Raw genomic sequence first — 60,948 nt, 5'->3', positions numbered from 1 at the left:
TGCGTGCTTGCCCCTGTGGTTCCAGGGAGATGTATCATTTAGTAACCAAACACTCCAATTAAAACAGTTCCCTGGCTCAATTTGATCACCCCTGCAGCCTGATGTACTGTGAGGGTTTTCCCTCAGTGTAACTGAGAAACAGGAAGGTAGAAGCCAGGCTCTTCATACAGCTTGTAGCACTACACCTCAACCGTATTCCCTGGATGAAGAATGAGTCTGCCTTCCCCACCCTATCCCCATCTCTACTTTTCTTACAGACTGGAAAAGCTGGAGCTACCTACACAGGCTCCAAAGTGACTGGCACATGAAACTCCTTGCAGCGTGCCAAGCTATTAATTGTTTGCTTTTCTTTAAGTGCTGCCACCCAAGAGTCATAAGTGTTATTTCACTATTGCTCGCTTGTCCATTGAAGGTGCTGCCCTCCCCCCCTGAATTCTGGATCCAAGATACTTCTGAGAGACCACCTGAACCAACTCCCTGTACACCTCTCAACAAACATCTGTGCTCTGCTGAAGATACTTGCTTTTGACTTTAGACTTCTACCCACTGAGGTTCAGTAATCTGGAATGGAGCATAAAGAAAAAGGGAAATTGCTCACCAAAACTGGTGTTTAACTTCAGCTACTCCCTGCATCCTTACTCCCTCAGGGCAGGGAGCTGTGGGACCAGCTCGGCTTTAGCCCCAAGTCTCACCCCCAGCACCAGACCAGCAGCTGAAAAGAAAGTCTCCTCCATCATATTCAGACCTGGTACACCCAGCAAGCTACCGGCAATTTGGAAATGCAACCATACAATTAGCATGGCTTGTACAACAGTCAGACTGCTGTTCCATCTCTTAAGCTGAAGGTATGAAAAGAGTTAAGTGTATCCCACCTTTACCCTTGTTCTAAAACGTTCCTACATTGAAGGCCGTAAGCTTGTTTTAGAAGGCTGTTTTTAACTGTATTTCCTAGCTTCTTGCCAGTGGTTGAAAGTGGTCCCAACCAAGCAAGCCCAGCTTAGCTCCCATTAAGTGAGCACACACACAGAGGAGCTAAACTTTCAGCCATTTATTTGGTTATTTATTTCTGAATCCTTAAGAACATGGTTAAGGCGAAAGATAAGCATATTAGTTACAATTTGTATAACAAGGAATAAAAAGAGGCGAGTGTCTGTACACTGCTTCTATTCCATACGCTTACTTGTTGAACAATGCCCGTAGCTATCCTGAGCTTAGCTGGCATGCTCCTGTAAACAGTAGGTACTAGAACAAGAAAATTAACTAGTACTAGCCGTATTTCTAATCTGCCATTTCAAATCTACGCTGGAAAAGAGAAAGCAGTAAAAATGCTCAATTGTCTTACACATACAAAGCACAGCCTTGTCCTGCGTAACAACACAGAGCTTTGCAAGTGCAAGCTGGCTCCTTCAGTTTCTAGGGCTTAGAGGAGTAAACTAAAGAGACCTATGGAAAGAAGTTTTAACACAATTGGAATTTCACATTTGTCAAGCATAAGGCTACAAGTTTTACAGTTTGTGAATAAACAAGATATGTTGAACTGTAACATTCCCAGCCATTATAGATGCAAATGCCTGATGCAGCATATCTTCTCCCAGCCTCCAGGAGGCTCAGGTGCAGAAGAAAAATCACTGAGTATAACTGCCCAAGTTTAGTGGAATCATTGTTATAGAGAATATATACATGATGCAAGTTTAGACTTCAGGAATGGAGTGATCCATCAGGCTTTTCATAATGCTAGTTGCCATCCTAAAAAGAAAAAGAAGGCAATCCTGATTTGTAACACAACTCTAGGAGACCACTCAAGCTTCTGACCACTCTATCTCCCCCATTGCTAGTCCTTTAATATGGCCCTTTATGCTACCCTTTTTGAGCACACAGTGCTAGAGAAAGCTGCACCAACTGCACACAGTGAAGCAAAGCCCACAGTACTTTGTGTTTTTAATAGCTGAGCTGTTAGCAACATCTTCCGGGATGTGGCATGGACACAAGCACAGCAGGATCACAAGGCCAAGGGGGAACAGTGGCTGCTACTGAAAACAGTTTTGTAGAAAGAGCATAACAAGTGGAGAGAGACTCCGTTATACCTAAAGCTTTGTTAATTGTTAGCAACTTCAAAAACATTTTTGCAGGAGAGATTTGGCTGTAGAAAGCCAGCACTGCCAAAGGATTAGGAACAAACAACTATGTCCTGCCAAGAACCCTGCTTATGCCACCAGAAACAGTGTTTTAGTTACAAAGTAACAAGGATTGTTATCCCTGTCCTTGAAAGTTCTCAGAAACTCAGATTTCTAGCATAGAGAGAGCAGTTTTTCAAGAGAAGGCAAAAAAGCATCACTAATAATGGTTTAAAAACAGAACCAAAACACACTGTTTTGACTAAAGCATCAGTTTAAGCAAGTTTTAAGACTCCCACCTTCCCCCACCCCCTCCCGCTTTCCTTGTAATTTTGTAATTAGGTCTTACGAGCAGATTTTATTTTACCTATAAAAAATTGTCACTGTCAACTTGATTATAATTAGCAGCATGGCTGCTTTGTTTATTACCTACCTCTTTATTATGTACTCATAGATACTGGAAGGCATGACAGTAATGGTCACTACATTTCCAGCTGTTGCCAAGATGTCTGCAATCTGGGGGTCCTGTTGTTGAATGAAATCATATGAGCAACGTTACTCCAGCTGACTAATAAAGCAGCACTTCAAGAGCTTTTTCTGCATTTCCCACAGCTTAAGAGACCTACACCTCCTTCACTGGAGTGTTTAACCTTCAGGGCAAAGCCACTGAAGAGACAGAACCACCTAAAAGACATTCAGTTATCAGCATCTGGCACAAATTGACTAGAGAATGGATACAGGTGTTACCCACACAACTCCTACTGGCATTTGACAGAGGTTGGCAGAAGGAAGCTTGTTCTTTGTTTTGCCAGCAAGTTAGACTCCAGATAAAAACTGAGGGTCAGCCTAGCCAAGCAGAGGCAGAGAGGGAGTTGACCTGCCTCCACAGACCCGCAAAGAAGCCTCAAAGCATGCACGGCTCTCTGACCCAGTTACCTCTCATGACTTACAGTATTGCCTGATGTTCATCCAACAAGAAATTACAGTCCTTTTCCCTCTATAAACCACAATTACTACACAAAATGCTCACAGCTGTCCACCTCCACCACCTTGTACTTATTTTACCTTCAATCCAATTACATTCTGGCCGTTAATTTCACAGATGTTGTGCTCTGTCAGCAGTCCATTCCTCGCAGCAGAACTGTCTTTCACTATTGAGGTTATTTTTCCATTCTTGAATATGAAACCAACATGCCCTGTGCTGTCTTTATGCATAGTAATAATTCGTTCAAAAGGCCTGTAAGACATTTAAAATGCAAAGACATGGTTTTAGCCTACTACATCACAGAAAGAACCACATGCTCTTTGAGCATCTTTGACCTACCAAAAAGTAACTGTGCCCTAAAAGGCTCATGTATCAGCTACAATGAAAAGTAGTTGGGTTGAACTCTATGTCCTTCATCCTGTTATATTAATATGCACTGTTTTATAAATGTTACATGTTAAAAGATGCTGGAATACAAGGCTTCCCCAACAGTATTTCTGCTGCTTTACTACAAATAAACCTTTGAATTGTGTCTTAAAAAGCTGGCAAATCCAGGAAGGCAGCAGGGAGCTGGTAGGAAGAACAGGGAGTCTACTACCACATTATTTTGATTCAATATAAGAGGTAACTGCCACGATAGAATTAGCATGCCCTCCACTGGGTCAAACTTGGTTCTCTGAACGAACACTGAAAAAGCTTTGAGACATACACTGAGCCATATATTGTGTCTTCTTATAAGCCTACAGACCTTATGTTGAAGCTCATCTATTATTATGAAATACAACTTGCTATAAGCTCATTATTTAATACAATTAAAGCACCTGTATTACTTCATCAAGTGTGCTTTTAGTGAAACTGGCATTTACACAAAAGTAAAAAACGGGTCACAAGAAAACCATCATGCTAAATAAATATGCAGATGTATTCATTAATACAGCAACTGTTGTGGTGCCATCTTTTACTGCTTTTTCAGTTAGTATAAGGAAAAGTATCCAAAAAAAGGACAGAACTCTTGGATTCAAAGTTTAAATTTGAGTTTCTCTATTCACTCATTAGATTTACCTTGGAAAATGTTATATGCCTTATCATGGCCAGGCACGTGTGAGCATTGCCCACAAAAGGCAACATTTCTGAGGACCTTTGCTATAGAAGTACCCAGACAAACAGACTGTTTTGCTTTCAGTTCTGCTGAAGCAAGGGGAGACCCAAACCCCACAGAATGGCAATCTGGATCTGCAGTTGGCTTTACCTGTCCCGGATGATCATTGAGATCCTTTCTCCAGAAGCCTGTTTCAGAACTTTATGTGCTTTATCAGAACTCCATCCTGCACAGTTATCACCATTGATCTGCAGAACTTGGTCCCCAAACCGCAGACCAGCGAGGGATGCTGGAGAGTTTGCCTGAACTAACTGGACAAATATACCCTACAAGAAAAAAAAAAAAAAAAGGGAAAGAAAAAAAAGAAAGTTGTTCCTTAAAGATGAAGGCCAGTGACAGAACACACAGCCCTTCACAGTTTCCTATTCTCTGTGTAATACCAAGCAAATGGACAGAAGGGCTTACTTGTTATTTCTCCCTAAGAGATATTTTTGAGGCTTCAGTCTGCTTCCAGATGTCTTTAAGAGACTGATAATTAATGTAAGAATCAGGTTTGGAAATGAGTACATCTGTTCTCTCTAGATCTCTAGACATTAAAAAAAAAAGACACAAGCATAACATTAAAACCTGAGTTGAAGGGGTAAAATACTCTTCCGTTTAACAAAAAGTCTGAACAACGAGACAAACAAGTGGCACATTTGCATATCTCCTTGTGCATTTAACTAATAATTCCTTTACCAGACACCAGAGTCTATATAGCTGGAGAAGCACATCAGCAATGCTGGGAACCCTATGGCAGATTTTTCCTTCTTTTGTAACAATTTTTTCAGCTTCTTCTTGCTTATGATTTGCTAGCACCTCAGCTAAAAAACTCAGGATGTAAAAAAACCCATATTTCTAGTCAAAGTACCCCTAAAAACCAAGTAAAGCATATCAAGGCAAACAGTGCTGGGGTGGTGATGGTGGGGAGAGTGTTCAAAAAGAACCCAGACACACACTATGAAAACCCCAGCATTTCCTGGGTTAGGAGAACTCCAGAAAACACTTTAACCTTGACTATAGTTTTGAGGTTTCTTATTCAGTTAAATTGCCTTCCCAAGCAAAGAAAGGAAAAAAACCCAACACCCAAACAGGGTAGCATTTTCCATGTTGAGAATCAAAGGATATTGAAACAGAAGCTCTGCCCATATTAAAAGCAACTTGAAAAAGCCTGCTCTGAAATGACTCTTTACATAGAAGTAAGATGACACCCTCACTATCCTTACTTTTCTCACCAGCTCTAAAGCAAGAAACAACTTACAAGTACTTTTCAGGTGTTACAAATCACATGGAAGTAAATTGCTGCTGTAAATTTACATCCTAGTCCAGGCAGCTGGAAGCAAATGAAGGGTTTAAAAACTGATAATGGCTAAGCAAGTGTTACACAGAAAAGAACCTCATGGCTATACACCAGCTTCACTACTAATTTCATCTAGCAAACGAGATCTGCACGGGCAAAAGCCATGTGCCACACTTACATTGTCCACGGACTTGAGGCGGAGGCCGATCTTGCCATCTTGATCCTTACACAAGATGGCCTCGCGGATGCCTTGCTTGATTTCTGCTCGGCGGATTCCCGCATCATTTCCAGTCACTGGAGCCACCATATAATTAGTAGCAGGTCGTGTCACCAGTTGCTGATTGAAAAGAAATAGATAATTAAGTTTCAACTTTTATAATTAGCTATACTTCAGTTATATATAAAGTGCTATTTAAGACAAACCAAGCACACCAATAAAGCCCCAATACCAGCTCTTCCCCAACCCACTCCCAACACTGCAAATGCACTGCTCTGTTTAAGACCAGATTAAAAACAGGCACCGTTACTTAAAGCAATTCCTTTACCGGTCAAGTACAGTACTTTAAACAAAGAGCAGTCTGCTCTCTAGCATGCCAGATACACATTTAGTCCTTACACTTTTGCTTTCTAAAACATGCTTGACTGGTACCTACACCCTGTGGTTGAGCAGCTGCAGCCACTGGCAAGTTCCTCTGCACCTCTTCCTCACTGAGGCTCAGGCCCATGTACTGAGAAAGTTCCGGGTACAGTCTGGGGTACAGGCCTGCAGGAGAAAAACACCACAAACATTATTGTAGCCCAGGGGAGAAAAGTAACCAAACAGCATTTTTCAGATAAAGAGTTTACAGAGAACCTTTAGTTTCACTTACTCCATTCATCCTTTATGGCACAAAGAACATTAGGCACGTTCCGAAACAACGTGCTACAGTCCATGAAGACATGCCCTCGCTCCAAAGCTTTTGGGCAATGAGTGGGGAACTATTCTCCCTCCCACCCCCAAACCAGCTACATTGGAGAGGGCACACACATTCCACCGAGTGCAAGACAGCACCTGCAAGAGGCATCCCATGCCAAGGACATGCCAGGTACCAGGCATGGTACAGTTTCTGCTGAAGACAGCCTCCTGGCTGTGAGGTCCACAGTGCAGCCTGCTTTAAGAGTCTTCGTAAGAAAGCAGATGACATTTTCTCATAGCTTCAAAATAAAGTGGTTTTAGATATGCTTCTCAATCAGACAAAATGTACACAGCCCTTAAAACACCCAGCAGAAGATTCCTCTACTCTGGAGAGAAGCAAGGTGCAAGGAGTGACAGACTTGTCAGATCTCAAGGCAAAGCACTCTGGAAATAAGCCTGATACTGCTCTTGACATTCCACAGATAACTAACTGGTGCCACTTAACAACTGGCAGTGATGAGAACTCGTGAAGAGTCCACCCACTATTCACACCAAGTTGGTGGGGACAGAAATGGTTCCTTGGAAAGCAAAGGGGTGCAAGGGATGGCCTTGGAAGCCAGCAGGCACCCCAGTTCCCAAAGTTTAGGTTTCCAGTGTTCGTTTAATGGTACAGGTATAAAAAGCAGCTATTGTAAAAATTCACATTTGACCAGAAATAGAAAGCAGTTTTCTGGGAAGGAATAAGGGTCATTGCAAGGTGAATTCCAGTAGAAATGAGATACTATTCACTCCTTAATACTTTTAGTGGCCACCCTTGCATACTGCTTCTCATGAGAGCTGTCTGATCTTACTTGCTGACTGATCTATCAGCTTGCACTTTCACCAATACTATTAATAAGCTTGTAATCAACATTTCTTCCACTTTTGCTTGCATTTTCCATGCTTTCAATTTGCAATGCTGCACATGACTTCTGCAGCTACTTGATTTTTTCTCTTTTGTCCTTCAAAGACCACAACACAGAATGTATCTTAACAGCTGTATATACATTCTTATTCAAAACAGAGGGACCTCCAAATAATAAAGCACATCCAAAAGTTCTTCCTGACGTTGTATGTTCTCCTGTCTCTGCCAAGACAGAGGAATTCCCAGCAGGTTTGGCACATCCTATAGACCTTTGTCTGGGTTCTATTGAGCAATTAATCACTCTTCAGCCACATACAGTTCCTGAGCAATTCACACATAAGCTGATGTCAAAGTTATGTAATTTGGCTAGCAGGCACAAAAACTGCAGGAGAATTCAAACCAGACAGCAGAAAGAATGCTGTCAAGAAGGGACTGCAGAAGCAAATTCAAATCTGGTCTGGTGACGTTAGGTCAGGAAACTATTCCAGAAAAATCTGCAAGAGGCAGCTATATGAGCTATATGAACTCCTGCCTTAAGGTCATCTTAGACACATCAGTGCCAAGAGAACTGGAGACAAAGTTATATCCACCAAGTTTTAACATCTCATCACCAGTGCAATAACGATACTCCATCTGTGTCCAGTTTTGGGCTCCTCAGCTCAAGAGGGACAGGGAACTTGTGGAGAGAGTCCAGCATAGGGCCACCAAGCTGATCAGGGGAGTGGAGCATCTTCCTTATGAGGAAAGGCTGCAAGAACTGGGGCTGTTTAGTCTAGAGAAGACTGAGGGGGGATCTCATTATTTTTTACAAGTATATAAATGGTGGATGTCAGGAGGTTGAGACATCCCTTTTTTCTGTTGTATCCAATGACAGGACACAGGGTAATGGACAAAAGCTGGAACACAAAAAGTTCCACTTAAATATAAGGAAAAAACTATTTTCTTGTGAGGGTGAGGGAGCAGTGGCTCAGGCTCCCCAGGGAGGGTGTGGAGTCTCCTTCCTTGGAGGTCTTCAGGACCCACCTGGACACGTTCCAATGTGACCTGATCTAGGTGAACCTGATTCAGCAGGGGGAGTTGGGCTATATGATCTCTAAAGGTCCCTTCCAACCCTACCATTCTGTGATTCTTTGATTCTGGGTAGCTGTTCCAGCACTGCTGCTGGCCATGCTGGCAAAAGACTTTAAGCCTTTTAGGCCAAGAGTAACTTACTAATAACAAAGGGCTCTGACTTCAAACATACCTGTGCACCTTTCAGGAGAGAGGGAGGGGAAATGGGTGCAAGTCATTCAGCTTTAGGTCTGATGGATTTTCCCATCAGACATTTGATCCCAAAATTTGCTGGAAGCCTTATGTTGATACCATGACCAGATTAATTTCCACCTTCCTGGACATTTCTCTGTTGTCTGAGATTCATGTTTGTCTGTTCCTAAGCAAGCTCATACAGAGAGGAAAGACACTCAGACTCCCACTGCCCTCTAAAGCTTACAAATATACATGTGTCAGGTAAGGAAAACTAAGTGAGGTAAGAAGGCAGCAATAAGAGCTCAAATGATACCTACAGCAAACCTTGTGACATTAGGCTCCCTTGGAAAAGGTTTGGAAAAGTTAAGGGTTAGTGTTTGATGCAACTTCCTTGTATAAGCAAACACTGGGTTTTGACTCATGGCGCTTTGCCAAGGTGGGCGTTGGCATCTCCCAAAAGGCATGGTCTCACCCTTTGTAAACAAGGTTACGTATTCATAGGTATTTTTGACTTTACCGTTAACTTTAGAATTTCTGAACTGCTTTCCACAATATTCAGATACTATACAGTACGTAAGCTTACCTCCATCATGAGGAATAGGAGTAGGAGCTTCAGACAAGATTGCTGGATTTGCTGGATTTGAAGAAAAGGCAGTCTGAGCCTAAAAGCAAAGAAACTCATATATGTTATCTTGTGCAGGAAAAAAAACAGATCTATGACATTTTTATTCTGCAGGCAGCAGACTAAACATTTTCTTTTGCATGCTACTTACTGTTCATCTTGAAGTTCTGAAGTCAGTCTTTTCCTTTGAAATAAAGAACTTCAATACAATGTGATGTAGCAGTATCAAATCCCTTTGGTAGATAACTTGTACCTACCTCAGAGAAGACAAGGCCACAGTAATATGCAGAAAGGCTTTACTGTCAACCCATTCTGTTTTTGTCATCAAGTAAGTTAAAGAACCTTAAAAGACACATTATACTTGGCTGACTAAGCTTTATAAATTTTAGTTTTAAGGCATGACCTTTGGCAGAGCATTTTGCACATACTTTTTTTTCAGCTCGATGGTAGCAGTTTTACCTCTTGTCCATTTAAAGATGTTATTCATGAGCTCCACCATAGATCCTTTGAGGGTGTAAATTCCATACTGTAGTGGTTTTGTGTGGCCAGGTTTTTGTAGCTGGGGGAGGAGGGTGGGGGGGGTGAGCTACACGGGTGGCTTCCTTAAACAAAGAGCTGCCAGAAGCTTCTCCTATAGCTGATAGGGCCAGTGCCAGTCAATTCTAAGATGGACCCCACAGCTGACCCAGGCCTGGCCAATTAGTGACGGAGATAACACCTCTGTAAATAACATATTGGAGAAGGGGAGGAAGTTGCAGCAGCAGTGGCGAGTGAGAATGTGAAAACAACATCTCCACAGATACCAAAGTCAGTGGAGAAGGAGAGGGAGGAGGTGCCCATGCACTGGAAGAAAGACTCCCCTGTGACCTGTGGTGAGGACTATGGTGAGGCAGCTGTGCCCCTGCAGTCCACAGAGGACCTCTGGGGAGCAGAGATCCACTCACAGCCCATGAAGGACTCCATGCTGGAGCAGGTGGATGCCTGAAGGAGGCTGTGACTCCATGGGAAGCTCACCCTGGACCAAGTTCCTGGCAGGACCTGGGAGCCTGTGAGGAGAGAGGAGCCCACACCAGAGCAGGTTTGCTGTCAGGACTTATGGTCCTGTGGGAGACTCAGGCTGGAGCAGTTGGTACCTGAAGGACTGTTCTCCCGGTAGACAACCCACGTTGGGGCAGGGTGTGAGCAGCTGCCCCCGTGGGAGGCCCCATGCTGGAGCAGTTCATGAGGAGCTGTAGCCCATGGGAAGGACCCATGCTAGAGAAGTTCGTGAGGGACTGTTTTCTGTGGGGAGGGACCCCACAGTGTAGCAGTGGGAAGCGTGATGAGGTCTCCCCCTGAGCAGTGGCAAAGTCCATCTGTAAAGAACTGACTGTAACCCCCATCCCCCGCGCTGCTGGGGGAAAGGAAAGGGAGTCCTGGGAAGAGGGAGGGGCGGGGGGGTGTGTTTTAAGATTTGGTTTTATTTCTCATTTCGCTGTTCTGATTGTTCATTAATGAATCAAACCTTTTCTCCCCAGGTTGAGTCTGTTTTGCCCATGACACTGGTTGCTGAGCTATCTCCCTGTCCTTATCTTGACTCACAAACCTCTTGTTATATTGCTCTCTCCTGTCCAGTTCAGGAGGGGGAGTGATAGAGTGACTCACTGGGCACGTGGCACCCAGGCAGGGCCTAAACCACCACACACATAATCCACTGCTACTAGGTTAATATCTTCTAAAATAAATGGACCTTCCAAGATGTTTTTTTCTGCAGAAATTGCCAGTAAAGGGAATATGCCACTGCACTGCACACTGACTCACCAATGTAAGAGACTGTATTAAAGTAAGCCGTTTCCTTCCTCCTCAATACCTCAGCTACTCCTTTTTTTGCTCTTGTGCAATGACAAACAGTGAAAAACACTGACTTACAGAGACCTGTTAAGTGTGATGAAAATAGCTATTCCAGTATCTTTCCTCAGGTTGAATGTTAAAGGTGGGGGGGAAATTACTAAATGCATAGTTAAATATTATGCTGAACTGGACACGTAAATCATCTAACATAACATGACAGTCAAATTACTTAATGTTTTTATGGAAATCACACTTAGAAACAGTAGACTTCATAGTCCTGTACTCTCCAGGAAGTTATCAATAGAAAAATATTTCAGAGCAAGAATGACTCGTTATTTATCAGTGCCAGATACATTTAGAAGAAGAGCTTCCAACTCAAATGCTGGACAAAAAGAACAAGTCAGAGTATTGAATGTAATAAGTCCATTTGTTTTAACCAGCAGTCATTTTACTCTCACTCACAGAATCATAGAATCATTTAAGCTGGGAGAGATCTTTAAGATCATTGAGTCCTGCCCTATCAACCACTAGACCACTTCCCTAAGTGGAACATCCAACCATCTCTTAAACACCTCCAGCGATGGTGACTCCACCACCTCCCCGGGCAGCCCGTTCCAATGCCTGACAGCCCTTTCAGTAAAGGGCAGCCTTTGTCTGGCCCATTTTCTTCTAAGAGTGCTCTCAGAGTTAAAAAGAGAGCATTTTTATAATACACTTCTTGGGAGAGGCAAATACTTCAGCCTTTGAAAGTTGCTAGGGCCAGCGGGCCAAGAGAGGTGATTTCCCCTCTACTCCCCTCCCCTGAGGAGTACTTAAAAACTGTAATACATAAACTCTAGCAGTTGGTCATCAAAAGGCCAAAGGAGCACATCCATGTTCCATGATAGTTATTTTTTTTTTCGACATTACCTGCCTGTAGACATAGGACTTTGGTAAGATAAGGTAGGGCAGGTGGCTGGGCCATTATGACAAGGAGAAATCCCAACGCAGCACTCAACTTCCCAAGCCTCATCCCACAGACACACACCATGGGACTGAGGCACTCTACCTGAGACAGCACAGCAGAGTTGCTAAGCTGTTCAGTGCTGTTTGCTTGGCTCCTTCATGATGAAAAGAATAAGGACAGAAGGAGGAGGCACCTTAAAATGCAATATAACTCACTGCTTTTGTTTAAAATGGGAGGGAATCCAGTTTAAGTTTGGGAAAGAAAAATGAAGGCTAGGTAAAATGCTGAAGTAAGGAACCTCCCTGTAAAATACATTCATGTCAAACTTCTCATGGAGTTCTTATCCATTAAAACATTTCATAATTTTGTTTTGCAGGTATTTTTTTGATCCTCATTCTGTGTAATAAAGCAGCTACCAATATTCTTACACGTAAAGGGGTACAGAAACATGATAGTCTTGGAAGCACTGAGAGAACTGGTCACTACCATGAACTTAGCCAGAGGACAAGCCCGTGATTCCAGATGACATTAATAGAGCCAGCGCCTGCTCTTTGTGCCCAATTGACTTGGACAGATTTCTGCCACAGCTTTGGACATCAAGAGAGAGACATAACAAGTTTATATAGTTCAGTCACCACTATTAATCACCTCAGCTAAAGTATGAGAAGACACTATATGTCTGTCTACTCAAGACCAAGTATCCATACTTCAAAAAACCAACACATTAAAAGACAAATTTTTCAATAACAAATATCTACATGGTGGGTGTCAGGAGGTTGGGACATCCCTTTTTTCTGTTGTAGCTAGCAACAGGACAAGGGGTAATGGGATGAAGCTGGAACACAAAAAGTTCCACTTAAAAAACTATTTCACTGTGAGGGTGAGGGAGCAGTGGCACAGGCTGCCCAGAGGGGTTGTGGAGTCTCCTTCCTTGGAGGTCTTCAAGACCCGCCTGGACATGTTCCTATGCAACCTGACCTAGGTGAACCTGCTTCTGCAGGGGGTTGGACTAGATGATCTCTGGAAGTCCCTTCCAACCCTGACCATTCTATGATTCTATGAAATGAATACACAAACCAAAATAAATATACTCCACATTGGTAAAATAAGCATTACTCATATTAGATCAAGCTACAAAGTAAACAGTTTGTCTTCCTCCTTTTACAGTGTGATGTTTTACCAAGCTCTCACCTACAGTAACTCTGCCCTTCTCTGGATTAAATATCAGATACAGTATTGTCATCAAAACTGTTAAAGCCCACTATACCTGAATAACTTTGTCCACCTTCAGATCTTCCAGGGAAGGATAGAGGGACATTTTGAGGCAGTCTCACTGGGTAGAGGGAAGAGCAGAAAAAAATAAAGGGGAAAGAAAACAAAGAACGGGGTTAGCCATCAGAGATATTTACTTAGTGTCACAGCTTTAACAAGAAAAAAATAAAAAAGAAACAGACAAAGTGTTAAATACGTGATCTATAATTCTTAGCACTGCAGATAAATTCCACTAAGACTATCCATTTAATCTATTATCAATAATAGTCTTTGCATAATAGGCTTTATTTAATACACTTAGTGTTGTCAAAGCTCAGGTCTCAGTGATGAGGAAGCCTACACAGAGAAAACCATTTCACACGAAGTATTGCAAAGACAGACTTTAGGAAGCTAGGATGCAACGATGGAGAGGGTTAGGAGGCAAAAAAACAAATCTAATCGCCCTTCTCCTACTCCTCCTCCTCTCAAAACTAGGACCATATTTTATATACAACTGGAGCATTTCCATCTGCTATCCAAAGTATCTGAAAGGCTTTAATCAGTTCTGATGTTCCAGTAAGAAGCCACTAAAGAGAAGTGGCTTCCTGTGTCCATTCGAAACACATTAATTGCAGCAATAAACCATGAACTAGAAAGATTCAGTCAGTGGTGAGTTTCGAAACACAGAGACTTCAAGCTGGCTCTCATGTGATGTTGGGAGAGCCCTGTGACAACTTATCAGGAAGTAGTACAAAGAAATCCAAGGGAAAAATAAAAAGGCAAAACAATACAAAAAAAAAGCCCATTTCACATGACCCTCTAAGGCACCACACTGACAACCAGCTCTGCTTAGAGCAGGGCATCTGAGGCTTTGGGAAATCTCATTTTCCACAGTGCCTGTCACATTCTCACTGCGGTCAGATAACTTTTCAAAACCGTAATAAAACATTTCACGTCAACATATGGCAACACTTTAATGGGGGGGAGAAGGACTGAAACAGAAGACAACAAAGTGTGACAGTTTTGCAAGTTATACAAGGCACTCAGAACACATTTAATGTGGCTGCTCCAATAAAAGCCTTCCTTTTGGGGATTCATTTTCTCATGCAAAGAACAGAGGTCCTTATTCGTGTAGCAGTGTGGCAGAAACTCCAGAATAAAAGTGACCGCTGCTCAAATCCTTCAGCTACTACTTCTCAAAGTGCAGATATTAAGTTAATTTAAAAAAAAAAAAACAAAACCACCAAACCCACACACTGATGTCTCTCATGATATTGCAGTAACACAATAAATGTCTCTTTGTATTACGCTAAGCTCACAGACAGCTTTTCTACTTGTTCAGCAGAGTGTCCAACAGCTCCAGTATCATCAGACTACAATTAAAACTTCAAAAAATGGGACAGAGACCTAATGTGTGAATGTGTGGCCAGTCATCTTGTAATAATTAATTGCCTCTGACATTTTTGCAACTAAATCAAGCATAATTGAAGCCTGGAAGCTTTATAAGTTATACATACGCATTTAAAACCAGTTTAAAATTCTATTTTAATCCGTCCAGCATTGTTCTGAGAAAACCTTACATGCTTTTGCCCATCCAAAATGGATGATGGCAAACACGTGCCCAAGTCCAGCAAACCCCTCACTCACCTAAGTGGTGCCCAGACACCGCATCCTGCTGCTCAACACCAGTCAAGTCATACACAGCATCAAACTCACCATATACCTGTGCCACAGCTGCCCCAGCAGATGCAGGTACCAGCCCAAGCGCCGGCACACATTCCAAGCCAGCACAGCCCTAGCAGGAGAAGGCAGGCCAAGGACAACAGGGTGTTCCCAAAGGAGACACCCCACTTTGGGGCACTGGAACAGCATTTTGCAGCTGGTGCCCTCTGACACCACCTAGCAGCAGAGCACAGTATGGGGTCTGCTGGGTCCCTCCTCCCAGTGACTGATTTCTATGCCGCAAACCCCTGTTTGCTTACACCTCAGTCAGCTTTAGCTCTCCACGGACCAGTCTCACTCCGCATGTGATTACTGGTGACACATCACAGACAGGTAACCTCAACCTTCCTCTACTTAACAAAGAGAAGCATCGTGTTTTCTGGAAACGTGTTAGCAAAGCTAAACATATATTCATTTCTCAGGACACACAAGACTTCAGCAGCTTATCCTGCCACTTTCCAACTCCTCCCAATACTCCCTCCCCCAGACACCTCCCCTCCCCAGCTAAGGGCTAACAAAGCCAAGTGTTTCTCACCACTACCAAGGAGCTGCTCAACTACCTCTCTTACCGTAATCTCACTGGTTTTATTTGGTTTTCTAAATAGAAAGAGTGTCACCACCCGATTGCATTCAGTGGGCTCATAACTTGGCACACGGCATTTTCAATTTCTACAGAGGCATTTGTACCAAATGATACTCATTAGTAAAGCAACACCTACAAAAATTCTGCGTGTAGTTTAAAATGTGGCCTGTTAATAACTATTAGTACTCTCAGGGATGACCAGTAACTGCAGGAAGAACCTGTCCATGACTTCTGTGCAGCATGGCTTTCCAGCACACACTGTAACAGTTTTAGGCATTGCAGAATAGCTACCACAAAATCCGAGTCATTATAGCCTCCTTTTCTCTCGAAAATCTACACTGACACCAGAATTGCTTTCCTTGATTGTTTCCATACTCCCACATCATGTGAGTGACAGGAAAGCAAAAGTGAAAGACAAAAAGAAAAGAGGGGCAGGAGAAACAACCACAACTCCACCAGTGACCTGCAAAAACCTGTCTCCGAAGGCCTCTCCCCACGGGGACCTCTCCCCATTTCGCAGTACCCTTGGTTGGGAAGCTTGGCGGCTGGCGCCCATCAGCAGACCCCGTCTGCCGGGGAAGTGCTGTGGAAAGGCGGCACTCGTGACACCCCACGGCTGCCCGCAGGAAGTCTTGTGGGTGGGACATCTGGCAGGAGGAGACGAGCGTCCCGGCACTGCCCAGGTCGGAAAGCCTGAGGCGGGAGGCAGCCTGGGATCCAGCTGATCCCCAACTCTGGCCAGCCTGTAGCGCCTGCTATCTGAAAGCACCAGCTGCCAACACTGGGGGAAATCCCCAAACCAAAGCAAACCAGGCTGTCCCACAAGCGAGTGAAAAGATTACAGTCGACCACAAAGCCAGCACCTATAGCGAAACACTGGTTTCCACTTCCAGAAGTCATAAGCTTATGAATCCAAAAATCAATGTTTAAAGCAGAGCCGGGACGAAACCTCCCGGAGGTCATCAGGAACCAAGCAACCGTTTTGCAAGATGCGTTCCCCACTAACAACTCAGTGCTTCCCTTCTACGTATCTAATTGACCTCTGAGCAATTGCTCTCATTATGTATTTAGCTCTGAAACCTGCCGCCTCCGCTTCAGACCTGAAGCGGGGCTCGCTCGCCCGAAAAGGTACATCGCATCCGCTCTCCCCTCGCAGCTGGCTTGGAAGTTTTCACAAACACCCGAACCTCCCTTCGGGGCCGGCCGAGAAGTCTGGTCCGTACGCAGTGACCCCGCAGCCTGACAGGGAGGTCAGAAGACAGCCCCAAGCACGGGCCGGCGGGAGGACGTGGGCACTGACGGTCAGATGGACAAGGGAGGTGTTTCCCGTGGCGGCGGGCAGAGAGGCCCCGGGGAGGCGGCACCCCTCGCCCTGCAGCGGCAGCAGGAGCGGCCGCCCCTCCCCCCCGGCTGCGGGGAGCGGCTGCCCGGCAGGAGCCCGACGCGGCTGGCCGGCGGGCGCGGGGATAAACGCTGCCCCGCAGAGCGGCTCGGCGAAGCCGGCGCCAGCCTCCCCCGACACGCCCCCGCCCCGCTCCGCCATGCCCGGCCGCCGCGCTCGCAGCCCACCCCCACCCCCCTGCTCTCTCCCCTCACGCCGCCGAGAACGGGCCGCCGCCCCGGGCCCGCACACCACGGCCAGCGGGAGACGCGCCCCGCTGCCGGTCCCGGCCCTCCTTTACCTCCGGCCCTGGCCGCGGCTGCCGTTCGTTGGGGGTGCTCGGCGCGGAGTGGAGTGCGGCTGCGGTGCCCCTGCGACCGGCAGCGCCGCGATTAGGGGAGCGGGGGAGGCGGCGGGAATGGCGCGGCCTGCGCATGCCCCGCCGGCGGCGGACGGGGCCGGGCCCGGCAGGCGGGGAAGAGGCCGGCCCTGGGGCCGGGGATGAGGCCGCGGTCGGGTAGGCGGGTGGTAGCCGCCCAGCGCTGTTAGAAACGGACCCTGCGGCCGGTAGTGCACGGCTGTGGTTGCTCACTTCGCTTACCCGATGGCTCACAACTGTCATTCTTTTTTGCAGTGCCTTTGCATCGTTCACTTGCCCTTGTTGGTTCACAAGGGGTCGTCTTCACGAAGAAGAAAGTATAACTTTCTTCTCGTTTTCCAACATCTCCCGGAGAAGCTCTTCTGGAGAAGCCGTGATTTAGAGGATAGCAGCGACTAGGAAATCCTGGAACAAGCTCGGAATGAGGCTTTCCTACTCAATTGCCATAATTACGCCACAATTGCCTTATTTATAGCATGAACTTCTCTAGCATCAATTTTCAGTCTTTAAAATCCAACTTGCACTAGGCTCCCAGCTGTCAAATTGTGTTCATCATATAGATCATTAAACATACAGCGTTCCCTAAAGGCCCTCTTCAGCTAAGAAACCAAAACATTCAGTAAAATAGTTTAACAGTTCCCTAGCACCGAGGAAGGAGGTTTGCTCTCCCCTCCAATCTCTTTCTCCTGTCCAAAGCCAGTCATAGGATTTTCAGGCTCCTCTGTGGGACAGCTGAGCTCTCTGCTTCAGCAGAAACCAAATCCATCAATGGATCGATGAGCCAAACCAGCAATGAAAGGATCTTACAAGTATCAGCCAGAGCAAGGGAAGGGAGGGTGTAGTTGGAAAAAGGAGAAAGGAGAAGGAATGAGAGGGAAGGGTGATTCCCTTCTAACACATCATCTGAGCTGCCTGTGCAATTATAAACGTAGCTAAGCTAAACAGAGATTCTGTTGCAATGTATATTTTCTAGTCTTTGTAAGTTTCTTGATTGTGTCCATCTGCCAGCACCTTAGATGAGCACCATGGGAGTGCATAGGATTGGGGCAGCAGCCACAACAGCTCTGAATACAGAGCAACAGCCTCTCTCTGACTGCCCAGAAGACTCCAAGTGATCAGCCAGGCCTGGCACCTTCCTGCGTGGCCAGCACCTGAACCACTCACTGGCTGCTGAGTCTGCAACTACAGATCATTAAATACATATGAAGTGCAATTTGGGACTTAGGGTATGAGTTCAGAAAAATCCTGTGTTAGGTGCCTTCTGGGCTCGAAGGGAGGGAAGGAATCGAGCTCTGGTTTAATAATGACAGGTGATTACTGCTTTTGAAGTGCTAAAGTTTCTGCATAGCCAAAAGCCATTTTTAAAGTAAATGCAGTGAAAGGTTTAAAACTTTGTATGCTCAGCCCAAGCGTGTAACCCTTCATGCTGCTGCAAGCTGAGCACAGTGAAGCCCTGCACCCACCCTGGAGAATGAAGAGCACGATAGTGCCCATACAGCACAGAAATTGAAGGAGTGTGATTGATGGTTACCTGGGTGATACGGTTCTGCTGCCTGCCTGGTGCTGACCACTGAAGGGCAATGTTTGCTTTCCTTTTGATGTTGAATGCCCTTTGCATTGCAAAGACCTCTTCTTTTGTTCTCCAGGAAGCTAGGTTATTATTTGTTCCTTTCTACATTACCTTATCTCTCATTGTGGTCTTTCCAGACAGCCTGCTATTGAGGTAGCAGGCTTTGTTGGTGGATGTCAGGCCTGCACTGCCAGTGCACACCTGATTTCTCCCACAAGGCTGTAATGGACATTTATGTTCTTTCTGACTATGTCCTAGCACAAACACTTGGCTCCATATGGTCTACTACTTGTTGGGCACACTGTGTGTGCACTATTAGCAATACATAATCTAACAATGAGCAAAGCCCAGGTTACAGGCAGGATCTCTGGCACCACATCCACCTGGGGGACATCCACATTGGTAACAAAAGTGAATCTTGTCATCTTCATCCCCAGATGTATCATGAAACACAATTTCAATAAACATTCTGAGAAACAGTATGAGGCTGCTTCTACTTTTGTAAAAATGGGTTTTGGACAGAGAAGATTAACTTTGTTGCACTAAAAACTTTCTCAAAAAAAAATATTGTTCATGTAAATATAGGAAAAAAATATAATAAACCAGAAAGAATTACTGGGAAATGTCTATGTCTGCTCTGTGCAACCAGTGCAGTTTTGCATGTTTCAGGCTCCTCAGCCTTCAAAAACACAGACTAAAGGCAATTCCAGGTACTGTTCTAGTCTTGTTTCCTTCTCTGGGAAAACAAAGCTTAGAAGGGGATAGCACATCCCTCAGTCACTCTGTGACATGAACTGAGGACATGGGAGATATTTCTGTGCCCTAGGGTTTAGAGTGGCACAGGAAGAGGGCCTTGGATGTATCTTTCTAAGAATCACACTGAGACTGGAGAGCCTCTAAGGAGTCAGAGGTGGGTCAGCCAGACAAATGGCTCTTGATTAGTTTTTGTATTTGTATTTTTGTAGGATTTGCAAAAAAGGTCATCTGTTGTTTAAGAGAAGTGTAACGAATGGCCAAGTTATCTGATTTTGCTTGATGAAATTAGAACACCCATGGGCAATAGTGTGGTAATTTTCCATTGTCAGTATACAGTTTGTGGGTTTTTCATTAGTGTTGTGCCAACTTTCAAAGAATAATAGAAACCACCTGCTGATCGGTATCAGTCTCAACTGTTTCAAAAATCTTAATAAAATAATCCATGGTTGTTACCCAAAATAGGTAACATTTATCCCTTGAAGCTGGAAACAAGTCATGCTTTTGTTCGTTAGGAAACTCTCCGCCCATTCAGCAATGAGGCATTACAAGCATGCAGAACAACACTCTGTCAGGGCTGGAAATGAAATAACTGTGTTAAAAGTAGTCCTATAGCTGGGGCAGTTAAGAGAGAGTTAAGGGCTCCTGCTCTAAGTCAGGTGTGCCTGACCTATTGTTTGTATTTCTAGAAGAAACCTGCCCCAAGCCAGTTCAAGTAACTGTGCTGCATTGCACTGAGCTGTGCCGATGCACCTCGGGGCTTTGCAAAACAAGGCTTTTTGGAATATGCATATAGAAACAACGATTTCAGCATCAAACTCTGCTGTTCAGAGGAAATGACGTTACAGGAGCATAACGTACATAAGGTTAGAAACCAATGGAATTAAAATTGCCTGGGTCACTTTCATTCTGCCTCCCTGTTCATATACGTTTGATCTCATCTTTTAAGGGCAATATAATGTATTGCTCCCATTGACCCCTCTTCAGCCCACAGGGTGGATGGTGCTGGGTGAATGTATAATTTCCCACTGTTCACTTGGCAGTTTCATGCTTGATTTCCTGTCTGCTATTCAAGACTGCTCTAAAGATGGAAATGCTAATGTTGTCACTGGCTGTCCTAAGTAACGCTCCAGTGTCGAAGCACTGTGCAAACAATTGCTAGTTTTCTATCATAATTCTCAGAATACAGACACGGAATTCAGACACTTAAGTTGAATAAGCTCATAAATGCATTATTTTGAGTTCTCAGATGTGCAAACTTGGGTCTCATGTTTACAAGAATACAGAAGATTTTTTGTTTAATCCCCAATGTTCCTGACTTCTCTCACAGTTGTTTACAGTCAGCACTTCCACAGATTAGACTTCAGGGCCTCCTTAGGGCAACTGGAAAATGAGGAAAACACAGGAACCACTTGTGGAGAGCTTGGCTATAGGACTTGTTTGTCACTGCAGGAGAGCTCTGTGGCAGATGTGAGAACTGCATCCAGTCCATCAGCCTGCAGGTCCAGGGCATGAGCAGTTAAGATGTTCCTCTCTCCTCATTATTCATTAGACACTTTCCAGCCTTTACAACAGATGAAGCAGAGGTCCTTCAGACAACAGGCTCCTTCATCCATGAACCAGAGTCAGTCCCAGAAGGGAGGAGGCAGGAAAGGGAGCAGAGGAAGGGGTGGATTTGAGCTCTGAGCAGGCAGGCGGGAGGGAGGCGTGAGTGTACTTTTCCTCTGCCTAGTCCACAAGTGGGACTTTTCTGGAAAGGACTTAAATAGCCTGAACAGCTCTTTCCTGTCTATGATGTATGCATTTCAATGCTTAAAAATGTTTAAAATTATTTGTTTTCACGTTTTAAAGACTAGAAGCAGAGGTATTCATAGTAGAAATAAGCTGTATATTTCATACTGACCATAATTTTTAGTGTTTATCTGCTTCCCCGGGGATTCAATGCTTTTTCTTTTCTCCAAGTGTCTCTAAATCAACATTTTATAAATTCATGTTAGATATGGTCTGATTCAGGTGGAGGTTATGACTTAGGTGACCTTCTGTGACCTACATAAAATGTGAAGCCAGACTAGAGGGCTATAGGCAGGTCCCTGTGCCCTCAAAGTATGTCAATAAAACAGCCTGGCAGAGCACACCTCTGTGTTCTGCCCTTACTGGATGACAATGATACACTGGAGTCAGCTAAAAGTGAAAACACAGCAGAAATGTAGAGGGACTTGAGTGCTACTGCCCAAGAAGCTCCACTGAGATTGTTGGGCAAACAGTACACTTGAGGATGACACCCCAGCCACCTTTCCTTTGCATTTTGCAAGCACAAGGCACAAAAGCTTGCAGGAAGCGTGGCATGACGAAGCATGAGCTCTGATGTCTCAATGGGAGCCTGGTACTTTGTCTTAAAACACCACTGTGGATAAATTTGAGCATAGACTGGCCTCTGAGCTGGGGTGGTGGGACAGAGGTGGGTGTTCCTTTTGTACTGCTCTGGCTATTGGGGCTGTAACCTCTGTCAGAAGAGGTGAAGAAGAGCTGGGCCTGACAGAGATGTCAACTGCTTCAACAAGGCCCACCAGTGGCATCTGTTGGAGGGTTTTCATGGTACCTCTTAAAGTGAATTAAACACGTTTGTACTTAAATATAAAAGAAAATATTAATGAACAATGCATTAGGCAGAGTCCCATTGCAATATGTGGATCTATCTACAGAGATGTGTCAGAAGCAGATTCCTTATGCATACCAGCACCAATCCCAAGGTGGTTGCAAGGGACACCCCAGCCCAGCTGTGAGTCCATCTCCCAGCCCAGATCTGCTGCCCACAGGTAGGCCCTGAGCTTTGGTCCCTGAGCAATCCCATTCCAGGATGGCTACAAGACAATGCTGAGGTTACAAGACAATGTTTGTTATCACCAAGGGAAGCTTCATGCTCTTGAAGCAGTCTATTCTCTCTCTGACATTCCTGCTTCCAGATAGTTCAACCTCTTCTTGCAGTTGAGCTTCCTGGCCCTCCTTGATAGATCATTCCTCAGCCACAAATTACCACTCCTGTGCAATTATAGATAGAATTTTCCCTTCCCATCTGCCACCACTGGAACTCTTTAGACCAAGTTCTGGGGGAGGTTGTTGTGGGAACTTGAATTGCCATGAGTCATGAGAAGGTGGCTCATCCAAAGACATGTGTTGGTGTTGGCACAGTGCCCTCGCTTTTCTGGGGAGCTGTCTTTGCACTGACTCAGCAAGTCAAATGCTTTCTGTGGCTCAGGAGTGGTTGTTTTGGAAGTCTGACAACTCATTTCTGACTACAACAAACCTATTTAACTCATGATCAGAGTCTTGAGTCAAATAGCCACAGGAGCACTGATATTTGTCAAAATGTTACGAAAGGGAATAATTTGTTCCCATTTGTAAACTCTCCAGCTGTTTCGGTTCTTCTTTTACCATGTGTTTGTCTCTGTCTTCCTCAACTCCTGTTCTCTGCAATGCCTGTCATCCCTCGACCATGAGATTTTCATCCTTCATTACCATGTTCTTTTTGTATATCTTTTTTTTTTTTCATTTTTGCCTTTCTACTTGTGGTTTAACTCTTTTCATGTGTAAAGCAAAGCTGTAAGAGGTAGATCTCTAGTCTTTGCCTATTTAAGTTAAAAAATAATATAAAAATATAGAAAGAAATGGCTAAAATGCAATATTACAGTAATTCTGGTAGTGGAAATCAGAATTACTTGTTAAACATTGGCACAGATAGATACTTTTTCAAATTAACCATCTGCATTCAATTGCAATCCAATTTTCTTGGGCCAGAAGGCTGATTCACATGTAAAGCTAGTGGGCTATGCTTTAGGCAGCTTGTTTATGTAGTCTTGTACTCATCTCTTTTTAATCTAATCTGGTCAGTTGAGCAGCTTCACACTTTCAAGTTGCTTTCATATGATGTCTATTGCACCATACCTTATTTTTCCTTTCTTCTACACAATGAAGATATTGTTCACTGCCACTGTTCCCTTCAGCCAAAAAAAAAAAAAAAGTCCAACTAAACAAATCTTTGACTGCACAGAAATATGATCATGAAGAGGCATATATCACAGTAAAGGAAGCTGTGACTGAAAGATTTCTGCTGCAGTACAGAAAGGCATTCACTCTTCAATTCTTTGCTTGAGTCCTCCCATAAATACTGTAATATAAAAAATAGCAGATAGAGATGGGAAAAATATAACATTCAAGTCATCCTAGCAGTAGATACACGTGTGTATTTTCCATTGGAAGCTCAGTCATGTAGGTGCGTGCCCTGTGCTTCACCTAGTCCTTCACATGTTGCACCGTCTAGTGAAGCTCAGATCTATATTAAAAGATACATTTATGTACAACTGTTCAAAGCAAAATTTCCCATACCTAGGCAACAGGCTAACAGCAATCCACTAAGGGTGCTGTCAGAGAACAATCCATGTATTTGTATATAGATCCAAAGGAAAACTAATAGAGGATCCTGAAACAAGAGAGAAACTGTCAGGAAAACTGTGCTGATAACTTATTTCTGCCCACCGGGCAGCCTGAGCGTTTCCAAGCTGCAGATCCTTTCCAGCTAGCATTGTTAACCCAGCTTCTTTTTGGCCTCCAAACTTCTGGAGACTTCTCCCATCTCAAAATGACCACAATAGCCACTGAAATCACCATCAGGGAGAACTTAATGAGGATTTCCAGCTGCAGGTTCCCTGTTGACCTCTGTCTCTCCTTAGGTCTGCAGTGTCCATAGCCTGAAGGAAGAGTCCCCACTGTGACTACAAGTGCCAAGCTGGCTCCTAGCCAAAGTAGCATCCTGGACCTTTTGATTTCCTTCCCACACCAGTGACAGAGGATGTCACTGCACAGGGTGGTCGCTTCATGGGCAGGAGTGTGTAGCCAACCTCTCAGCAACCTGATGTGAGGTTTGCTGAACTGGCACAAACCCAAGCTGCAGGACAGAAGGGATACCAGCACCTGCACAGAGAAGGTGGGAATAGCTGTAAACCACAGAGTGGTTCTGAAGATGACATCCTTCTCACAGAATGAGTACTGGTGTCACTGGTTATTTTTAATGTTTTCTTATGTGCCCACCCAGTCCTTTACAAACTGGCCAGCCAGTCTCTGCTTTCTCCTATAATGTCACCAAAGCCTTGCAGCTACCTTTCAGTCTGTTAAAGCTTGATTGATTTCATAATGATGTCTCCCTTGGAAGGGAGAACAGCAAAACAACCATTCTGTCTTACTGCCCTTTGATTATCATTTAAGGTTTCTGCTAAACCAACAGCCAAGGTATTTCTGAAGGGCTTTGGTGCTTTCTTGTGGGTATTTAAACCTCTGCTGATTTGGAGTGTTTGTTTTCATTTACTTGGTCAGCTTTTTATCTTTTCCCTGACAGTCTGAGATCCAGATATCCATCAAGACACATGCAATAGTATCTTACTTGGATATATAAGAAAAAGGGGGAAGGTCTTACTTATGCTTGTAGAAATAAACTTAGGAATACATATTTTAGCATTTTAGTTTGGATCAGGAGTGCAAAACAAACTTTTCAGATGTTGTCTCTTAAAATGCTTTGATTTGCATTTGGTAAGGCAGGCCTGGATTTTGCAAAGTGCATTTCTTTGTTTCAGATGAATGTAAACCTTTGCAATGCAGGAGGACATCTGGTCTGCTCTGCTGGTGACTGTTCAGTCCATTGGGCCAGAGAAGCAGTGTGAAGACAGAAGAAAAAAACCCGAAAGAATATGGAAAGAGTGGACATCAGGTCTTCAACGTCATTTCACTCTATATATCGATTCCCATTGTCTCACACCATTTGCTGACATAAACTGTGTATGGGGACCACCCTACATCTCAGTCTCTGTGGCTTTTCAAGTAGAGAGGAGATGTTAAATGAGTTGTGAGTATGATAAAGTACAGGACATGAACTAAGAGCTACACTTAATGGATGGCTAACTCAGCCAAGAATCTGTGCACTATGAATCTGTGCAACAACTGCAAAGGAGAAACCAGTATGCTACAAGCGTGTGTGGGAAATAGGACAGTGCCAGGTGTTTTTTTTAGAAAGGAAGGAAGGAAGGAAGGAAGGAAGGAAGGAAGGAAGGAAAGAAAGAAAGGAAGGAAAGACAGAAAGAAAGAAAGAAAAGCAAGCAGCAGTGTAAGAAAAGCAAAGGAAAGCAAAGTGAGGCAGAAGGTGCTGTTTTGATTCCCTGCTCCATCTGCTGGGGCAGCCCAGAATAGCTTGGCATGTCTATCCAAGCAGTTGTACTATAGTAAACTTCTAATTGGTTTGTTACCTAACTACCTTTCTAGAAATTATTCGGTGGTAGTATTGAGCTGCATCATTTTTGTAATCACATCTGACCTTTGATTTCTCCCTGTCCAGTGTTTCGAGTGCCTTCAATTAGGCTTTTAGGTGTAATAGGATAATACAGGAGCTGCTGCTTTGTTGTCAAATGATACGATGCAACTCCAGAGTTTAAAAACCAATTACTGCTGTAAGAAGATGTAGTTTGCTGCACTGAGTAGTTTATTGTGGTAATGGTTTATTTAGTATCCATTTCCTTTCCCTGCTTGGATTCCCATCTCAGTTCTCTTGCCTCTGCTTTCTTTCTTTACAGTCTCTTCACCATGGTTTGGTAGTCCCCTGTCTACAGTTTTAAGGAAACCTGTCATGCCAGAATGAAACATATTATTAAAACACCCTCATTCAAATGAAAGAATGGTATTTGTTAATGAAGTATAGTTTATAATGCTTGATCTTCAAGGGAAGATAGTAGCATTGCATGTTTCAGGTTTTGATGGAAAGGTTACTATATTTTGAATTGACATTCCAAAAGAACAAAGAAAATCCCAGGAAGAAAATGAACTGATACGGTATAGGCAAGCAAAGTTCATTATTTGATATATGAACACATTCAGAGGATACTCTGAGATAAATATTTAAATATTAACTTGGTCATTAGAGGAAACACATGTCCATACTATTATTTAAATGCTATGGGACAATTGTCCTGAAACAGGATGCAAATAAACACAGTTCCCAAGCCTGTCCAACTTTATAACACAGCCAGCTTTTGATCCACCTCACCGTCCACTCATCCAAGCCACACTGTCTGAGCTTTCTGATGAGGATGTTATGGGAAACAGTGTCAAAAGCCTGGCTGAAGTCAAGGTAGATGACATCCGCTGCTCTCCCCTCATCTAAGCAGACAGTCCTCAAGTGGAAGCACAGAAAAATTGGAGTGTAATGGAGATGAAGTGCAGAATTAAATGTCTTATCTGCTATGAACTGCTCCATCTGAGGGCTGCTCTTTGCTGCTGGGAACCAGCGCTGATCTCTGGAAACCATGGTGAAGGCAGGCTGGGCAATGGCGTGCCATGGCTAGAGGTCAAGTCTGTAGTTGCTAGTGGACACAGCAGACAGAATTCTCTCTGCCTGGAGCATTGCTGATGCTTTTCAGTTTCTAAATGTATGGTAGCTGTGTTGAGTCAACACTGACGCTGGACAAGGACCTTCAATTTCTGTACAATACAGAACTGTTCTCTGTACATCCACACAGTACAGGATCCTGTGTGACCGTCCCTATGTGATGTCATTCCTCTCTAAAAATGGCTGATTCTGATCACCGGGGAAGAGTAAAACCCTGGTTCTGTGGATGTCAATAGCAACACTCGCAGTGACCCCAGGAAAGCCAGGTTTTCAGCTCAGCCTTCAGGAACCTCAGCAATCTTACCTAGCTTATCAGCACAGGCAACAACACATGGCCTCCAAAACACCCACATTCTCAACAAACCTAAGTCACATTTCCCCAGAAACTAGTAGCGTGATAGCTTTCATAAAAACTGTACCTGTATGTAAATAAAAGAAAACTTTTTAGGCATGTAGAATAAATACTAATCTGGTTTTATAGAAACAAGAAATAAATACTGACTAGCACAGCTCAATGGCTGCTGTGGAACACAGCATACAAGTGTCATTCAAAAAGGTTTACCAGTAGGTGGTGACATGTAATTATTTATAAGCAATTTTCTGGCTGCAAAAGGTTCTGAGGGACAAGCAGTTACAGTGCAACTTTTTGTTTAGACTTTCCCTTCGTATTTCTGAGATATCTTTTATGTGTTTCACTGCTGCAGAAATGTTTTGGAGCTGCTGCCGAGAACGTTTTGTGTATGGTTTCTGTGGTTTTCATCTGTTGGTGAAACGCATTAACACATTTCTCGCAACATATGCAAGAGAAAAAAAAAGTCTGTGCTTTCTTTATAGGGTGTAACTCATTTATTTCCAGCAAATAATCAGGCTTTATAGTTAGCTATGTGCAGATCTGCTATTTACTGCCACATATAATCAGCAGATTCTGGTAACTCCATCGCATGCTTTTGCACACTAGTGCTTCCGAGTTAGCAGTAACTCTTGAAAAAAAATATTCCCCTCAGCTTGGCCTATCTATTATTGTCTGTTTACTGTCTCTGTGTGGATTGTGTCCAATGAAAGCCATGTAGCTATATTATATGAGCTGAAGCTGGAGTTTGGATGGTTAGTGAGTTGTTTTGAACAGCTACGTGAAACAAGCCAGAAGGCTTCTCTTAGGCCTCAGGAATCACCACAGAGGTCACCCAGCCCTGTTTGCTTTATGGGAACAGTATTGGCTCTGTGGAGGCCACAACCAAACATAGTTTACCAGCTGGAGCAAAGATAAGAGTGCTCGTGGCAGCCCCTGTCCACAGGCAGTGTCTCAGTGTCCTTTTGGGGAAAGTGGTGCGGTGTAACCCAGCATCAGCCTCGACACAAGCCCTGGCCCTGAAGACATGAGCAGCGCTATATCTCTGCTGGCCTCGCAGCTGGTGTGGGCATCCAGGCTGAGGGGTAAGTGGGCACTGAACACACCATACTGGGTAAAATGTCAGCATGCTGCTTTGTCTGCATCCACGTTCTCTTGAGTCAATCTTTTTGGACTGGTTCTAGCTCAGTATACACTAGGGCTTAACCAAAAGGTCAGATGAGAGTTTGTAAAAGGTTCTTCATATTTTAACCACCATCCAATGCACTGAGAAGTTTCTCCCCTGTTCTTAAGGGATCAATACTCATAATCAAACCTGCAAATACAAAGGTTTATACATTCAAAGATATGTGGTACTTTATTCCTTCTGGTGTTATTGGCTTGAAGTGAGTCTTGAGCTCAAGTCATGTCAGTACTTTGCACTTACATTCTTCTTAGAATGTCAGGAGTCTGCTTCACAAAGCCTAGGCAAAATGAGCTAGTGTTTTTTTTCTGACTGCATCCATAACTCCTGTGGGTTGCCCTTTTGGGCTGGGGCAAGAGAGCCAACCTCATACACAACACACTTAATTTCTGTGTTGCAGAAAATGTAGTATCTGTCAATCAGTGGGACAACATGGTATCTTCAAGCCCTGCTAGCAATTGGTGGCAACTGCCTGATCTTTGGCAGTGGGAAATGGGACTCGGTGTCTCTGAAACTGAAGAACACCAAAATACCATATCCAGAATATCAGCAGCATCCTACTGGTGCTGTTGAAAAATCAGGAAAGCCTAATGCCCATTGATATAAATGAAATTAGATTCACACTTCTCATCTGCTGAATTTGAAGGAGTATCTGTGGCTGACAATGCTCCTGCTTACATAGACATACATCAAACTACTCAACAGTGTCACAGGTGCTTTCACATAAGGATCTCTTAAGTGGAAAAAAGGGGACACATTTGATTTTCTTTAGAGAAAGAGCAGTTATTTAAGGTAAGCTGCCAAGCAGCTCTTGTTCTCTGGGTACACCTGGTTACACTTTGAGTACTACTGTGTGTGTACAAACCAAAAAGAGAAAGAAAGTGGGCAACTTTAGAGAAGTTAGTTACTTCTGTTGTGGCAGCAGAGTGCCATTTATAAATGACATTATCATCATGCTGCAGTACAGCTACCCAAACCATGTAAGGCAAAGGCAAGTGTGACTGGCAGCTCTATCTAGTGCAGCATGTGATTGTGTGAGAAGCCACAGCTATCTGTTGCTGGTTAAAAGTAATTCCTGTGTGTTACAGACAAAATGGACAGAAGCTTCCAACTTTTTTTGGTGGTGTTTGGATATTAGAAGGTTGAGATCTACATATGCAAAAGAATTAGATAGGAACATAATAAAATTATTGTACTTGTTCAGGATGAGGAAGTGATGAGATGTATTTGAACGTGACACCCAGAACTGAAATGTCCCAAAATGGAAACAAGCAGGAAATGGGAAACCATGTATTTTGTAAAACAATACTGTTCTATCAGGCTAAATTCAGCTGATGAAAAACAAGTTTTCTAGGAAAATAAATGAAACACATTAAGTGCTTAAGTGGACATGGAGTGGGGGACTGGATCTTGAACTTACACGTAGAAGGAGCCATCTTTTAGATTAAATCTGGCAAACCTCAATGCTTTAAAAAGTGTTTATCCCATGCTTTGCTGCCTACCTTGGTTAGAAGCCATGACAATATTCTCATCTGCCATATTTGCAGCAGCTCAATCAATGCCTTCAGTATAGTGCTTGATTTTGACAGCAAAAGGTACAAATCTTTACTGTTTTATCTCATAGCTGTAAGGACACCAACAAAAACTTGTGCAAAAGTGAGCCTGAACAAAATGACTACAGGCCCTTCAGTTTCTCTTTTAGAAACCTATTAGTCTCTGAATGACTAATGAGACATTGCTATATGCTACCTGAGTTGCCTCCTTGGTGGCTTGATGCCAGGTGCTACTCTCACTAGTCAGCAACAGAAAGGGATAAAGGTTTAATGGGAAAATAAAAAGTGATCTGAGGATAATGAAAAAGCCCCCAGTATGGTGGTCTAATCCTGCTTGCTTCTCTCTCACACTGCATTCTGGAAAGCCCTTTTTTCCCTTTCTACCAGAGAGAAACATTATTAGAGGGAGTAAGTCCAGCTCCACAGCCATTCCTTTCCCCACAGCTGAACCCTCTCCTGCAACTCCCTCTCACAGTGGCACATCAGAGCTAGGGCAGTCCACAAGCAGAAGGGAAGGGACAGCAGGCTGGCAGCTGAAGGACATCACAAACTGCAGTCAGCATTTAGTTTAGTCTGAATCCTCTGGACACCTGTCAGTAGCTATTTCATATATTGCTAAACTTGAACTATAAACTGCAATTGGTAAATCTGCGGAATAGATCAAAACCCACCTGAGAGACCTTCAAATTATCAGCTATTACAGCTGCTTGATTACTTTGGAACCACTTCTCATATGTGGCATCAGCTCAAGGCCATGTCTGCAACTGCAACACCAATCCAGCAAAGCTCTACAGAAAGATCTCAAAACAGAGACAAAACTCTCCAGAAATGGTTAATCAATAGCTTGCCAGGTTGACTGAATGCCATTAGATACAGCGGTGCACATAATGTATTTAAATCACGACCTCTCTTCTGTATCGTTCTCAGTCACTTCTTCTGCGGTCCTGGTAGTTACCAGTTTTCTACTTGGAAGTTTTTGGGCATTACCAGAAATGTTCATTGCATCATGGATCTGGGGAACAGTAATACTCTGTTGTGGGTTTTGGTTTCTTCTAGTGAGGAGAAGGAGGTAAGGAAATTGTTTGTAAATGCATTTCAGTGTACTTAGCCTTTATTTCTGTCAAATATTCTGTGTACGTAACTAAAAGAAGTGTAAAGATGGACAGATGTAGGATAACATGGACAACGCTGACTTACATCACAATAGAATTTTGGTCTACAGGCTTTTTCATAACAGTGAGGTAATCTTTAGACATAGCTATAGATACCAGTCTAGGTATAACTTAGGTAATTATAATATGCATATGGGTGTTCTGATTTCCTAAAGAACTGGACCACAGTTTTACTTGTACTGTAATCACAATTAATACCTCCTTACATCTAATTATAGTTTAATATCTACTTACAAACATTTTCATATTATGAGCCTATCATAGCCTATCATAGCTAGCAGATTAATATAGATTATATTTATATACCTTACTGTGTCAAATACACGTTTTTTAAAAGGATTAATCCTACTGGCACATTTACATAAGGAGCAAGTAATTTGTTTACCTATTGTAATTTTGTGTTTTGCAACAGTCACTTTTTTTTTACATTGAAAAGTTTAATAAAAAAGGTGAAAATAGTTAGCTTCAGATAATAAACATTAGGAATTTACTAGAAAAGTTATATTATTATCTGAAAGTTATTTTAGCAGCCATGGTGTCCTTAGGCAGAAAAAAAGTTTTCTGACTCAGAATAATAAAAAAAATCACTTAAGCACATGCTTCACTTGATGTTTCACTAACTCTTATGCTTACTGAAGATCATGGCAAGATTCCCACTGTTTTCAGCAGGATCTGGTCCAAATAGAATATGCTAATAACAACAACCTTTTTAGACTGAAAGGCTATTCCCCTTGGTATTCAAATTGAATTGTGGAAACTGTTGCCCAAAATATATCAGACAATATTAGTGGGATGGATTATTCATTTATGGGACAATTACTTAACTGTGCATGTTAGCCAATGGCAACAATACTGCAATTAAGCAGGCAAAAATATACTCCCAATCTAGGGAAAAGACAGATGACATAACCAAACTGGGCTTTATTATGTTTAATACAGGCTGCTAAAGTTACTCTTTCTTACATACCATAAACCTCACAAGAGGCTTGGTCCTTAAAGAGGAGATAATTATTTGTCAATATACTATTTGTTTGGGTCATTTTTTTGCTTTTTTTTTCCCGTTACAGGAAGCCTACCATCAGTATTTTACTTACCTGGAGGTCCTGGAGAAGAGATTTTTATACATACTTGAAAATTCATCTTTTGTTTGTGTGTTGTAGGAGACAAGGTGAGCCACCACTTGAAAATGGGTTCCTTCCGTACCTGGGCTGTGCCTTGCAGTTTGGTGCCAACCCTCTTGAATTCCTCAGAGAGAAGCAGAAGAAGCATGGCCACATTTTCACTTGCCAAGTAGCAGGGAAATACATTCACTTCCTCACTGACCCTTTTTCATACCATGCATTGATCCGACATGGAAAACACTTGGACTGGAAAAAGTTCCATTTTGCTACTTCTGCCAAGGTACCACTTTAAAAATGGTTTTAATATCATAGAATAATAGAATGATAGGGGTTGGAAGTGGCCTTTAGAGATCATTTAGTATCTAACATGCAAAGTATCTGCTGACAGGACAGATCATGGAATCATAGAATGGTAGGGGTATGTACTTAGTTAATCCCTACAGCATAACTATGCCTTTGAAATACAATTGGTTTCATATTTCTGCACTTAATTTATTGTCTTAAAGCATTCAGGTCTTTTTTCCCCTTTCCTCAATGGAAAAGAAACTTGCAGTGATTTGGATTGTTCAAGAATGACATTTAGCCATGTAGTATCGCAACTTGCTAAAGCAGAAATACAATTAACACCATTGGCAAAATGATAATATAGCTTGATGAGGCTGAAACCTTCTTCAAGAGGTTCTCAGCACTACGAAAGATTCAGTCCTGATGCCTTAAAAAATGATGGAACACAGTAGGAGCTCAGTCAAACCGAAGTAAACAAGAAGTCTTCTGTTGATGTCAATGCAAATTGAATGAAAGTCTAGGTAATCACTTCAATTTATTTGTAAGCATCCATTCAAATCTATTTTCATTTGCCGCCTTCACTGGTACGGTTCACTGAGAAAGTATCAGTTCTACTATTAATAGCTCTTACAACACTTCCCTCTAGTAATCTATGAAGTTATACTTTGGCCTTTGTTAGACTCTATCATGAAGGTTCTGACAGGCCTTATTTATCATATATCTTTTGTTTTGTGACAGGCTTTTGGGCATCGTAGCATTGACCCAGCAGAAGGAAACACCACTGAAAATTTTCATCAGACGTTCATTAGAACCCTTCAAGGTAATGCCCTAGATGCCCTCATTGAAGCAATGATGGAAAACCTACAGTACGTCATGCTGCAGTCAAGAACATCTAAACCTCAGTCTAATACCTGGATAACAGAAGGACTTTATACATTCTGTTGCCAGGTGATGTTCGAAGCTGGTTTTTTAACACTTTTTGGTAAAGAATTTAACTCAAATAATGACAAAAATCTATCATCAAAGCAGGAAACTGAGAGAGCCCATATCCTAAATGCCCTTGAAAACTTCAAGGAATTTGATAGGATCTTTCCAGCCCTTGTGGCCGGGCTGCCCATCCACCTCTTCAAGAGTGCACACAGTGCACGTGAGAAGCTGGGAGAGGCACTCCTCCACAAGAACCTCCTGAAGAGGGACAACCTCTCTGAGCTTGTCACCCTCCGCATGTTCCTGAATGACACTCTATCAACCTTTGATGACATGGAAAAAGCAAAGACCCATGTGGCAGTGCTCTGGGCCTCACAAGCCAATACCATTCCTGCCACGTTTTGGAGCTTGTTCTATCTTCTTAAGTAAGTCCCAATGTTTCTTGTTTCCAAGCAAGTAAAATGTTTTTAATCTTACAGAAACCATACAGGCAGATTCCACTGCTTGATACTTCATCAGTGTCAAAAAAGCTTACTGATTACAACAGAAGTGGCAAGTTGCTCTGGACTCCCACAGAAACCCCCTTTGCTCACCTGATGCCAAGTAGTGGTGTCATAGAGCAATTCTGTAGAAGTTTAAACAAAAGCCCAAGGACTCCAGGGTAATACTCACTTTATCAAGAAAGCTTTTGAACAAATCTGTACAATATGACAGTGAAAGTGCTGGTTGCAGTCAGAACATTAATGATATTTAAGACTCACAATATAATTGGACATTCTTAGACCATCTTAGGTAAAACGAGCTTTAACTTCAATATTGTTTCGCAGATAAAAATAATAGAAAATAGTTTATATATTGATAGATCCTACTGAGGTTGCAATGCAGATAGACTGCAGCTGCTGAGCTTGCTAATCACAAGAGGAGTGCACAGTTCAGATAATACTATTAAACATCTATTTTAGAACTATATAGTATAAGCTAGTATAAGCTAACTCATAATGGCTAACTCTTAAGTATGAATCTAAATTGCTGGTGATTTTACTTAGCCAGCGTCTTGCACTCTCATATCCACCTGATATTGCTACTCTCTGAGGTTCTTTAGTACTTTTCACTCCAAGAATGCAATGGCTTTGGGTCTCCAGGTCTTGGAATCTTTTAACAACTGAATTGATTGTGTCTTCATCAAGACACTATTGCATCCTATATCATTATCTATATCTATTTCACCATAGGTCATATATTCTGTGTCTGTAAGAAGGTCTAGATAGTGAAGGATACTATGTGGATTTTAAGTTTTAGAAAGATTCTCTTCAGCTAGAAGGAATATTGCCACACAATAGGACATCATCCAGAATAAGTGATGTTATAAAACTGATTTATAATCTTATTCCTAAACTTTCTGCACACGGTGAGACTATTTCCTAATCTACAACTGGGATTATTTCTTATTCTTGGCATTGCTTTTTAGTGATGCTACAATTTATCACCTGAATTATGCATATCAGCTCTGTCTCACTTGTCATTGGAGACAGAATCAAATACTCAGGGTTTTTTTCCCCTTTTTTTTCTTTTTGAAGCTATCATACCTTTGCCAAGACACGAAAAAATGTAATTGCAGCATTTGCTGGCAACATTTTAATTTGAGAAGGTTTTACTTGCCAGCTAACAAACTACATTTTGGTCAGAAAGAAAGTTAATGGAAAAACTCCCTTTTAAAGCATTCTGAAGTGTAAAATTATGTTACACTTCTGTTCTTTTGATCTCAGGAGTCCAGAGGCAATGAGAGCTGCCACCATGGAAGTGCAAAGAAGTTTGGAAAGTGTTGGAGAGAGGATCAGCTTAGATGGAAAACACATTTCCTTGAACCGAAAACAGCTGGATAATATGCCGGTACTAGGTATGGTTATCACCCCACAATTTTCAGTCTTCTATTTGTTACCATATAAATGCTTCCTATGAACTAGCCAACTAGAACAAATTCCTAGATGTTCTTTAGCAATGGCCAACACAATTGGTCTTCCCAATACCTCAGGTCATACTGAGTATCAAAATGCACATAAATATCACCTTTTTTTGTGGGTAATGGCACATCTCAATACACAACATAGTATTGGAGACCCATGGACAATTCAGACCAACATTTTGTTTAGCAATCAAAGAAACACAGAATGGTGGGTTTGGAAGGGACCTCGAGAAATCATCTAGTGCAACCTGCTAAAGAAGGCTACAGGCCTTGCCAAATTTTATATCCCATTTCTTATGATGTGAAGTACTATCTCCTAATACCATTGCATTTATTTCTTCCTAATATTTTTCAATTTATAGGGACATTTTTCAAGTTTGCCCAAGTTACAGAGAGATTCAAAATTGTCACTCTAACTGCTGTTGCTTTTTAAAAAAAACCAAAAACCCCCAGCTTATATTGAAGCAAACATCATCTCAAATCACTTTTACTGAATACTAGCTTCTATTTATCACCTCTTTAAGTTTCAGAAAATCCTAACCACTGCACTGTTTCTTTTTATGCTTCCAGTTTTGACCAGTTTGTTCTTTATCTCAGAGTGAAAACATGTCTCAGTTTCAAATATTCTGTTGCATCAACTATGAGTACTCTTTCTAGGCAAAAGTGGATTGTGTTATCTCAGTGTCATCTGCAGAAGGGATAATAGTGATAAAAAGAAATGAGAAAGAAACTTTCTTATGCATTTAGAAAGTTACTGTTGAATTTCATCTAATACATGCAGGGTTTGATAATGGGCCTGAAAGTTTAAAACGTATGACCTCTCCCAAGGACATACACATACTATTTACATGGTAATCTTTCCTTTTCTTCTCCTGACAGACAGCATCATCAAGGAGGCCATGAGGCTATCAAGTGCATCCATGACTTTCCGAGTTGCCAAGGAGGATTTCACTTTGCACTTAGAGAACGAGTACTATAACATTCGCAGCGATGACATTGTAGCTCTTTATCCTCAACTGTTGCATTTTGATCCAGAAATTTATGCTGATCCCTTGGTAAGTATTTATCAAAGTGCATTAAACTCTGAGCTCTAGCAGAAACCTAACATGCCTTTAAATAGAACATTTACCAGGGCTGCCCCCCACAGCTGGTATTCTGTTGTACTCCAGTCTGTTCTTACACTTGGAGATGTAACAATAGGCAAGAAAATGAATTAAAGTCAGAGCAAGTACTATCTGCAAAACATGTCTTAGTGCAACCAAAAAGTGCATTACCAGCCTAAGACAGCCTTCTACTTACTGCCTCCATCACTGGAGGGAGATCACCATTATCGGGGCAGGGGGTGAGGGAAGACAAGGGTAAGGATATTTTCCCAAAGGCACAGGATGAGAAATCTTCCAGTTCTGTTGCACAAACAAGGATGCAGGTTATAATCCTTATTTTAAGAGGCCAGAAAAGCAGTGTTATCAGCAAAGAATGTGGGATCATGTCCCACACACCAGAACTTATCAGGGGCTACTGTCTCCAAAACAGCACCATAGGGCTTGGTGCTACTGTATGATGCTTACTGCCTTCCCAGACTGTGTTTTGTGTCTTAATGGCATTATCTAGCCTTTGAGGTATTCAAATACAAGTAATACTTTTTTTGTGTGTGTATATGTGTTTAATTACAGACATTCAAATATGATCGCTTTCTCAATGAGAATGGAGAAGAAAAGACTGATTTCTACCGCAACGGCCGCAAGTTGAAGTATTACTATATGCCGTTTGGGACGGGCATAGCAAAATGCCCCGGCAGGTTATTTGCTGTCCACGAAATTAAACAATTTTTGGTTTTGATTTTTTCATATTTTGAGATAGAGCTTGCGGACAAGAGTGTTAAATGTCCTTCTTTAGATCAATCCCGTGCAGGACTAGGTATTTTGCAACCGACAAATGATATTTATTTCAGGTATAGACTGAAATGCCTATGAATACATATTTTATATGTATAAATTATGTACTATATAACATGTACTTTATACATATGTATATATGCAAATGAAATGTAAGTCTTGGGGGAAAAATCCATATAAAGATGCTAATTCATCAGTCTAATGGAAAATGCATAATGTATACCATGATGGTACCAGCATGCAATGGGTTTAATGCACTGTGTTGATAGAATTCTCTCCCCCTTTACCAACCATTTTGAAATGCAAATTAAGATTTTGAATGCGTGAGCAGTAACATTTTTTTTCTGTCAGCAAATACTTCCCCACAGTTAGTTAGAATTTCATCAGCTAAGTCAAAAGAATTGTCAAAATTTGACTACAGTTAAAACTTAGTTTTGTAATTGAAATGCTGGGGGGTGATTCTTCCCACAGGGGAAATCAAATTTTGTTGTATAACAGCAGTGGGGAGAGAAGAATTTCCTGGGGAAGTACCCTTATGGTTTTATGAAAAACTAGTAAAAGATTTGAAGAAAACCTACAAAAATGTTCACGTTCTAGTGAAGCTGCAAAACTAATATTATATTCATTGTAATATACTTCTTTTCACAAAGTTGTAACTGTTATTAAAATAAATGTTGGCTGAACCAATCTCTAGACTCTGTTATTCTGAAGTCTAACCATTATCATAGACTTACACATTCATCCAAAGCCACTTAAGCCAGCTTTAAACTATCCATCTCAAACACCAACATGGAGACAAATAAATAACCACCATATATTCACCAGTGATTCTGATTGGATTCTGTACCATTGTCTATATTTCTAGACACCTCCACTGGCAATGCTCCTTTGGTCTTCCTAGTCTAATTCCACTAATGTTATCATGGGTAGTATGACCACACATTGAATTGTTAGTGGTGGCATATCTGTAAGAACAATTGTTCCAGGGATAATATTTGGTTCTCTATAATATCCCCATCCTTTTCTGCTGCAAGTGGCTGGTGGGCTGGAAAGATGGATGAATGGATAGATGTCACAACAGTCCATTTTTAAACAAAACATCCTCAATGTGAGATACAGGACATTAGATATTTTAAAATTTCACATTCTGGCAAGACATCCAGTCAAGCTGATAGAGCTAAACACAGAGTTTTGATTTGAGTGTTAGCACTGCTTCAAATTATGTATCCACTCTTCATCTTCCTGTCCACTGTGCTAAATATTCAAAGGTAAATAAAAAGAATTTGTTGCATGTGATTACTTATTGCCTGCTGGGTTTGTTTCTTTTTTTTTTTTTTTCATTTTCAAAGGAAAATACAGAACACCAATTAGTTGCCATTTGTGACATGTAGAACATTAAACTGTTATGTATAATGCAATTGGTTGTGAATTATTACATTGCTTCTTTTGGTAAGGGAAGCATCCAGTCTTTAAGTACAGTTTGTTTCCATATTTCTGTCCATTATATTTCTGTATGGTTAATATAAATCATAGCACATCCAATGTAAGCTAGCATTGGCTTAGAGAACTACTCCTTTCTTAAACAAATCCTGCTTAAAATAACAGTTTTTGAGGGTAGCAAGACTATGCAATGTTTTAAGCAAAATACCTTTCCTTGATGAAAAGGAATTAAACACAGAATTACAACAGAAGATAAGAAAAAATAAGAAGACTGTTGAGGTAATTGTAGGTGCCCTGGAAATTTAAGACTTCTTTGACATTCCCCTGTCTCCTTCAAACTGACTGTTCCAGGCTGCTCTGCCTGTGGTTTAATGTTTTTTTAATATCTCCCTTTGTCTATGAGAAATTGAAGTATTCAATAGCTCTTAGAGCTGACCTGACTTTAAGGTGCCAAAGTGTGAGAAAGTAATGAAAGTGGATTGTAAACAGACTCAAGTGACTTGTAGCTGAGGTGTCAAAAAAATACACATATCATACTAATCACTGTTCATTCTGATGTTGGACAAGAAGAACATCTGTGTTTAGATAACATAGACCTGTGGTAGACTTAGAGGCACCCTATCAAACATGCTTGAGGTCCCTGCCCTGCTGTGGGACAGATCAAAGCACAGTGGTAAACTAGGCCTGCATGAATCTCTGACATACAGGCAAAACCAGCAGGTTTGGTGATCCTCTAGCACAGTCTGAACTCTGCAGTGCCTGCAGGTCCAGGTGGGTTTTGAATGTCTCCAGAGAAGGAGACTTCACAAACCATCTGGACAGCCTGTTGCAGTGCTACGTCACTCTCACAATGAAGAAATTCTTCCTTGTGTTTCTTTGAAACATCGTGTTCCAGCTTGTACCCATTGCTCCTTGTCCTATCATTGGACATCATTGAGAAGAGCCTGACTCCATCCTCCTGACACCCAATGTTCTGTCTAGCTGGACTGCTATTTACAAATTTATGTTTGTCTTTGTATTCAGTGCTAAAGATGTTGATGTTCTAGAACAAAAAGGGCTTCATTACAACTTGCATAAATCCCTATGAGTTTCTAATGGAAATATTCTGAACTGATGGCATTAAAAATCTATTTGCAATTAAAATAACGATTTTTTAAAAATTGTAGTACTTATTGATGCACATGATGAAAATTTTTCCTTTAAAAGTTATTTATTCCATTATGCAAAGTACAAAGGTTTATTTTCAAAGAACTCCAAGTGCAATGGAAAAGACAGAGCATCCTGCTAGGGCAGATATGACTAAGGAATAGTCAGAACATTCAAATGTTCATGCAATGCAACTATCTTGTAATAACAGTACAGATCTCCATACCTTAAAATGGCCAGCTTTAGTATAGCTCACGTTGCTCTCCTGGAGAGCTAATTAAAAGACTTCCTAGCAGAGGCAGTGAGACTTTTCCTGGGTGACAAACCCCAGCAGAGGTCGGTGCCAAGGGTCCAGATGCATCTCACCCAAGTCCAATGCCCTAACTTTGGAGTCATCATAAGTCGGCAGAAGCCACCACTGTTGCCAGACCATACACAGAATCCTACAGGGACTCCTGTGGGAGTGTGGCCCTTGCCATTCAGCCTCTCATTACTCCCCTGTTGCTGGGGTAGCAATTCTCCATGGATGGCTGGACCCATAACCTGTGCATTGATATTCAGAGTATAAAGCAACAGAGACAACCATAGAATCATAGAATGGTAGGGGTTGGAAGTGACCTTTAGAGATCATCTAGTCCAACCTTTCTGCCCAGTTCCAAACTGGTGTACATGAGGAGTCTATCAGCATATCTTCAGGTGATACAACGTGGAACAATGCCACTTTTTAATACTGACCTCATGTCTTGCAGTTGAAAAGATCCAGTATAATCTCCTGAGTATGCTTCTACTTTGTGACAAAAGACATACATATGAACAGCTTGAACAGTTTTGGATAAGGATTTCTTCTTTTTTTTTATATTGGGCTATATACAAGTATCTTAGTTTGCTGCCATAGCTGCTAATTTTCTAACCTCACTTAACCTCCCATAACCAGGGTCACACAGATGCAAGTGAGGAGAGAAAAGAGTACAAAGTCTGTGGCTCCTATGCCTCAGCTAATGTAATCAAATACTTCAGCAATCGATAGTCATCTGCCTTGTCAGGGTCATGGACACCACAAGGTTAAAACAGGATAATTCTTCTTGCTGCCTCTCTTCATAGCAATACTTTTCTTAAGACAGGAGACCAAAAAAATGTAAGACTAAAGACCATAAGAGCAATTAGAAAAACACTGGGGAGATACAGGCTGCTGGGAAGGAGGCAGCCTCTGTGTCGTGGTTTGGCCCAGCAGCTGCGGCTTCTGCCGATACAGGGTCCCTCTCTCGGGACACGGCCTCTTCTGGGCGTAAGTTTAATGAGCTGCTTTGTCGTGGATTCCTCCCCACAGTTGCAGCTGTGGATATTGGGTCCCTTCCTCAGGACACGGCCTGCTCTGGCCACAGTGATAAAGGGCCTCTCCTTCGGGACAAGGCCTCCTCCGGCCAAAATCACTGTCCCTGGCTCGGGGCCTTTAATGAAGTGAATCGCTGCCCCTGGTCCGGGGTCAGCTTTAGCAAAATAAGTCTCTGCCCCTGATGCGGGCTCATTATCAAAATGAGTCTGTACCGCTGATGCGGGGTCTTTAAAGAAATGAAAACAAATCTCAGCTTCACCAGTTCTCTCCACACAATGCAGGGGAGTCTCTGCTCCAGCACACCTCCTCCTCTCTTTCATCACTGACCTTGGAGTCCGCATGGTTGTTTCTCTCACCGTTTCTACTCCTTGCACCACCACCAGCCAGAAGAAAGAAGGGGCAGAAGAAGAAAAGAAAATGGAGGAAGAAACCTCCCCTTCCGGCTTCTTCTCAAAAAAGTGATTGTGGAGGCGTCTAACTGGCTCAGCCCCAGAAGTGGGTCTGGCTCTGAGCTGGGGAGAGTTGCGAGCAACTTCTTACAGGAGCCATCTTTGCAGCCCCTTTCCCCTTACCAGAAAAGGCTCTCATGTCAAACCATGACACTCTGCCATGGGTTGTGTGAGTATTTCACATTACATACTTACTAGGTAAAATGCATAAAGAGATATAGGCAGAAGTGGGGCAAAGACTTCATTCCCCTTACCTCAGGCATTCACTCCTTCTCTCAGGGAATCTGTAGCCTGTTTTCTCTGAACTGTAACAGATTCAATGCGATGATTTGCGTGACTCCCTGATGGTACTCTTATAGTTGAAGTCCTCTCTTATCTGAGAAAAAGATATTTCTATTTTTATGTGAAATTGAAGTCCCTGAGGTAGAGGTGGGTACTGAGTCCACCCTCCCACACCCCAGGGGACAACTCTTAACCTCGTCATTGTCCTGTAAAGGGTGAGTAAGAGCAAGGGGTATCTTCTGAGGGAGACATAAGAACATTATAGATTAAGCACACCAAGGACTTCAAGTGTTCAGGCTTTTTTGTAGTCAGATGAGCTCTGTGTCAGGCTAGCCACGTGCCTCTGCACACCAATCTTGGGATTAGGAGCAAGACACAGGCAGCTGAGTCAGAGAAGGTGGCTCATAATCTACCAGAAGGAGGTATTGTGGTTGGGCAGATGGAATCTGAAAATGCTTTCTTTCTGACTGAAAGAAATCCTTAGCTCATCAAGCTATTCTTGGAAATGACATGATGATCTTATTAATGAAACAAGACACCTACCAGAAAACAAGACAGCTTTACATTTCTGAAACCATGCTGGCCTTAGCTGTTGTTCACCAGCTGTGGAATTTATCCACAGAGAAACTACCTCAGATAACTTTTTACTGGATGTTAAAGGTCATGTAAACCTACCCTGGGAGGCAGCAGTGGCAGCTTGGGAGCAGAAGGATGAGGCATGGTAGGGGGCTCTCAGGGGGTATTTCTAAGCTGCTACACACTGGTGATGTTCTCAAGGTTAAGGTTCAGCCTGGAACTGCTTGACAGCATGAAACTAAAACCCCTTCAGCCAAATTTTAAAACAAAGAAGCTGTACTGCATTGTGTGAGGACATGATCTGTGAAGTTTGCTTTGAGGAGCTGAGGGTCAAAGCTGCATGCAAATTACTGCTCTTAGTCAAAAACTGTAGCACTTCTTGGCTCAAACTGCAGCAGAACCGTAGGCATCTAGTAACAGAGCTGCCACTACGTTCAGGCAGCCACTGTTCAAATTGTCAACAGTGGTTTTGGTGCCCACTGTTTTGAACAAAGATTTTAAAACACCACCTAAAGTTATGAAATTGGTTTTTATTTTACTGTAGAACTATCAGGATAAACTGGTGTTTATCCTGAAGAAATAAAATAAAGCTTCTGAAGAAAAAAATAAAGAGGAAGCAAAAAGATGAGAAGTCATGGGATTTTTTTTTTTTTGAAAGCATGAATTTCAGAGATAACTATAACTTGATTGTCAATAGGGTTCTTCAAAAGGAATTGTTCACGGTCTTGGTGTAAACAGATAACTGTAGCAGCACAAGCTGGTATTTCTCATTTATGAACTACACAGAGGACTACAGTCACATGCCAGCAGCCTGAAGATAAGGCCAAGATCTGCTCTCATTTATACCACCATGAGGTCAACACAGTTAAGCAGCACACAAAGGGAGATTGATCACAATTATGCCCACAGCCTGTCTCTCTTTAGCTAGCTGCACACAGGAGGCTTGATGGTAAAAGCAGCCATTGCCTCATAATAACCTCTGAATTAAACAATAAAGAGGTTACAAACTATTAAGCAAACTGCTGTCAGTGTAAATACCCAGCTTGCTAACTGTTGTTGACTTTGGTTTTTGCCAAGGCAGACAATTCTGTGGGACACACTTCAAACCAAATGATCTTCAGTGGTCCACGTGTCATGAAAAGAGAGGTCACTTCAGAGCAACTCACTAAGGAGCCACAGATTTTGAAAAAGTTCATTTTTACCTAATTCACTGATAAATAAGATTCTGCAGACCCTACTTATCTTTTTTAAGGAAAACAGTAATTTCTGAAGTTCATCTCATTAGATAGCAGGATCACATCAAGATTTTGAAAGATTAAAACACCGGCTGACTGAATCACTCTTGTTTTGAGAGCTCTTCAGTGAGGAGCCATGTAATTATTTCTTGGTAACATTTGTGAAATAGTTGATTGGAAAGTGATTAGATGTCTCTCAGACTCCAGTAACTGCAGGGTTGAGACAGAAACATCCACAAGAACATCATTAAAGACCATAGGCTGGGAAAGGTCAGGCTAGAGACCCATTTCACCCTAACTATGGCAAGGGGTCCACTTTACCCATGAGTGCAGCAAGCCCAAATGGAGCTTCCTCAGGATCTGTACAAGGCTCTTAAGTAATGGACTTGCTGTCAGAAGTGCTCAACCTGCAATTGCTCAGCACATTTTGAGACAACAACTGGTTTTGTTTCAGGTTCTGGAGGGCTTTGGGAGGCCTCCATCTTAAGATTAGCTTCTGGTGAACACCCTGCCTGAACTGCTTGCTGTCAGGAACATGAGGCTCTGCACTTGCTACTTCTGTGCTAGCTGAGGCCTGGCCAGTCTCACCTTTCACTTCATTTATGGAGAGATCAGTGCCAGCTTCCCTGTCTCTTATCAGCTGTGCTATGTATGGGTATTTGGCCTATATTACAGAGAGTGCTTCAAAAGGTAAATCAGAGCCTGCAAGAGAATTGTGGGCAGACAGGAATCTTTGGTGCTTTGTCACTCACCACCACAAGCTTGCACTGCTGGTTTGAAGCAAAAGGTGAGGAACATTGCCCAAAGGGTTGCATCAGCAAGCAAGAGGATATCTGGGTCTTGCTGACCTACAGTGACCTCAGTTCTGCTCCCTTCTTTAATAATTGCTGCTTACACTGAGGGAAAGAATTTCTCTCTGCTTTATGTGACATTTCAGCTTCACTGCTCTGCCCAAGTAAGCAAGCCTCAGGAAAGGCAAACCGTCAAGGTGGGTGCTTTCTAAAATTACATCCTCCACCTTGAATTAACTCACTTCATGGGTACTTTATTTCCTAGATGTAAGAACTTGGAAAAAAGAACAATATCCTTATGAGGATTAATAGCTAACATTAAAAATGATGAGGGAAATCATTAATGACCCAAGACACAGTCACTTATACGAGTTTTGTTAACGGTGCCTCATTCTCTTTGCACATTAGCTTCTTACAGGTATTATTTAGGCACAGAAAACCTGTGTAAACAGATCAACACAACTGTTGTCCATTGAAGTTGCGTGTCTGGAGTTAGGAGATATTCTCCCATGTCTGTGCCATGGGTTTGTGTGGAGTTGTTTCTGGCAATGGGGAAGGGCCTGTAATGGTGGCTCCTGTAAGAAGCTGCTTGAAACTTTCCATGGCTCTGAGTCAGACCCACCTCTGAGCCAACTAGGTGCTTCTGCGATCAATTTTTAAGAAGCAGCAGGAAAAGGAGGGTTGTGGCATATGATGGAAGGAGTGAGATGAGAGAGAAGCAATCATGCAGATCCCAAGGTCAGTGAGGGAGGAAAGGAGGAGATGTGCTGGAACAGAGATCCTCCTGCATCCTGTGGTGAGATGGCAGCTGTCCCCCTGCAACCGATGGAGGGCAATAGTGGGGTTGAGATCTGCCAGCAGCTTGTGGAGGACCCCATGGCAGAGGCGGTGGCTGTGCCTGGACTGGCTGTGACTCTGTGGGGAAGGAGGTGGCATTGGAGCAGAATGTGCTTGGAGCTGTGCTGCCACAGAGGAGGCCCAAGGAGAGGAGTTTGTGAGGAGCTGCAGCCCCAGGGAAAGACTCATGCTGGAGAAGCTCATCAAGGACTGTATCCCATAGGAGAGATCCAGTGTTGGAGCAGTGGAAAAACGTGAGCAGTCTTCCTCCTCTGAGAAGAAAGAACTGTCAGAGACCACTTGTGAGGGACTGACAATCCCCAATCTGTGTTCCCCTGCACTGGGGAGAGGGGGTAGAGATATTAGGATCAGGGACCTGAGCCCAGGAAAAAGACAAAGGATGGGGGAAGGAGAACTTAAAGTGTTGGTTGTAGTTTTCTCATCATCCTGCTCTGTTTATTTTTGCTGTCTGTTCTGTTTCTAGTTGGTAGCAGATTAAACTGTTAGTGTTTTCTTCCCTAAGTCAAGTAGTCAAGTCTGTTTTGCCCAGAACCATAACTGGTGGTGAGCCATCCTTGCTCTTTTCTCAATCCACAAGGCCACTGATTATCTTTTATCCTCCCATCTTGCTGGGGCCTCTGATGTTCTACACAAGGTGGGAGTGTGGGGGAGGTGAACAAGCGACTGCCTGTTGCTTTGTTGCTGGCTGGGCTTAAACCATGACAGTCTGTAAAGAGACTATTAAGTCAAAGGACTTTTCCTGAAATCTGGTTGCATATTAAATCTGGTGGTATATTAGAAATTCCACAGAATTGGTTTCTGCAGAAACCACAGACAGATGCTACATTTCCAGATATAGATCTACAGAGACACACTATGCTGCAGAACTATCTGCAGATGGTTCACATTAGGTTCCTAGTGGAGGCATTGCAATGCTAGGTTGATACGTGGTTGCAATTCAAAAGACCCAAACTGACTGCTAAGACTCCTGACACAGATAGAGCAGAGGTAAGAGCTAAAGGGCCAGCCCCATCTTGCCCTATGAGTGGTTTTTAAGGTTTTTAAATTACACACTTTTGCCTTGGCCTCCCTGCTAAGAGAAAAGTAACCAAGGGCCTTCAGAACGCCCTAAGGACAGGGAGGGCTCACTCACCACTTATGGTCCTGAGTAAAACAGACAAGGCTGCTCAACTTGGAGGAAAAAAAAAAAGAATTAATTTAATGCACCACCAACCAAAAACATAAACAGAAAACAACACAGAGGGGCATGATGACGAAGAGCACAACCAGCCCTTTCAGACCACCTTCATCCCACTCCTCCCCTCTTCCCAGGCTTAGAGCCCCGATCCTGGTGTCTTTACCTTCTGCCCCCTGAACAGCTCATGGGGCCAGGGAATGCGGATTTCAGTCAGTCCTTTCCTGATGGCTCCTGCTGTTTGTCTTTCCTTAGAGCAGATGGGCACTGGTCCTCCCTGCTCCTCTGTGGGGTCCTTCACATACCCAGCAGCCCTGCATGGGCCACTCAGACATGCATTCATCCTGAGGGCTGCAGCTCCTCTCTGCCTCTTGCGTGAGTCTGCTCTGCAGCCTGCAGGCTCTCCAGCACGGCCTGCGCCATGGCCGCCTCCTCACACAGCCTCTCGCCTGTATGGGCGCACTCATACAGAGCTGCTGGTGGCTCTCAGTCTTGCCATTGTGCTCCATGGGTTGCAGGGGCACAGCCTGCCTTCTCACCACAGGTTGCAGAGGGGTCTCCAGTCTGGCACTCCTCCTTCCTTCCTTCCTCCTTCTCTGACTGTGGAGTCCACATGGTTGCCTCCATCTTGTCCCACTCCTTCACCTCCTCTTCTGCTGCAGATTTTACTTCTTAAATAGTGGTGGCAGAGGCAACAGAGTGGCCTGGCCAGGCTGGAGGTGGGTCCACCTCAGAGCTGGTGAAGTTCTGAGAAATGCTTATGGGGACCAGCACTGCAGCCCCCTATCCCTGTCAACAAGCAAAAATGGCTGCACACGAACTTGTGAGAGAGGGCAAGGAAGCAACAAGGCTGCATCACCAGTATGCCAGCTAGTGGTCTGAAGAGACCAATAGCTAATATCAAGTTTATCACTGACACTACAAAGCATCTTGATCTATTCAGAGCTAAACCATGAGAATGAGGCAGTTAAAACCACATGACAGACTGGTGAGGATTAGGCTATGAAGCTCCTTGAAACTGCAAAAAGAGAAATGCTCTTTGGTGCTATAAAGGATGCAAGAGAAGGTGGCAAGGGAGAAGGGATCACAGCGTACATCACTTTTGCAGCAAAACCACAAGTGGATGCAGTAGGACAAGAGATCACTGGAAAATAGCTACAATGCAAGATGGGAGCATTTGGATGAATGTTTTGTTAGAGTGGCTAGGAGAGGTTATAACTTAACAGCAGTTATGCAGAAGCCAAGACACAACATTTTAAGAAGAACAGTACCACTGATAGTGACAGAAATTGTTGATGGGTGAGCAAAGGTAAGGATGATGTATTGGTTTTGAGACTTGACCTGACTAAAGACATGGAAAAGCACCATCACTTGAGTGAAGCAGTTATAAATTCAATTGATGGGAAGACAGAACTGCACTTAAAAACAGCACTGCGGAATGTGTTTTCACGTGGCACATTCAGCAAGCTATGAAACGAGAAAGGGAGATGTAACACTTGCCACTGAAGTAAGCTTGTATTAGGTAACAAAAGAGCAAGGGAGAACAAAAAGTTAAGGGAAGAAGTGACAGACAGGGCAACTCTCAGGAAACAGAACACAATGGAGTCAGAAGAGAGGGAGAGCCCAGCAATAGAGCTGTTTAGTGGGAACCATGAACCTCAATTTCCAGAGCAGACCTCAGACAGACCCTATTCCAAACAGTTACTGCTGTAAAAATAACATGGCAGACTGAATCCACATGCATGTACTTATGCAAATATTTGCTACCACTCTGATCAAAGTTATTGGGTGATAACGTTCACCCTTGAAAACTGGCCTTGGACAGCACTTAATAAGGCGTTCCACTACTACAGCTATTGCTAAAGATCAGTACACCAAACTACAGCATCAGCCAGCCTTGAACCTTTGTGCAGGGGACTACCAGTAAAAATATACAGAAAATAATATATCTGGAGCCTGCCAGATAAAACACACTTGCAACTATCACCAGCACCACAGAATCGTTATTACAATTTATGTATCATCAAAGACACGCTGAGGAACAAGAAGTAACTAAGAAAGTATAGAATTTTCACTGCTTGTTATGCTTATCTGGGGGATAATTATTCTATTTTTGAGGCAGGTGTTATTCATAAGTTAACAGCCTTTAAGTTCCTAACAAGGAGTTTGGCTCTCACATTCCCATACAGGCATCTACAGCCAGTTGAAAAGCCCTGGGGTATCTCATGTAATCTCTAGACTCCCATCATACAGGCATGTGGATCCCATAAGTCAAGTGCCAGGTCTGTCAGCTTCACGGGGTCTTCAGAGACCAAAAGCTTCTGGGATCTGACTATGAGATAGCCTGATCAAGCCCTAAACCTCCACTGAATAGAATAGGAGCTGGGCACCTTGTTGATATGTAAATGCAGGTAGACACCTAAATGTAAGTGTCCTAATCTTTGAACTGAATCCCATTCTCAGAGGTTCAAGGACTGTCAAATACATGCAGGCTTTGAATTCAGTTGTAGTCACTGGCTTTGAAGCAAAATTTGATTTTTACAAGAACAAACTTGCCCTGGAGACTTTTGCTCTCAATTATCCTCTGAAAGGAGATACTACAGAGGTAGTGTTCTTGGTTTAGGTGTTGTATCATGTAATTTATGCATAATCCGAGGGAGTCAAGATTGCATAGATCTGGAAAAACACTTTGGCCAACAACTTTTGTGGAAAAACTGGAAATTACAGTAAATCAAAACAGCTATATAGGGTTTGTATTTCCCAAATTGCTTGGACTGGAAATAAGCAAATTAATTATTTCCTTTCACTGTATTCAAAATGACACATTTCTGGTTTGCTTCTCATTTAAAAAGCTCTTTCATTTCAAAATTACCTCAAGTTAAAGGACTTTTTGTCCTTTGGAATTGTTTAATTTGATCTATACCAGCTGTCACAATGTTTGGTTTGTTGACGATTCTGATTACTTAGGTCAGATCTGCTAAATAATTATAATACAATTCTTTCTGAAACAAACTGAATAGCTTCCCTAGTAACTAAAGATTCTGTTTTTTCCATTTTAACAATACAACTGTTAACTTTCTCTTACTGTGCATTCATATATTGAAATCTATGTAGATTCATGCAGCATCTTCTTTTGAAAACATTTACTAAACACTTCTTTGGAGTCCTTACACAGTAAGAGTTCCCCAAGACACTACACACTGGTTTGCTTCTAATCTTATCAACATCAGTAGGAAATTAAACTGAAACTTACACCACAGGAAGAGAAACCAATCTGTACTGCTTGTGAAAGTCTCCTCTATAACTTTTATACATGAGCAGAAAGTGGCTTTGTATATTTCTACTAACTTGAAATCACAGAAGAGCTATATCATAACAGATTCCAAGAATGATTTTCTGTCTATTGCTGTATGCAAAAACATGGATTCACCAAACTACAGATATGTTCCTGTCTGCTAACATTAAGTTTTGGTATGCAGTATTCCATGACTATCACAGCCATCCTGTTCAAAAGAGTTGGTGAGATGCACAAACCCTCCACAGTAAGAGTTCTTGTGCAGAGCTCAATCTTTTTTGTTTATTCTAAAATATAACACAGAGGACCTATCCAAATTACTAATCACAAATCAAGGACACTGAGTAGGGGAGGAGAACCTTCCTTGACCTGCTGGTCACACTCTTCTTAAGGCACTTCAGGATGCCATTGGTCTTCTTGACTACTCTCAATCCCTTCAGTCCCCAGCCCGTATTGATACTGGGGGCTGCTCTGACCCAGGTGCAGGACTTTGCCCTTGGCCCTGTTGAACCTCATGAGGCTTACATGGGCCCACTTCTTCAGCTTGCCCAGGTCCCCCTGGATGGCACCCTGTCCCTCTGGTGCATCAGTGGTCCACTCGGCCTGGTGCTATCTGCAAACTTGTGGAGGGTGCACTCAATCCCACTACATCATCGATGAAGATATTAAACAGTACTGGTCCCAACATGAATCCCTGAGGGCCAACACTCATCATCTATTTCTATCTAGACATTGAGCCATTGTCCATTACTCTCTGGCTGTGATCATGCAACTAATTCCTCATTCACCAAACAGTCCATCCATCACATCCACATCTTGCCAATTTACACAGAAGGATGGTGTGGGGCACCATGTCAAAGGTAAGCCTAGGTAGATGACATCCATATGCTTTCCTGTGTCCACTGATGTAGTCAATCATGGAAGGCAACTAGGTTGGTCAGGTAAGACTTACCCTTGGTGAAGCCTTATGTATTACCTCATACTCCATGTATGTCACCTGCAACTCCACGATTTCCTGTGCTACCACAGGCTTAAATGCAACCTGATCTGTTTGTTCCTTACTAAGTCTGGAGAGTAGGGTGAAAGAACCCTAGGGTACTGATGAACAAGAGGTAGCTTTCGACCCAAATTACTCCATGATTCACCCCTCTGCTTTTATCTCAGACTTGGTACTGCAAAAGGGAAGGGAAAGCTTCAAGGGACTGGTGCAGTGCTCACAGGAAAAGGTTCATAAGCAGTCACTTTTTTGGTTTTGTTTTCCTTTTAACATCCCCATCTAGAAAAGCTCACAAAATGAGAACAAACTCTTGAGTTCTGCAGCAATTTAGTCTGACTGTTCTGCTTTACAGAGATACAACAACAGCAGCAACAACAAAGGAAAAAAAAAGAGAAGCAACAACAGAAAGGGGAAGATCTCCCACAGCTGGGCTGGGCTGCAATATCCAAGTCTTTGGCAAGTCACAGGTTGACAGATAGCTGCAACAGCTAAAATCCCATTACTGAGATGAAACCATGGGAGTCAGTAATACTGCCGAAGTGCTCTGAACTTCAGTTAAAGGAGATAATCACCCCAAAACACTGAGGAAAGGGAGGGGCATATTCCAGCATGCAAAAGTCAGAAAAACAACAAAGAAAAAATTAAGTTCATAATAATGTACTGCTGTACTACCTCATGCCAACCTTGGTCCCCTGTTGTCACCCTTCACTTCTAATGTCCACTATTGTATTTCACTAGAAAGATCCTTCATAGTTGCAGTATTTTAGTTCACCAAGTAAGAGAATACGCTCATGCTTCCAGTGGGAATCATAGAATTAAAGAATGGTAGGGTTGGAAGGGAACTTTGGAGATTATCTAGTCCAACTCCCCTGCAGAATCTGGTTCACCTAGATCAGGTCGCATAGGAACATGTCCAGGAGGGTCAAATCTTGTCTTTTACCTCTGTCTACAGATTAAAGGACTTAATTCTGAACAAAGGAGGGCTGAGAAACTCCCAGATACCAATACCTTCAGCATAGTGGTAACAGAGAGAAGCAACACAAGAGATTCAATGTCTTTACTATGAAATATTCAGTTCAGCTATGGCAAAAAAAAGGAAGTGCAAAGAGTGTAGAAAGCAGAATCTGTTAGTGATGTTTGCATCAAACGTGACACTCTTCCAGTACTGAGTTGAGGAAAAGCTGTTTTCCTTTTTTCCAATTCATAATTGTCTTCCAAATTATTTCTTAAATATGCAAAAAAATGTGTGTCTCGGGAAGAAGGTGAATCCTCAGGATACAAACTATTATGATCTATCCTCAAGAAAGCAATTTTCCAGCAGAAAAGAAACTGCTATGTGATCAGTTTAATTAGCCACCCAAGCAACTCATTACTCAAGTAGAAGCATTAGCTACAAAAGAGAAAATAAAATGGATGAGGTGCAACGTAAAAGATGAGATCTTCAGAGTATAGAATGAAAATACTCAGTTTCCGTGACAGATGCTTATGTAAGCAAAAAACACACACACAGACAGAAGCATGACATTTTTGAAAGACAGGCAGCTACCTGCATGGGAGGTGGAGATTGCAAACTCTGTGAGTGCTATGATAGCTGGAGTAAGAAAGCAGTCTTATTGTCACAGCTGTTCTCCCCCTAATCATTTGCTATGACCAAGTTTGATTGTGTTTTAGTCACCTGTTCTATGTGAGGGTAAAGTAGAAGCTATTGTTAGAAATTAACCTCTGTATTCCACTGAGGGAATTTTAGACAAAATAACACAAACCAGAATACAGTTCACTATTGAAGATTAATCCAATTTTATCAGGTGAGCAGCTTTGACAACTTCTTGGTTTCAGTTATAAAATCCTAATCCAAATAAATTTTTCCTGATAGGATAGTTACAGATTTTTTATTCTGTCTTGCAGGAATTAAAACATCCTTGTAACTGCAGACAAGCTCTGCACAACAATGTTACTGCTACTACACAAAATTTCAAGTTTTTCTGAATATAAGAACGTCTATGATTAACTATAATTTTGTTACTCTACAGAAGACTGATTTGTTCATCTATAAGCAGACGTAACCAAGTCTATTAGCAAAATGTTGTTTTCTCCACATAAAGATATCTGACTATGGTAACAACATTTACCAAATACTCAGTTGCCATGCTTGTACAAAGACAGCAGCACTCTCTGAGCATCATATGCTACAGTTCTACGAAAACTCATAAAATTACATGCATGTTTGTTGGTAGCCTTGGCCATGAGTAAAGGCTATTTGTAAATCACTAACTCCAGGTCACCTTTACCTTCTCTGCTTGCGCAGTCGATTAGGTAACAAAGCCTATACAGACAACTAAGGCAAACAGACCTTGCCAGGTTGACATGTTCTGACTTTTTATGGGTTCAGCTAAACTGCCCCTTCAAAAGAGAAAGAGAAATCAAGTACTTTTCTCTCCCACACATTTTCTGTACACCAAAGCTACATATTGCATCCATGAATGCATCAACTTGGAGATTCCATGGGACTGATACAGCAATATCAGTCAAGGCACTAGGAGCTAGAATCTGTTCAGGTTCTAAGAGCTAGAATTGGAGAAATTAATAACACAGTCATAAAAATGAATTTTATTGTTTCAAAGTTCTACTGCAGTAGGGCCTGAAGACTGTAACTAGATCTACTCAGCCACTAGTTTCAGAAATTGCAGACACAGAGAGATGGAAATATGAAAAGCTTCATATTTGAGCACTAAACCTGAAGCTAATTATTCTCACATATGCCCACTGGCAGGCCAATAGTCTCCAGAGAGTTGTTTAGAAAGACAGGCATTAAGCATTGCAGGCTCAAGCCCCTGATACAGAACTTAAAAAAAACTTTTTGTACACAAGATAAATATTTATCTCAGCAAATACCAAGTAAAAACTGCTGTGTGGAAAAGGTCAGTATAGGTTAGAGGAGAAACATGGAAAAATCAAAGTTCTCCCAAAATTCTGTCATGGTTCTAGTTTTCTCACATTTATTTGCTGACACCATGACCTACTCCACATCATATGTGCAATCTAAACTTTATTTCCTAATTTGGGCCATGCAGAAAACCTACAAAACCCAGCCAATGCTGTATTCCAAAGTTTGAGCTCTGCAACAACAAGAATATAAAAAGCACTAGCTAAGTAAATCTCATGTATTATTTAAAGTCACTTGGGAGGATGTAAAAGAATTGTCAGACCTAAATGTGTAAACATCAAAACACTGGAGAACACTCTGCAGCCTGGAATACACAATGACTAACCAAACTTTATTTGCTAAAAAAACCCAGCAAAAAGTAGTACTAATAAAATAAATTCTTGCCATAGTGAAGTGTGGAGTAAGGAGAGTAAGGAGAGCTGTCCTCACGAGAACTCTACAAGGCTGGAGTCCTTGGGCTGAAATTATCTGCCAGCACTGTAAACTTACCAGAAGGGATGCAGGAAAGACAGCAAAATTTTGATTGCATAATTTGTTTTGTCTGGGCCACATGTATTCAAACCAACTAAATACAAGCAGGGCATTGCAATATTTATAAATGACATGGTGACATAAGATGACATAAGACAATCCAAACTTGCTTAATGTACTCAGGTTAAATCTTAGTTTATTGTATCTTGCGGTCTTCTGAAGAAACTGAATGAAGGAAAGCATTCAGGGAAAGAAAAAGACTTCAAATCTACTACAGTTGCCTGTAAGAACTGACATGCTGCAGGCCCTATTGTACTGAACAGGAACAACCAGCAGAGACAACTGGTAGATAGTCAAATTGCCAAGGTTTGTCAGACTGATACATGATTTGTCTCTCACCTCTGTTTACTTAGCTCCATGCATTTAAGTAATTGTTTTACTGAAGTGGAGGATTATGGAGACCCAGTCAGAAACTTGGAAGTCAAATTGCACTATGTACCAAAAAATCCCAAACACTTTCAAATTAAACCCTTTTGTCCATGAGTAAAAATGACTCTGCTAAAATCATCGTCTTAAATCATCACATCCCTTGACTGTGTGACAGGAGTGAGTAGGGTACACTGAGCAAGACAGAAATGTTCAGGGCATCTCCTTTAGGCACATCCCTAACAACAGGGCTTAGTCTCCCATTAAGGGTTATGTCGGATGCCAGACCTATGTGTTAAGTCCAGCTAAAACCTACAATGTTTCCAAGCCTTTGACTTATTTTTGATTCTACTAAGGTGGACTGTTAGCCTCTATCTTAAAACCAGCTTGTGGCACAGTAAGGCCAGCCAGGGTTAGCTCTCTTCCTGCAAGCTAATTGCAAAAAGTTTATCTTTACCATTTTCACAAAGAACAGGGAGAAAAGCACCTTCAAAACAACTAAAATCGAGTTAGAACAGCCACTTTCCATTTTTATGGATGAAAAGGTATACCTTAAACACACAATTCAGTGGTATATCTGAATTTTTCTAGTGTTGGGATTTCAGGTAGGATTCAGGTTTGTTTTTTTTACTCTGGGCAGATCCTTTAGAGATCTAATTATCTGATCTCTCCAGATGAAGCATTCACTCCTTTCACATAGACCAAATCCTGGCTTCCAATACTTTGAGTGGTGAGCAAAGTTGCCAAGCAGTTCCAACTCAGTGTAAGAACTGTGTCTGTTTCCAGGAAAAACAGTGGTCGGGAAGACTCCTTAGAAAACCAAAAGAATTACTAGACTATAAGAGCAGGAGCAAATAATTTAGTGAAAACCATTTTAGCACAACCATCTGCTTGTGTGCACTTATGCTCCCTCTTTTGCTTTCAATTTCTTTGAGACTACAGGACTTAGAGACTGCTATGGAAAAGTAGCACTGCATTAATAAAAATACACCGGAATATAATTTTGTAGTTGAAAGAGTCAAAAGTGTACTCATGGCATTCAAAACAAGAAAACCAGTACAAGAAAAACAATAGATAAAAAAGTGTAAACATCAAAACATTGGAGAACTCTCTGCAGCCTGGAGAACACCATGACTAATCAAACTTTATTTGCTAATAAACCAAGCAAGAAGTATTACTAATAAAATAAATTCTTGCCATAGTGAAGTGTGGACCTGAGTAAGGAGAGACGTCCTCACGGGAACTCTACAAGGCTGGAGTCCTTGGGCTGAAATGCACGTATATCGAAGCACCCCTTCATGAACAAAAAGTGGAAGCACTATTCTGCATTCAGAGCCGAAGTCTTCTCCTCTGAAAATGTCTCGATTTCTTTTAACAAGGATCAGCTTGCTGAGAGAAGAAAGATTCAAATGCAGTAGAAATAAATACCTTATCTAAGTTTTTCTCTACTGTAAACTTTGAAAAAAATGAGCACTTATGTTTTCATTTCCAGAGATTTTCATTTGTAATATCTAGTTTCAAATGGATTTAAAAAAGAATATGGGCATTCAGGAACATCTGATTAAAGATGATTTAATTTCACTCAATTAGGAACAGTTGCAAAATAAACAGAAATTAATTCTGTTCACTCAAATGGAACATCTGGGTTTTCCACAATGATGATGCTGAAGTTTTGAGGTTTCGGTTGGTCAAAAACACTGTAGACAGTTATTACCATGAAAAAGTGAATTAAAATTCACTTTAATTAAATTTAATTAAAGAGGAGACTGAGGGGAGATCTTATTAACATTTACAAATATCTAAAGGGTGGGTGTCAGGAGGTTGGGACATTGTTTTTTTCTATTGTAGCTAGCAGGACAAAGGGTAATGGGATGACGCTGCAACATAAAGAGTTCTACTTAAATATAAGAAAAAAGTATTTCACTGTGAGGGTGAGGGAGCAGTGGCACAGGCTGCTCAGAGGGGTTGTGGAGTCTCCTTCCTTGGAGGTCTTTAAGACCTGCCTGGACATGTTCCTATGCAACCTGATCTAGGTGAACCTGCTTTTTCAGGGGGGTTAGACTAGATGATCCCTAGAGGTCCCTTCCAACCCCTACCATTCTGTGATTCTATGAAAATTTAATTGGGAAATCAGAAAATGTATTTGGTAATTTTTAGGATAGAGCTAGTAAACACCATTAATTTTACTTTTTTTTTCTAGAACAGACAATCAAAATGTTTATATCAGCACTCAGTAAGACACTAACAATTCCATGAAATAAATACCATCTTCACAGTCCTGCATAAGTAATTCCTTCTATTCAAACTGCAACTAAAACCATCATACAGGAAAAATTACTCCTAGGTATTTCCATTTGGGATTAGTTGCTTGTTAGTATCTAAATAGTCTGAGATCTGACCAAATTAATTTGACTGAAGTAGATTTATAAATATAAAACACCAGCTCTGCCAGAATAATTCCCTAAAGGAACATTTTTTTTTAATTCCACAGTTAAGAATGTCTCACTCAGTTTACCTTCATGCAGTTTGGAATAACTTAGCTCTCCTCTCATACCCCAGAAAAAAAGTCCAAATACAGATCTTATAGATGACATATTGAAATCCAGTGCAGAAAGCTCCCAGTAAAGAGAAAAGAACTAGACACCCTTTGCACTTCTCAGTTTTAGACAGAAAACCCTCAAACTTTTTAAACTTAAGTTTCTTTAACATTCAGATGTTCTACCAGAGAGTCCTTCAATTACGGATAGAACAAGATCATAACTAAAGGAGGAGAATTGCAAGTAAGATGTGTAAGAAGGTGACTTCTGGTCTACAATCTGAGCTCTGCTAATCACCTCTTTGAAGTTCAGTAGATTCTTTTTTTGTAATGTGTGCAATGAAAATACAGAAGATGTACAGTGAGGTATGTAATGTTTCCAGACTTTAAATACAAAACATACAGCAGAATATATTAACTGTAAGTATGACTAGACAATAGCAAACTAAATTGCATTTAAAAAACTAAGCCATCTTATTTAACCTTGTCTCGGTATCAAAATCCAAATGAACTTGCTTTATTTGAAACAAATCTTATGGAATGCCCGGTTAACCTTGAGAATTAAACAAAACTCTAGAAGCCAGAGAAGCTGATTTTCAAGGTTGGTTCATTCCAGCAGCTGAAAAATGTGGTTTAATTTCACTTTGAAAATACCTGAACTGTTTCCAGCCTTCTATAGGTGTCTAATTTTTATTATGCTTTTCCTCTACCAAACAGTCCTTCAATACTTTTGCCCTTCTCTGTGAAGTAACTGCACACTTTAAAGTCACCTTTATCTCTCTGTTTCCTTCCTGATAAACTACTTGTTTTTAGCTCTTTTAAAATAGTAAATTCAGCATCCCTGTTGATTTTTTTGGTCCTATCTCTATGGTTCTTAAGAAGCTGGGCCAGCACCATAGACTGTATCAAATGCACCAATAATAAACATATGGATTAAAACCATCTCCCAGTCAAAGCAAAGCAGTTGCTACTGTTTATTAAGTGTTCATCATGGTTGCTGCCTACTCTTGTTTATCATTGCACAAATCTTTGTTTTTTTCAAAGTTTGTTTTTGAATAATTGATAAGAAGATAAATAGCATCAGTCCTACTTTTACTCCAGGAACCCTTTCCAGCTATGTCCGTCCCACAGAAATCCCACAAGCTTACTGCTTTGCATGTGCCATGAATTTAATATCTCTCATGCCAGACTCTTGCTGCTCACTGTCTCATCTGCCCATAGAGCAGCATATGCCTACACTGAGCTCTGTCAGGCTTAATCAACATTAGCCAGGGGAAGGTGCATCCCTGTGTATTCTCCCTGCACAGAATAATACAATGTAATGATCATGGGAGCTTGAGCTTAGTGCAAGCAACTGAGCAGAGAGTTAGCAATAGCACCTCTGAGAACCTACATGCTCTCCCTTGGTTCATTTAATATTGGACATATTTGAATCCAAGAGCGAGAGTAGCACGAGATAGCTGTTAATATTTGCTAATTATGCAAGTGTGTCCAGGAGTCTGATTAAAGGAGAATGTTCATAATCACTCCAGTGTGCTGCTGAGAAAAAAGAAACAACTCCAAAACTAACAAGCCTGAATGTGTTTATCCAGAATAATGGATTAAAAAGATGGGAGCAGTATTAAAAAAAAAACAAGCACACAAGTATTCAGATATAGAGATATTTTCAGTTTTGGATTATTTGGCTCTTTTTTGATAAAGGATTTCTGGGAGAGACAAGCAGAGGTGAAGCCTGAGTCTTTCATGAGCTGTCTACAAGAACAAGCAACAGGACTATTACCTGTATTTCATGGAAGCTAAGAGGCATTGCCAAGAAGCTCAGCAGTCTTACCGTGAGGGAAAGGTTGTCATCCTCAACTAAGTTTTTCTTCTGTATCCAGTTTTAACTGCGTATCCATACAGGTCTGTACTCAGAGAACTGTTTTGTGCCAAAAATGCCAAGATGTTAGTTACATGAGTGAGAATTTAATGTTAATAAAAGGTATTGCATAAAATGAGACAGAAGATTCTATAGGTTTTAAAACACTGAGAAGCGGTGAAATAAACATGAGCATTGATACATTTTCTTAGTGCTTGACAAAATGTAAACTAGTGGGACCCCCAGTTACTCCCAGTTGTTATGAAACACTAAAATTTACCAGTTATTTGAAACAAAGAGATTGAGATAACATGCAGTTGAGGGGTTTTTGGTGTAAGAGAGAAAAAAAACCCCAACTTAGTTAACCCCTGTCCTTCATACATCAATGTTTAAATAATAATTGTCTCGAGAAGTAACAAGCAAAGTAACTTCACCAATATTTTGAATTGAACTGTGCCCAAACCACAGGACTGCCCAAGATCAGTACCACAACACTGACTTTGGTGTTACATTTATACAGAGAAGTGTCAGCATATCAAATATATGCATGGCAAGTATCCATTTCTTTCCATTTAAGCTTAAATACTTGGTATGCAACCTACGACTTCGTCACAGCATAAGTTGGGAAGAAAATGAGAAGTGTTGCCTATAGTATTTTTAGCTTAAAACTTTAATTACTTAGCACATGAAATGAGTTATGGTTAAAATCATGCAGCTATTCAGATTACAAAACAAAATACTTCAAATACAATTGCACATTTTAAATTTACTCAAATATCTACTTTGAGGTAAAAATGTAAGATTAACCAAATATATTGAACAATTTTAAGATTAGTATAAATAAATATCGATATTTTCAGAACAAAATAATCAGTGAAAACAGTTTTTTTAACACATACATTGGTACAAGAGATACAGCTCATTTACCCTCTTCCAGAGTGTGATTCCCTCATCTGATATAAAGCCACAAATACTATAAAACTGCATACTATTGAAAAACAGCAGCCAGTTTGCCCACAACATAAGATCCCTTCCTGGATACTGCAGTGTAGGGCCAAGTTAGTTGAAAAAATATATAATTTCAAAGATTAAGGGGTTCAACTACTCAGTTTCCAAACAAATATAATGAAAGCTGCACAATCGAACCCCCATAGAATATTACAAAATGCCTTTGGCCAAATTTCCAAATATAAAGACCTGAACTTCAGGTCAAAAATACATGAGCAATTAACATGTCTACTTTTGTGCATGCAAGTGACAGCATAAACAAGTTCTGTGTTAGTGTACCTCAGTGTTTTTTTGTCTGGGGTTACCTAAATAACTGTTCATGTGAAGAATCATGTAGCTGCACAGGGTTCAACTGCATATTCAGGTTCAAACTGACCACAGGCCTACTCTCATGAAATACAAATCACAGCAGTTCTCCAGATGACAGTGGTCTCCTGCATTCTCTAAGTTCAAGACAACAAAAAAATTTAAAAAATCATACTTAATTTCACCACGAGTGGAACAACTAGAATACAAATGAGAACAACCTATTACAGTCTGCAATAGATGAGGTGTACAACTGCCAAACTGATTCACCCATATGAGCAAAGAAACAGAAAATTCCATAAAAACTAGAATATAAATATTATATTGCACC

At 41.8% G+C, this 60,948-nt stretch overlaps 3 protein-coding genes across 3 annotated transcripts in view; 1 reads left to right on the top strand and 2 right to left on the bottom strand.

Annotated features, from left to right (window-relative positions):
* Positions 1–1,033: 1,033 nt before the first annotated feature.
* Positions 1,034–17,365, bottom strand: SDCBP (syndecan binding protein). The gene is made up of 9 exons (XM_061995801.1): positions 17,218–17,365; positions 13,247–13,312; positions 9,165–9,243; positions 6,191–6,300; positions 5,716–5,874; positions 4,349–4,524; positions 3,180–3,351; positions 2,548–2,639; positions 1,034–1,746 (listed from the first exon to the last, which is right to left on the bottom strand). The coding sequence occupies exons 2-9, from the start codon at positions 13,295–13,297 to the stop codon at positions 1,692–1,694; spliced, it is 894 nt and encodes a 297-aa protein (XP_061851785.1). The 5' UTR covers positions 13,298–13,312; positions 17,218–17,365; the 3' UTR covers positions 1,034–1,691.
* Positions 17,366–31,121: 13,756 nt separating this feature from the next.
* LOC104554703 (cytochrome P450 7A1) lies at positions 31,122–37,570 on the top strand. The gene is made up of 6 exons (XM_010197826.2): positions 31,122–31,198; positions 32,462–32,702; positions 33,446–34,059; positions 35,401–35,531; positions 36,477–36,652; positions 37,271–37,570. Exons 1-6 carry the CDS (start codon positions 31,122–31,124, stop codon positions 37,568–37,570), a joined length of 1,539 nt encoding a protein of 512 aa, XP_010196128.1.
* A 16,795-nt stretch (positions 37,571–54,365) lies between these two features.
* UBXN2B (UBX domain protein 2B) overlaps positions 54,366–60,948 on the bottom strand; it is a 21,120-nt gene continuing 14,537 nt past the window's right edge. Inside the window, exons 10-11 of the mRNA XM_061995665.1 lie at positions 59,277–59,363; positions 54,366–56,298 (exon numbers count right to left, since the gene is read on the bottom strand). Of these exons, the coding sequence (XP_061851649.1) occupies positions 59,303–59,363 (61 nt within the window). The 3' untranslated portion in view covers positions 54,366–56,298; positions 59,277–59,302. The remainder of the gene's footprint in view (positions 56,299–59,276; positions 59,364–60,948) is intronic.

This window comes from Colius striatus, chromosome 4 (genome assembly GCF_028858725.1).
Source record: "Colius striatus isolate bColStr4 chromosome 4, bColStr4.1.hap1, whole genome shotgun sequence".
NCBI lineage: Eukaryota > Metazoa > Chordata > Aves > Coliiformes > Coliidae > Colius > Colius striatus.
This window is presented reverse-complemented; position numbering and strand designations above follow the sequence as displayed.

Coding starts and splice junctions, on each gene's coding strand:
- SDCBP (XM_061995801.1), bottom strand. CDS start 13,297: ATGTCCCTCTATCCTTCCCTGGAAGATCTGAAGGTGGACAAAGTTATT. Junction 9,244..13,246: donor AGGTGGACAAAGTTATTCAG/GTATAGTGGGCT, acceptor CTTTGCTTTTAG/GCTCAGACTGCCTTTTCTTC. Junction 1,747..2,547: donor TATGAGTACATAATAAAGAG/GTAGGTAATAAA, acceptor TTTTCTTTTTAG/GATGGCAACTAGCATTATGA.
- LOC104554703 (XM_010197826.2), top strand. CDS start 31,122: ATGTTCATTGCATCATGGATCTGGGGAACAGTAATACTCTGTTGTGGG. Junction 34,060..35,400: donor AGCTTGTTCTATCTTCTTAA/GTAAGTCCCAAT, acceptor TTTTGATCTCAG/GAGTCCAGAGGCAATGAGAG. Junction 35,532..36,476: donor GGATAATATGCCGGTACTAG/GTATGGTTATCA, acceptor TTCTCCTGACAG/ACAGCATCATCAAGGAGGCC.